This window comes from Danio aesculapii, chromosome 3 (assembly GCF_903798145.1).
Source record: "Danio aesculapii chromosome 3, fDanAes4.1, whole genome shotgun sequence".
NCBI lineage: Eukaryota > Metazoa > Chordata > Actinopteri > Cypriniformes > Danionidae > Danio > Danio aesculapii.
Window position 1 is genome coordinate 27,482,426 of NC_079437.1, and position 72,089 is coordinate 27,554,514.

A 72,089-nucleotide genomic window follows, 5' to 3' on the forward strand; every position below is an offset into this window, starting at 1 on the left:
TGTAAAACACAAACAATTAAGGTAACTCAACCCATTAGAGGAAACCGATTGCAACAAACCATTTAAGTTCAAAAACTAATCCTAATGAGTACTGTGAACTTAATCCATTTGAGTAAACGAAGCAATTTGAGCACATTAAATCCATATAAATGAAGAGAACTTAAACCAACTGTAAAACCCAATAAGTTAAGGCAACTCAAACCATTTAAGGAAACCGATTGCTACAAACATTTGAGTTAAAAACTAATCTTTATGAGTACTGTGAACTTACTCAATTTAAGTTGATCAAATGAGGTATTTAATTAACTCATTACCTTTAACACTGAGTTTAAAACTCTTTTCAAATGAGTAGAATTGACTTTCAGTAAATTTTCAGTTAACTATGCTCATTTCATTTGATAAAGTTGACTGTTGGGTTTTTCAGTGTATATTAGCGTTATCAGTTCATGAAATATGCTTTTATTTTTATTTTAAGGTACATTAAGTAACTGTGTTGATATTTATTTAATTTTTGTGAGGGTTTACATTTGCATTAAATCTTTATTTATTATAATTTATGTTTAAAAGAATCAATAATGAATATTATTATTCCCGTCGGGCAGAAATCTTTCCATATTTCTTTTTTTTTTTTTTGATATTGCTCACCCTTTATGCATGTCGTTTCTTTTAGTGATTTTATAAATATGTAAAAATAAATAAATAAATCTATTTTATGCAAAAAATGTGTGCGTGTAGATACAAAGACACATATTGTTACATTTACATTGCCAAACACTATTAGCTTGTTTTCAAATCAAGTTGTCTAATAAACCTTCCATTATGTATCATGACTACTGCTAGCTCTTTGATGAATTGTTTTGCTTCTTTGTACTTTGTACGTTGCTATGGCTAAAGGCCTCTGCTAAACACTTAAATGTAAATCCCTGTTGTCTAGTGATAGCCGATGCTGACTTAAATAGCACGACCAGCCGGATCTCACGAGAAAATATAAGTATTTTACGTTTTGTCAGTTTAGGGGCTAATTTGTACGAATTTGTTCAGTCGTATGAAAACGTACAATTTTAAAAAGGAGGCAAGCAAATCGTACTAAATTGTACGAATTAGATTGTACGAATTGATAAAAATTAGACACTAAATCAAAAAGCTAAGAACTGCCGTGAGATTGCATTGACATATCTACAATAAACTCTATACCCATAAATTGATTAAAACATAATTAATCTCAAACATGGCCATTCTATTGGTTGACAAAACATATGTCTGGAATATGCTGGTAAACAAACAACATAACTCTGTTTGACCTTGAATTTGGTAATACCTTTTTTTTTTATAATAATTTTTTTTAGGGGTTTTCACCTTTAATGTTACAGGACAGCGAAGGACAGACAGGAAAGCATTGGGAGCAGAGAGAGGGAAAGTATTGGCACAGGACCCCGGCTCAGGAACCGAACCCAGGTCGCCATGAGCACCTTGGTGCTATATGTCGGTGCACTTAACCACTAGGCCACTGGTGCCGATGAATTTGATAATATCTTAATAATATTATCATACATTTAAGCGTCCGACCATACATATACCATACATATACCGTTGTATACCAAAAAAAAACAACTCTCATAACAAATAAATGAAAGCAATTAATATAGTTTCCTCCTGTAATGTGCCAAAGATTTAAATAATGTGCATCTGTGAATGATTCCAAATGTCTTATTTTATTTATTTGCCATTATTAATACATATGGGGCAACGCAGCGGCACAGTAGGTAGTGCTGTCGCCTCACAGCAAGAAGGTCTGTGTGGAGTTTGTATATTCTCCCTGCATTCGCGTGGGTTTCCTCCGGGTGCTCCGGTTTCCCCCACAGTCCACATGCAGTAAAGGTGAATTGGGTACGCTAAATTGTCCGTAGTGTGTATGGATGTTTCCCAGAGATGGGTTGCAGCTGGAAGGGCATCCGCTGCGTAAAAACATATGCTGGATAAGTTGGCGGTTCATTCCGCTGTGGCGACCCCAGATTAGTAAAGGGACTAAGCCGAAAAAAAAAATGAATGAATACATATGAATCTTATTATTAACACCCACATTACACAGCTAAACTGAACTTTAAAACTTTCTCTTGAAGGTTTCATGGCCTTAGCAGCTAATAATTCACACAAATTGCTTTGCAAAAACCACACTTTCGCTTCATTTGTTGTGCCAAGGATTTTAAAGATGCCAAGCTAAATATGCATGACGGAATCTGCAAGCTTACCAGATAACATCAGAAATACTAAAATATCAGAGTTTGATTGGATTTGTGGCCTTTGAAGTCAATAACAAAGATTCCGGAAAAGCTTTCTCCTATATATTTGTAATTATACGCTTTGCACAACACAAACTGATAGGAGATCTGCAACACGTTTTGGACTCCAACCCACCAGTTGAGAAGCACCGCTATAATAAAAATCCAGTTGAATTCAATTGAGCATATATTTCTACATGCTTTGAGTTTCTCAAACATTAATCAATCACACTCGACTCTCAAAAAGCACAGGGGGAGAGAGAAAGAGAGAGAGAGAAAGAGAGAGAGAAAAAATTCTAATTTTGTTAATGCTTGTTGAGTGTTTTAAAGAGAACTACACAATTAAGAGATTAGGGTCTGGTTACGCTGAGAGGGTTCCTGGATATACCACTAATCTTTCGCTCACGCCTGCCGTCGATACATCCATAATGCACAGGCCAATCTTCATTTAAGAAACAGAATCTGTGTTACAAACGCTCTCTTCAAATGTAATGATATTAACAGTTCCACTTTCCTCCCAGCCTAAAACACTTAGCTGTTTTTCAAAGAGTGCTCATTTCCCATTAGTCCGGCCACTGAGTGAAGCCGAATGAGATTTTCATCATTTAGTAACTGGACATAGCTGCAGGAAGACCCTAAAGAGGATTATGACCCACAGATAGAGGGAATAAAGGCCAGGGAAATTGCTTTGATTTGATATGATATGAGGAAAAAATGGATGCATTAACCTTGTCACCTCAAAATATCTACGGATCAAATTAGTAGTAAGACTTCCGCTAACGGTTTAACTCTCTGTTTTTTTATTTTTTTGGCAAACCGCTCTAGACCGTAAATCGTTCCAGGTTTTACGGATCAGTTTATATCATGTGAAAAGTTTTCAATTAATCGTAAAAGAATCCCTACATCAGCATTTTTTTGAAAATTGCACAATTCAACAAAATGGCCGTGAAAGTTTTATGCAAACGAATGTGGTTTCACTGTTAAAAAAAAAGAAAGGAATGGGGGCAGTGCTGGGTTTTCTTGTAGGGCAGGGATTGTATTATTTAGCACGGCTGACCTTAATGATGGCTCAGTTGTTTTGCTGGGGCTCTACTTTCAGCCATCGGCCCCTAGCAGGTCGTTAGGAGAAGCTTCTCAATAGCTCTGGGCACACAGCATGATTCTGGATTCACACCGCTGGCATACATTTTTATATATAGTTCCTGCACTAAAATCTGAAATTCAAACCACTCTATTTTTTCCTGCCTCTTCTCTGTTATTTTTAACAAGGACTGACAAGTGCTGACATACAGTACATGTTTTGCAGTTGTATGTTATTATGTCTTTTTTTAATCGCTTTGGCTGTTGACTGATTGCAAATGTTCAATCAATTTTAATACAGTTAATTGCACTATATTTTCATGTAGCTTTTTTTCTGCAGATATTCATTATTGCTCCTTAACTCATTTTTATTATTTTAAGATATATTAGTGTCAGAATACTCAGTGACTGAACACCTTTTAATCAGTGTAGAGATGAAAATTATGAAAGTATATATAAAATAATTATTAAATTATATATTTATATATAATTTATAATATACATACAGTTATATATAAATACAAGTCAGAATTTATAGCCCCATTTGGTTTTGTTTTTTTTATTTCCCAAATTACATTTAACAGAGCAAGGAAATTTTCACAGTATGTCTGATAATAATTTTTGTTGTGGAGAAAGTCTTATTTGTTTTATTTCAGCTAGAATAAGCAGTAAAGAAATAAGCAGTTTGTCAGCAGAACAAACCATCATTATACAATAATTTGCCTAATCACCTTAACTTGCCTAGTTAACCTAATTAACCTTGTTAATCCTTTAAATGTCACTTTAAGCTGTATAGAAGTGTCTTGAAAACTATCTTTTCTATCTATTTTGCGTTTTTTTGTCAATTGATACAGAGCAAACCATCATTATACAAACATTTGCCTAATTACCTTAACTTGCCTAATTAATTTATTGAGCATTTATGTCACTTTTAGCTGAATACTAGTATCTTAAAAGATATCTAATAAAATATTCTTTACTGTCATCATGGCAAAGATAAAATAAATCAGTTATTAGAAATGTGTTATTAAAGCTATTATGTTTAAAAAAAGTGTTGAAAAAAATCTTGTTAAACAGAATTTGGGTGAAAAAAATAAACAGGGGTGCTAATAATTCCGAATATATATATAGGATATAGGATTTTTTTAAAATCATCATTTATAATGATATAATACTCTATTACTGATTAAAAAAAATCAAATAGTGAATTCTGAAGGACAACTTTTCAGTAATATTTAACGTAAATGAAACACTATACAGACACACTAATAATGTAAAAAGGTGAAATATACATTGCACATTTTGTATATGCTCTTAAAAACAAAATGATCAACCTTCCTGTGAATGTATTATATTTTCAATATTTTGCAAGCGATTTTTAACAGAGTAAGGACATTTTTTTTTACAATATTTTGTCTATTAACATAGTTAATTTCACTTTAAACCACTGAATACTAGCATCTTGCAAAATAACAAAAATAGTATGTGCTGTCATCATGGCAAAGACAAATGAAGTTATTATTTATTATAATTAGTATAATTATAATTAGTTATTAAAACAACTACATCTATGTGTTGAAAAAACTTCTCATTGTTAAACAGCACTTGGGAAATATTTGAAAAAGATTTTAAAAATCCCACAGGACAGCTAATAATTTTGTCTTAAACTGTGTATAAAGTACAGCAGAAAAATATGTACACTACCTGAAAGTCTTGTGGCCTATCCAAGTTTTAGGAACAACAAATAATAACTTGACTTCTAGTTGATCATTTGGTGTCAAAAGTGGCTTATATGAAAGGCAAAGGCCTCTAGATTATGCCTACTTTACCAAAATAAAATATAATCTTGCCTTGATTTTTAATTATTTAATTAGAGAAGTCTGACTTTGCTTAGACAAATGTCTTGTCACTTAACAGAAATAACGTGCAGCGTAGAATATAAAGTCATGATGCAGTGGGAAAATAATTATTATTGTGTATGACTCCCATGAGCTTGGATGACTGCATCCATACATCTCTGCAATCACTCAAATAACTTATTAATAACTTCAGCTTCCAACTTTGGAATGGAAAGGTAAGCTTTCTTGCAGGACTCCCAGAGTTCATCAAGATTCTTTGGATTCATCTTCAATGCCTCCTCCTTCATCTTACCCCAGACATGCTCAATGATGTTCATGTTTGGTGACTGGGCTGACCAATCCTGGAGCACCTTGATCTTGTTTGCTTTCAGGAACTTTGACATGGAGGCTGAAGTATGAGAAGGAGCGCTATCCTGCTAAAGAATTTACCCTCTCCTGTGGTTTGTAATGTAATGGGCAGCACAAATGTCTTGACACCTCAGGCTGTTGATGTTGCCATCCACTCTATAGATCACTCAAACGCCCCATACTGAATGTAACCCTAAACCATGATTATGTCTTGACCAAACTTGACTGATTTCTGTGAGAATAGTAGGTCCATGTGGGTTCCAATAGGTCTTTGCAGTATTTGTGATGATTGGGGTGCAGTTCAACAGATGATTCATCAGAAAAATCTACCTTCTGTCGCTTTTCCAAATAATCAACTAGAAGTCAAGTTATTATTTGTTGCTCTTACAACTGGAATCAACGACAAGACTTTTGTTAGGTAGTGTATAAAGAGCACATAAAATAGTATTTTAATATGCTACTAAAATAGTACTTTTATGAACAATTTGATGTGTGCAAGTGTAAAAATCACTTTAAAAATCTACTTTTACAAATGATTTACTAAAGGTTACACTAAATAATGCTAAATGTGAATAAAGCTGTGATATATCACAGAATACACCCTATAGAAAACATAAGAACAATCTTAAACTGTCAGCAACAACCAGTGTTATACAATCTCAACCCAATCCAGACTGCCACTGCTCACAGGAAATAAACTGTTTCAAGTTCCCTGTTCAAAGCTCCTCAGACACACACACATGATTTCACAAACCGCATGGAGAAGGCCTCAAACAGCTCAGAAGAGCCTCTTGTTCAGTAATGATACTTTCCAGATGAAATCAAGGGGAAAACCAACAATAGTAGCACAAACAGGCCTCCTCCGTGCGAAAGGACAAAAGGACCCTCGAAAGGCTTGCTTATCCTTTAGCTCTAATGGTCTGCTTCCCTCCTTTTCACTCGCTCGTTGACTTACGTAGAGCACTTGAGAGATGCAGACAGAGATGGAGGGAAATACTCAACTATCGTGAATTGTAGGATGGAGAGGTAAAGAAAAAGGCCTAACTCTGTCCCTCGACGAGCTCTATACGTAAGACTTACAGTACACATGCAGCGGGGGGAGGGAGAAAAAAAAAAGCAGAATGAAAAAATGTCAATAAGTAGCACTCTGCTGAGTACAAGCGGCAGAAACACGGCCGAGCAGAATGACTTTATTAAGCTGACACAGAAGACTGCGCTTAGCCAGACTGAAGGGAGGAAGAAAGAACAGAAGAAAAAGAAGAAGCTAAAACAAAGGAAAGCCTGCGCTGGGCTACGATTGAAAATCAATTCTCTGATAAATCGGTGAAAACTTTACTATAGAGCTGATGAATGCCTCGTGTGGCACAGACGGATGAACATTCTGGTAGATGTAACGCTTTAACATTTTAATAGAGATGAGAAGAAGGAGAAGGAGAAGATGAAGAGGAGGAAGGGGAATCATTCTTTTCAGAATAGCTTACACTGTAAATCGTATTGTAAAATCATATCATAGAATCATATCATAGCTTATAAATCAAATTGTCTCTGGTAAATTGTCATCTCTGAAATATTTAGTGTATTGTCAAATAAGAATGTGTTGTTCTTTTATAAGTAGTACACTCAAAAATGATTTTTGCTACTTGTTCAGACTACTTAATTAAAATGAGCTGAAACAACACAATTCTGGAGATTTTTTAGGGAACTTAATAACTAGACAACTTGATTTGAAAACAAGCTATAGGATAATCAGGCTATTTTTACCTATACGTAAATGTATCAACACATATTTTTGGCATAAATGGTTACATGAAAAACCTTAATCATTGGGACTTGTGAAGCTGTGCATCGATGGATTTGCTCTTCAGTGTTTATACTTTCAGCAGTGAAAATTAAACCACACTGAACTGAACTTCAACTCTAAAAACTGGACTAATGCAGTTTCAATTTACTAAAACTTTTATGTTAAGCTGCTCTGACACAATCTACACTGTAAAAGCGCTATAGAAATAATGATGAATTGAATTGAATCGAATTGAATTGTATCACCTTATAACTGTTTTAAGTTCAAGCCACTTACATTTTTTACAGTAACTTAATTTATTTTGAAACAACATTTTCTGCAGGTTTCATCAAATCAAATTTAAGACTTTTAATACCCTTTTAAGACCATTATTAATTAAATGCAGGGATAATTGGATTTATCACAAATATTAACCTCAATATTTTAATATTGATATTATTATTGATATTTTAGCCTCACATGAGGGCACCAATTAATGTACTTATAATTGGATTTATCACAAATATTAACATCAATGTTTTGGTATTGATATTATTATTGATATTTTAGCCTCACATGAGTGCACCAATTAATGTAGTGATAATTGGATTTATCTCATACATGGCTAAACATTAAGGATTTTTGGTAATGGACCAGTTGGGTCAATGGATTTTTTATTTGTTTTGCTTGCCACAAAAATCAAATAGTTGTTAATTAGCCACATATTTTAATGCATCAAAACAAGAAAACTCTAGTTGTATACAATTTTTTTTCAACATACATGTTTAGTTGTTTTAATGACAAGTTTAACATTGTTAAAAGTATACTTATAACAGAGAAAATTACATAAATAATCAAAAATTGGTAAAAATTTCCTCCGGGTGCTCCTGTTTCCCTCAGTCCAAAGACATGTGGTACAGGTGAATTGGGTAAGCTAAATTGTCCATAGTGTATGTGTGTGAATGAGTGTGTATGGACGTTTCCCAGAGATGGGTTGCAGCTGGAAAGGCATGCGCTGCATAAATTGTGCTGGAGAAGTTGGCGGTTCATTCCGCTGTGGCGACATTGGATTAATAAAGGGACTAAGCCGAAAAGAAAATGAATGAATGAATAATAAAAAATTATATACAATATTTGAAGATTTCAGATGCGAAAACCTCTAAGTGCTGTCTAAAATTTGGTTCAGAAATGAGTATTATTCTCAGACTCTTTTGTTTATGTTGAGTTATTTCACTTTGAAGACCATGAAAAGAAATTATTCTTTGCCATTTTAGAAGAATTTTTCAGACGATATTTAGAGATTTTTCGGCCCGATTGGGTATGCTTTACTTGGGCAGAAGAAATTTAAGACCTGTATAAAATAATTTTAGGCAACACAATATTTCAGTGAATTTAAGACTTTTTAAGGCCTAAAATGTTGGTAAGAAAAATTCAGACATTTTAAGACTTTTTAAGACCCCACGGACACCCTGATAAATGTGTGAAACCTCACTCTTTTTTTTTACTGTGTACAATCATTTATACATTGATTTTGATTATAATTAAATTAGAATTTAAATAACTTTTTTCTGCATATTCTGCATACATCCTGCACACACATATCCGAATATTGTACCATCAACTTTTTTTTTAGAATGTATATATTCCAGAGATGTGAATTTACAAGATGCTTACTTTCATTGTATTATAATATGAGCAGAATATTGTATTCAAGAAGAATTGCACTGATTTGTGGTATAATTAAGCAGAATAAGATGTTCTTCAGGAAGAATTACATTGATTTGACTCTGACTTTGATTATAATTAAGAGTAGCACTTATTGCAAATCCTGTTTATAAAGTCTATATATATCATACAGTTTATACATAGGGCTGAACAATATATTGCTTAAGCATCGATATTGCAATACGTAAATCTGCATTTGTCACATTGCAGGATTAGATTATTTATCAAAGATTAAAAGATTAAGATACTATACTAAAAAAATAGTTTTTGCTCGTTCAATCTAATTTAATATGAGCTGAAACAACACAATTCTTGAGATTTCATTGGGACAGCCTTAATTTTTTTCTGTTCAATCCACATAAATTTGTTAAAAGTGTTAACTAAATCAATTTGTGTTGGGACAACATGAATAAATTGTGTGGAACCCTGCATTAAAAAAAAATAAAAAATGCTGGGTTCCACACGATTCCTTCATGCTGTCCCGACACAAATGGTTTAATTTAACTTAACTGTTTGTCCAAACTTAAGGATTGTGTTGTTTCAACTTATTTTAAATAAGTAGTTTGAACAAGCAGCACAAGTAATTTTTTGAGTGTTGTATTACTTTTTTAAATTATGTATACAATGATAACCATGTTATTTTATGTTTGATTGTTTAATCTCTGTACTTAATACCGTTAGACTGTTGAAATCTTTCCTAATAGAGCTATTTAGGTCATATGGTGAAATTAATTCATGTTGCAATACATATTGCAGCAAAAAAAAAATCTCGCAATATCAGCTTTTTTCAATATTGTGCAGCCCTAATACTGTACATATGTATGTATGATAAATATTTTTTGAATGCCATACAACAAATAATATCATTTCAAACTATATATATATATCATATGGAGAAAGAAATTTGTTCTGAATGCCATGTAACAAATATATTTCCAAACGGTTTCTTGCAAAGAAACCATAACATTAGCAGAATGTGACACTATTTTAGAAGATATACATTGATTTTACTCTAATTTTCATTCAAAATAAAAGTATGACTTTCTGCAGTCTGTAAATATAGTATATCATAAATGTTTCTGTATCTCATAAGTAAACAGGATTCTGAATTTTTTTTTTCTTGTAAATACCATCTTAGGTATATTTCAGTTTGCTGCCGATGCATTATAAATTATCCAAGCGATCCAAGCGCAATATGTTCTACACAACAATTATATAAATTAAGATTCTAATTAATACAAACTCTTTCTGCAAAGTCTATATATATATTTAATACACTCTAAATGATTTCTGAATGCCATACGAGAAGCATTAAAATTCCTGTAAATCAGCGGTTCTCAAAGTCTAGGTCTGCTGCATGAAGATCAGCAGAAAAAGAAAGAAAAAGATATATAGTGTGTGAATGGAGGTTGGCTCTGTGTCTTTTATAAAGCTGCACCGAAGGCCAATTCCTCTGAAAGTTTCTTCTTCAGACCGTTGACTTTGCTCAGTCTGAACAAACTCGACATAGAACATTCTCTCCATAGAAAAAAAAAACAGCTGAATGGAATATAAAACTCTTATTGTGAACTCATCACTCCAGACGTTTTCCAGCAAGATGATGTACAAGAAGCTGAGATTGGGAGGTGGACGTCAATGCAGTTCAATGCAGCCAAGAGTCGAATATTAACAAGGACAAAATATCCACCGAAATAATAACATTTAAAAAATAGTTAAAAAAAAGTTTAAGATAAAATACAATTCAACAAAACTGTTACAATTAAAGTGACGTGAAAATGAATGAAAAAAAAAATGAAAACTAAAAATATAGTTTTAAGTAAAATGATGTGGTGTGGTGGGGTTGCCATTTAAACAGGTATAACAAAAAAGTTTGAGAACTACTGCTGTAAATTAATCACTTTTCAATATTGCTTCTTTTTTAAACCAAACAATCATAATCTTGAAACAGAATATGATTTATAATTAAATAATTTTACATTTTTAAAATATAATTTTATAAGAGTATTTTATAAGTAATCACAAGAGTCGAATATTTTTTTCAGTTGCTAATAAGCATTTGTCCAAAGAGTTGTGACATTTTAAAAACTCTAAACACAATTAGCACAGCATTGGTCTTTTGTGGCCATACACTCTCAGAAATAAAGATATGCGAGTAGTCACTAAAAGGTCCATATTAATACCTTAAAGGTTCATATTAGTACCTAAAAAGTACAAAAGTGTTCCTCTTAAAATGTTTAGGTACTAAAATATACCTTTGAGATACCAATATGGAACCTTTAAGTACAAATGTGTACCTTCTGAAAAGGTACCACCCCAATGACAGCTCACGTACTTTTATTTCTAAGACTGTACCATTCACATATTTCAAGCTGTTTTCACCTAATATGCTGTCAGTAAACACATTTCCACAATGCTTACATTTCCTTCACAGACAAGCTATACCTCCCAACAAAATTATGGATTATTTTTGTAATATTTATGAATGTAAACCCACACCATCCCACTATAGCAAAAACAACATTCCAAACCTTAGATACAGTATAAAAACATCTGTCTCTGCAATAATATCAGTTCAAAAACAATATCAATATCAAAAGTATATCTCAGCTGATAATAAACAAACAACTGAATAATTGACACACAGCTGATTTATGTTGGGTAAATGGGCCAACCACAGCTAATTCCAGTCTGGCTTAGACTGACATCACTTTGAGGAGTGATGTTGATGAAAACGTGTGACCTAACCCTGAGGGTTGCAGAAACAGTATATTTGTGCTTTTATTTAGACCCCCCCCCCCCCTTATCTGTCACTGATTCGATCCAAGACCAACGACGAGATGATCCCAAGGTTTCCATATCCTGGACCTGGCCGAATCCTGAGCAGCTACTGCGATGGTCATGGAAGAGTGGAGAACATGAGACTGATTCCTGTGACGCTCCAGAGACAGACGAGTGGCCAGCTTCCAGCCTCCGCCACTGAGACTGCAGCTCTGCACAAGACGTTTGGCCAGCGGAGAAATTAAAATGGTCGTGCCCAACTGAGCCTGGTTTCTCTCAAGGTTTTTTTTCTTCACTTCCGCCTTTAGTGAAGTTTTTTTTCCCTCTCCGCTGTCGCCACTGGCTTGCATGGTTCGGGATCTGTAGAGCTGCGCATCGTTGGATTTGCTCTTCAGTGTTTGGACTCTCAGTAGTGATTATTAAACCACACTGAACTGAGCTCAACTGAACTGAACTTAAACACTACAAACTGAACTACACTGTTCCTATTTACTATGACCTTTTATGTGAAGCTGCTTTGACACAATCTACATTGTATAAGCGCTATACAAATAAAGGTGAATTGAATTGAATTGAATTATCTGGGCTTTTCGCTGTGGACGTTTTGTTCAGAATGCTCTTGTGTGTTCCATCGATATTTTGTTCACTGTAATAATACTGTAAAACCTTTTCTGTTCTATCATACCATATTTTACTGCACCTCGTGTAGTAAACAGTAATGGATAAAAAAAAACATATTTGCTTTTTACTGGAATGCTTTTACTGTAAAAGTGGACATTTCCCAACCAAGAAAATTAGCATCAAAATGGTGGATTGCATGTTTTGTATGCAAATATCTGTAAGACTGAAACATAAGTTTCTGCACTTATGTAATGTCAAGAATAGCCAGTATTTTGAAACCTGGTGTACTTTGATTGACTGCATGTTTACCTTGCGAAGTGAAAACATTGTTTTATTTATTTATTTATTTTTTTAAAACGTTACATACATACATTTTGGTGTCTAAATGTACAGCTACAGCACCTACAGCCTCTTTTTATATTTAGCAGGAAGCACTTGAGTCATATGTTCATGTCATCCTCTAGGGGACAAACTGTCCATAATAACGTATAGCGAATCCCCTGATGTTAGAATAAAGATAAGTCTAAAACCGATGCCTGCGGTTCTCCATACAGTGAAAATGCAGCACTTTAATTCAATTAAAGCTATTGATGTTAGATCAAAGGTAATGCTAATAAAACGCTAACGGCATCTGTATTAGAAAAGCCATTTCAGTGCCTCTAAGCATCGATGAATACATTTCTAAAATGTTTGGCTGCGTCCAAGAAAGAGAGGGAGAGCTATAGGTACTGCTAATTTATGCGCCGCTCGGAGGAATAATGAGAAAGGAGGGTGAAGGAAGTGAGAGCTGAGCCAGCAGAAATATCCCCAATGCTGCAGTAGCCCTACCGAATCCTGCACTTTCACAACACTAAGCTTATCAGAGAGAGTGGAGAGAGGCGAAGAGGCAGCCAGATCTAAGCCTTTTAAGACTCTTCATCAATATTACAATATCTGCAGCGGCAAGGCCTTCGTACCTCGAACTGCATCGTACAGAGTACACCTTTAAGGGCAGCAGACAGAAGTCTAGGGTCTGCAGCTGATGTGGAAAAAGCAGATATGAGAGGAAAAACACATACATGCGCCTGCAGTTCCTTTAGAAATGTATTTTCTGCTCATACACTTTATTACCCAAGACTGTCATTTCAATATGTGGACCAAACACACTCATCAATATAGGTTGTTAATTGACCAGTATTTAGTTACAGAGTTATACTCATGGTTCTTACACTTTTTTAAAAGTCAAACTTAAGCTCTTTTTAAGAACTTTACCGGTGCATTTTCAAACTGTTCCAGCATTTTACAAGTGTGGCAAATTTCATATTTACACACTGAAAAAAAAATTATTCAAAGATGATTCCTTGGATTTACTAATTGTTTTAGTAGCAGACTGCTTCTTCACAAACAAGGATAGGGAGGAAAGCACAAGACATTGTCTCAGAAAAATAATTCCAAAGATTTCATTTTGCATGATATTGGCATCAAATACAAAATATATACTCAGGAGATGTGTAGCTTTTGACCTACTTCTGTATTGCTGCAGGACTAATTTCATAATTTCATATATATATATATATATATATATATATATATATATATATATATATATATATATATATATATATATATATATATATATATATATATATATATATATATATATATATATACTAGGACACTACATTAATGTTTTCCTGTGTTTGTGTATGGAAAAACAAATATTGAACAATACATTTTTTATTTATTTTTAATTTTTTATAAATATATTTTATAATATATTTTAACTTTTATATCAGGTAGCTGTCTTTCATTGAACTCAAATACAAAGTAACTAAAACTAGAATTAAAATTGATTAAATGTTCTTAATAGTGGTAATAAACACACAAAAGGATGTTTTACCATAGAAAGAAAAGAAAATATTTTACAAATTTCAAAATTCAAATTATTAATAAAAATTATAGTTACGCAAGATGAAAATAAAAATTAATTACAAGCATGACGGTACAACTATTTAAATACAAATCTTTTTAAAGTATAATAAATCCTTATAACCTACTGTAGTTTTAAAAACATTAAACATGCTATTCTAAGTATGTTATTTGCATAGAAGCATACAAATTGTCGTTAAAAATAGAAAATGATTAAAAGCAAATATTAAAAGATTTTCTTTTTCTCTAAAAATTAGGTAGGAAAAATGAGGGAACAAAATACCACAAGCCACATCAATCCACCCTTTCACTTTGCATGATCCCATTATTCTGGATCATTAAAGGAAAGAGAATGTAGCAACAGAGATAAATTACCAGATTAAATCATGAATCATAAAAAAAATAATAATGCCACACTGAGGTGATTATTAAAGTAACATCAAACAGTCCGGTACTAATGGTTCTTCCTCATTGTCAATCTAAACTTGTGAAGGAGCAAGACTCCTTTCTTGCAATATTGAGTTTGGGGCTTAAAAGCAAAATGATGCTATCGATAAAACAGGCAGTGTTTAAAAAAAAAAAGCTGCATTCTGTGCTCATTAATCCATAGACCTTCATCAGGCCTAGCTGCAGGTTCACATAGCCTTCCCTGACATCGCCTCAAAAGAGATCACACTCACTGATGGATCCTGCTTTGTTCTTACTGATCCACCACAATTACCCCAACTCTTCTCCTAGGCTCAGTTTCAACAAAATGGCAAAACAAGAGGCCAATTTGCTCACTGCTCCCCTCCCCCCAAAACACACCCACGCGCTTACACAGAAACATGCGCTGGGACTTCTGGGACCTCAAATGATCCCTCTTGTCAATTGAGCAATGTTCCTTATGTATACAGCTGTTAAACTGCCAGCCTGATATGCCAAAGTTAATACCAATGAATCCAACCAATTGAACTTGCAGTTTCTGGATTGTTTGATCGAGAGGAGCATCTTTTGTTTCTGAATTGCTTGATTTTTATTTATTTATATTTTTATATTATCTATCTATCTATCTATCTATCTATCTATCTATCTATCTACCTACCTACCTACCTACCTGTCAGTCCGTCCGTCCGTCCGTCCGTCCGTCCATCCATCCATCCATCCATCCATCCATCCATCCATCCATCCATCTATCTATCTATCTATCTATATTTCTGTCCGTTGCCACTTTATTGGGTACAGCATGGTTGAACTCCATTTTAATTCAAATAGGTACTGGAAAAATTAATCAAGGATTTTGGTTCATGTTTACAGTATGTATCAGATTCATAAAGTGAATCTCCCATTCCACCAAAGCCAAAGGTGCTTTATCAGATTGAGTCCTGGTAACTACTCAACCCATGTTAGAACAATAAACTCACTCATTTCCAAAAAAAAAAAAACAGTTTGAGATCATTTGAGCTTTGTGACATTGTGCATTATCTCGCTGAAAGCGGCCATCACAAGATGAGTTTGCTGCGGTCATATTAGGGCTGGATGAGGTCAGAAACAATACTCAGGTAGATTGTGATTTAAACCTGTGTTTCTCAACCACGTTCCTGAAGGATGACCAAAACTGCATGTTTTGGATGTCTCCTTTGTCTGTGACATCCATTACCGGTCTATCAGACTCTGCTAATGAGCTGATGATCTGAATCAGGTGTGTTTGTTCAAGAAGACATGAGCTCATTGATCATGACAAAATGGCGGATGTAGTACATCAGAGTTCCATTCATACTACTCACATTCATACTGTAAAAAATTTACTTTTTTAACGGTGGAGTAGTAAGTTTAAATTTAAATGCAGTACCTACCCTGTACTGAGTAGTAGGCGAGTCGTACACAGCCATGGATTATGTGCAGAGCTATGGTCTTTCAAGAACATGTTTGAGAAACACTGACTTAAACAATGCTCACTATATATCTTCCACATAATTACAATAAGACATCTTTAAAGGAGGATTGATGCTTACATGTTACTTACATAAAATTCTGACCCTACTATCCAAACATTGTAACAACAATTGAAACCATTCTCAAGCTTCTATTATCTTGTTTAGCAAGCATTGATTTACTGTAACCTCGATTTTTGTTCTTAGTGTCACTGGTGTGCTTATCCTCTGCTGCTGTAGCTCATCTGCTTCTGGTTTAAAGTATTGTACATTGAAAAGACACTCTTCCGGGTACCTCAGTGGTCATCATACAAGCAGTCACTTGAATTATAGTTGCTTTTCTATCTGCATAAACCTGTCTGCCATTACTCCTTCTACTTCTGACATCAATCATTTTTTTTTCCTTTTAGAGCATTTTCTGTAGAGATAATTGTGCACAAACATCCTGGTACATTGGATCAGCAGTTTCTGAAAACTTAGACCTAACCGTCTGTGTCCAACAATCATATGATGTTCAAACACCTTTCATCTTGATTCTGATGCTAGGTTTGAACTTTAAAGCTGATTTTCTTTTAATTTAAAACATCAACAGATGCACATTTTAATTAAATCAGATTCATCACTAATATTATTCACAATGTAATTTATGTGCATTACAAGTACATGTTCTCCTCTACTTTATATATACGGGAAATGTTCACTTTATTTTCTATCCTTTGTCAAGGGAGGTTTCTTTAAGAATAGAACATGACTTAACAAGACTACGACCATAGTGACATTATCTTCAACATTTCACTCTCAATGGGACTCAATTCATTCTAATAAGCAAAGAAACCTTTGTCCTCATTTTGGACAACTGGTTTTATAGTCAGAGTGAAGCATTTTCTGAAGTTTAATTGAGGCTCTGATCCCCCTAAACACTTAAAGGGGGGCTTGGGGATTAGAATCGTCCTCTCAGAGCCTGTTCCCCTCACTCCGCAAAGCTCCAGATACTTTATTTTGACAGGCTGAGCAGAGAAATACCAGCACAGAATACATCAAGTTCTCAATTATTGGATTATCTCGAAGTGATATCATTACCACAGAACATTCTCTCCAATCATTGATTGCATTTTTCAATTTATTTCACGATAAATGCAAGTAGCCTGACCGAACAATTGTCTGATGAGTTCTGGAACCCCATCAATATATTCTCCTGGCCCACATGAGCAGTCTGTGTGTTTTATAGCTTGGGCAAAACATTTCTCATCCCTCCTGTCTCGTGTCTCTCAATTATTCTAAAGGACTACCAATCTCATCTAGCAGGTAGATAGACCATGTGAATGAGAATTACAATTTTAAATGCAAATACGCTGGACTGAATGCTATTTTATCACATGTCAGGGGAAGCTGCTCCGGGGAATGCTAATGCAGTTTGTCTTGTGGTCAGGCAAGCAGCTCTCTTTTACAAGTGCCTTAATCAAACTGTTCTGACGTATAACTCTGGAAATCGTAGTAGTTCCTTTGCTGTTAGCACAACAAAATAAAGGGATAGTTCAGAGAAAAAAAATCTGTTATCATTTACTTGCCCTTTATCTGTTACAAACCTGTTTAATGTTTTTTTTTTCCAAGTTGATTACACAGAATGTAATCATTGAATTACATAGTGTTTGTTTTTCCTATAATGGAAGTCAATGGTTACAGATTTCCAGCTTTCTTCGAAATATATTCTTTTGTGTTTAACAGAACTCATTAAGGTTTGGAACCACTTACAGTAAGGTTAAGTAAATCGTGAGTAAATTTAAATGTTTTGGTGAACTATCCCTTTAATTAAGTAAACCAAGAAGTGGATTTTGCATTGCTTTTACTTTAATTTAAGCTAAAGCTGCCATTTTTATCATGTAGAAAATTAGAAATTTAGGATTAGAAAATATTAATGTTTTCTTCCTATATAAAATGTTTAAAACTAAAACTAAGAATACTACTATTGAAAGTTTTAGAGATATTACATTTTATGACAAAATAATTAGAAGGATGCATTCATTTAATCAAAAGTGACAAATTTTGTTTTTACTAAATATTTCTATCCTGAGAAAAATGTATCATGATTTACACAAAATTTCCAACAAGTTTTTAACATTTATGAGCAATTGAACACTAAATCAACATATCGGAGTGATCTAATCAACCATTTAGCAGCAACACAACATAAAACATTAAGAAATGTACTGTAGATGTGGTCAAGACTTAACACAGAAATTTAAACAAGCATCACAATGGGGAAAATGGTCAATAAAGAGAGATAAAAAGTCCCATTGATGCTAGTTTTGTGACTGAAAATGCCCAGATTATGCCAAAAGTACAACTGACAGACTGCTTTGAGCTAAAATAAGGCAAACAGAAACTCAAATAACCCTTCATTATAACCACAGCTTGAAGAAGAGCATCTGAACAACCTCAACCTTGAAGCAGATGAGCTACAGCAGCAGAAAAGCACACCAATAACACTCCTGTTAGTTACGCTCACAAAAAAAATGTTGCCTGGTGTGATAAATCTCGATTTCTGTTGTGAAATTGGAATGATAGGGTCAGACTTTGGTGTAAATAACATGAAAGCATGGATCTCTCCTCACTTGTATCAACAGATCAGGGTGGTCGATGTGCTATGGTGTCTGCGAAATTTCTCAACATGCTTTGAGCTCCAACTGAAGATAATTAAAACCCCACATCAAACCTGAGTATTGTTGCTGACCATGCGAATCCTTTATGACCACAGTGTGCCCATCTTCTGATGGCTAACCCAGCAGGGAAAATACACATTGTCACAAAGTTCAAATCATCTCAAATTGGTTTCTCGGACATGACAGAGAGTTCACTAAACTCAAGTGACCTCCAAAGTCACCTGATCATGATCCAAAACAGCACCTTTGAGATGTGCTGAAACCGATCCGCAGCCAGCAAATCTGCTGCAATATAAACCAAAATCTCTGAGGAATGTTTCTGGCACATTGTTGAATCTTTCCCACAATAAATTGAGGCAGTTTTGAAGTCGCATACAAGGTCCAACCTTGTACTAAATTGTCCAGTTATCATATACCCAAACTATCTACGCTTAACACCTCTGTGGCACAGATAACAATTCTTAACTGCATATTAAACCATTTCCTGCTAGTTCATTCTTGATTACGCTGGTCTGCTTTGTCAGAACAGTATTATTTAGTAACAGAGTTTCCTCATTGATGGCTACAGGTGCTAATTACAATGCTAAATCATTTATGCAGAGGCAGACAAATGGATAGCAGGCCACTGAGGGGCTGGCGGAAAGGTCTCAGTTACAAACGATGTGAGATAAATCATCTGCTCGCCATTTTCACACACATCATGCAATTATGCACTCAACACGTGGAATCTGCTTAATCTAGTTCATTTACGTGATACATCACAGAAACAACATCCCCGATGACTGAACGAGGAGACCCGTGGCGTGGTCAGTGTCAGCATCCTGCAGAGAATAACCTATCTTGTCGTGTCTTTATCGAATACAACACAGTGAATAATTATTGCGTATGGACTGCTCTGGTATTAGCAGGTAGCAGAGATGCAAGCAGCGCAATCGGGCACACACCCCTCCTATAACTCAAGACGAGAGCAGCTTTGCGGAGGGAAGAAAAACTGCTGCAATGGCACAGCTTCGAGACTTCAGGATTTATTTGCCATTTTCTCCATCAATTATCCCATTTCTGTTGCCGTCAAATATACATGGATTGTGCCAAACTTTTAAAATGATTGGGATGGCACAGCACCATTAAAGTCACTAAGAATCCATCCAAAATGCACTAAGCCTCCGAGCCAAAAGAGGCCAGCACAATAGACCCTGTCAGAGAAAACCCAGCCATTCACCACTTAAACTGGATGGCGCTGTAATGATTTCAGGATGGGCTGTAACTAAAATATTGTTTTTCTCTAGCCGTCATTTTTACTTGTCAGTGGTGGTTTTTAATTACAATTCACATCAAATGATTTAACTTGACAACAAAGTAACACTTTACCTTGATGGTTCGCTTAAGACATTCTGTTGATTATAAATAACTTCCATGCCAACAAGAAGTAATTACAATATATTGTCTGCTTGATATCTGCTAACACTTTATTACAGACATAATACTGACTATAGGTAACTTCGAAACTACGGGTCAGTTTGTTCTACTAATCTTTCCCTAGTCTACAAATACACTACTAATTCTGTAATGAGTGCTAGGTTACTTGCAAAGTGATTTTAAGGGTGTGTTTACATTCAACCAAATACAGAATTTGGTATTACTTTCGGTATCAATTTAAGTTACATTGCATCTACATGTCAACTAAATCTCAATAGATTATAAGTAGACTGTTAGGTTGTGGTTAGGGTGAGAGTAAGTTGACATGTACTTGCAAAGTTTCTTATAGTCAGTTAAATGTCGGTTGAAGGAGCAGTATCAGCAGATATTAAGCAGACAGATTAGTCTAATAATACTCAAATGAGAAGTAATTGGCATGTAGTTGCAAAGCAACTTTTAGTCACCAAAATAAACATTCAAACTGCATATAAGAATTCTGAGTAAGACTTTACTTGGATGGTCCCTATTGCATGGACCATCAAAATAAATCTTACCCAGAATTCTTATATGCAGTTTGAATGTTTATTTACAGCATTGCCTACAGTAACATGCCTAAAAATTCAAACCCTTCAAAAAGATTTAAAAGTCAAATATACGAAGAGATGATGCCAACCATCAATGATTTTTAGGACAACACATACACTTAATACACTAATACACTTCATTAAACATGTACACATAGACATTAGCTATATGCAATAAAAATGCAGGTTAATTATGTCTGTATATAAGAACTTACAGTATATTTGAGTGTAACTTTATCTTATCTTAACATTTCTGGGTTTCTCAGTAGCGGAACGCATCATAGTTGGATAAACTTAGAGCACAGTGAATGGGAGAGTACAACAAATATTTTTTTTCAACCTTATTTGCTGAAATAATAAAAGAAAAACTCCTTGATGGTGTTATCAAGACTTTCAGAAAAAGGAAAAAAATTGTGTAAGACTGATGACCGCAGCCAGACGAGAGAATAACGTCAAATTTACTCTCAGCCCTATAGACGCTGCATTAGAAACACCTCGCATAAGCAGTAATTCGTTTTTTGTAAATTGATGCAAAGATGATGTAATATGGTTATAAATGCATATAAATGTTCATACGTTTTTAAAAAAATGTAAATATTATAAACTTTTAAGGATTTAAGTTTACGGAGACCATTAAACTCATCATAACAGTCTTTTGAAAAGGGTCCATTGTAATGCAGTAAAGTGCACCTTTTATAAAGCTGCTTTGAATCAATAATTATTGTAAAATGCGCTATACAAATAGAAATAGTCTTGAATTTAACTGAACTGAATTGAATTGAAAAGTGCATTCTTATAAAAAATTATATTTTTGTAAAACAGTTACTATCTATTGGTCTGGCTTGCATATTACTGCATATTACTGAATTTATAGACATTTATAAGATACATGTGAATAGCAATAGTTTAAACAGTAAAAAAAAAATGTGTAGTTAACAAAATGTTTAAAGGGGATGATGAAATTAAGAGTGTTCTGATTAATGGTTTGGGACTTTGAACGTGGCATGTTTTTTGGTGCCAGACTGACTGGTCTGAGTATTTCAAGAACTGCTGATCTACTGGGATTTTCATGCACAACCATCTCTAGGGTTTACAGAGAATGGTGTGAGAGACAGAAAACATCCAGTGAGCGGCAGTTCTTTGGGCAGAAATGCCTTGTTGATGCCAGAGGTCAGAGGAAAATGGCCAGACAGGTCCGAGCTGATAGAAAGGCAACAGTAATTCAAATAACCACTCGTTACAACCAAGGTACTGTATGCAGAAGAACATCTCTGAACGCACAACACGTCCAACCTTGAGGCAGATGGGCAACAGAAGACCAAACCAGGTGCCACTCCTGCCAGCTAAGACAAGGAAACTGAGGCTACAATTCACACAGGCTCACCAAAATTGGACAATAGAAGATTGGAAAAACGTTGCCTGATCTAATGAATCTTGATTTATGCTGCAACATTCGGAAAGTAGATGCAGAATTTGGCGTCAACAACATGAAAGCATGGATCCATCCTACTTTGTATCGAAGATTCAGGCTGGTGTTAGTGGTTTAATGGTGTGGGGGATATTTCCTTGGCACACTTCGGGCCCATTAGTACCAATTTAGCGTTGTGTCAACACCACAGTCTACCTGAGTACTGTTGCTGACCATGTCCATCCCTTTATGACCACAGTGTACCCATCTTCTGATGGCTACTTCCAGCAGGATAACATGTCATTTCAGACTGGTGTCTTGAACATGACAATGAGTTCACTGTACTCAAATGGTCTCCACAGTCACCAGATTTCAATCCAACAGAGCACCTTTGGGATGTGGTGGAACAGGAGATTGGCATCACGGATGTGCAGCCGACAAATCTGCAGCAACTCTGTGATGCTATTATGTCAATATGGACCAAAATCTCTGAGGAATATTTCCAGTACCTTGCTGAATCTATGTCACGAAGGATTAAGGCATTTCTTAAGGCACAAGGGGGTCCAACCCGGTAACTAGTAAGGTGTACCTAATAAAGTTGCCAATGAGTGTATAAATTGACTTGAAAACAATGAACCTTTTTTTTGCCTTTAAAGAAGGACTTGCTATAAAGCTCCTTCAAAAAAAATACTAAAAATCTTTACATTTTAAAATAAAACTTTATACCAGGAAAAGTGACCAAATAAACCCTCAAGCTATGACCATTGAATGTGAGTGTTCCATCTAAGAAATCCCAACCCCTCTCCCCATTCATTTATGCATACAAGACGAAGAGGAGCTTTTCTCAAGAAGAACCCTTGATTAAAAGAGGAAGTAGAAATAATGATTAGTTGGAGTTTGGTCAATGGCACAAGATTTAGATGTTTACAAAGGTGTCCACAGCAGCCACATATGCGATCACTTACCAACACAGATAGAAAGTGCTTTCCCGGAAGGAGTAATTTCATAGCACTCATTTATTCATTACGTCCATAGCAACCTCTTAAGTGCATCCAAAGCTTTTTAGGCCAAGCAATGAATTGCGCTGGCAGTCACATGGCATCAGCATCGTTCAGTAATTCTGCCGGGTTACAGTGAGCCGCGGTCAAACACCAGCAAGGCTCCTGAGATTGGTGCTGCAAGTTTCACTCTCAGCCAATGAGCACGGGCCTTGACTTATGGAGCAATTTGCATGGCATTTGGAAAGGATTGGAGGAAAGGAGCATTAATGTGATGTATTTGCCGCCATGAGTATTTTTTTTTACATGCTTACTCACTCACATTCAAACACCCACTTCGTGATTCGCAATAAGGTTGATGCAAGCCTTGGATGTCAGGGAAGTGTTACACGGCTCAGCCTCATCCTCTCTGGAGGCGACTTTACAGAGCCTCCGAATTCAGACATTGAGGCCCACTGTCATGCTTGAGAGGGAAAATCAAGAAACATTTGGTTCTCCCTACGCCCCGCTCCCCCTTTTACTCCTGGAAATCCCACTTAAGAGAAACCACCGTAAAAGACTCAATTTACTCTTAAAGGTCAAATATCCAGTCTCCACTGAGGAGGCTAATTAAGTGGCCTTCAAAGCTCTCCGAGTCCATCTGAATAGATAATATAACTGATTTGGTACGGGAGCTCCTTTCCGCGTTGGAAAAAAAAAATAGACTGCTATCTAGTTTGCATGCTGCTGACATTAACTGTTCTCAATGGGATGAATCAAGCAAACACAATTATCATACTGTCTGGTGTAGGAGTTCTATATAATAACAAAAAACACAAAGTAAATGTATTTGACATTTGTTATTCACTGGCGTAGATTTAGTCCTGCATATATGCAACACACACACACACACACACACACACACACACACACACACACACACACACACACACAGACACACGTGTATATATATATATATATATATATATATATATATATATATATATATATATATATATATATACACATGTGTCTGTGTGTGTGTGTGTCTGTGTGTGTGTGTGTGTGTTGGTGTTGCATATATATATATATGTGTGTTATATAAATATATGAAGGCCCTTAGAGCAATTTCAGTCTGTGGAAACATTGATTCACAAAATAAATGCATGCAGGCCTACTGTGTCTCCACACACTATGGACTGTGGCAAATATTCTTTAACTACATATATTTTTTGCCAATTAATTTACAGCTACAGTTGTTGGGTACATTTACTTAGCTGTTTAAGTGTGGTGGTTTCTAACTAAGCATACATAAATGTTTTATTATTTTTTAAATGGTTTATTCCAGAAAGATTCATTAAATAAATATAAACATGATACATAATTGCAGGAATCATTTATAGTAAGCATCTGAGAATTTATCCTCTGAATTTTCATGTAAAGATTATTACAAGCATTTTCTTGCACTGCATTGTATTCGCTTGTTAAGTGTGACGTCAAGCGAAGCGGCTTCCAAATCCAAGCGCTCTATCAAACTGAATGGGGAGACTCATCAAATGGTAATAAGAAACGTTTACAATGCGATGTAATACTTTTAAAAATCACGATCGCAATGCACAGAAAGTGATTCATTTTTTATAAACTAATATAATTTTTGTATTTGTGATGCAACAAGTCCAGAGACTGTTTTGTACACTATGATTTTATATAAAATTCACTTTAAAGTGTGATAGGGCTAAAAAGTGGCCAATGATTATTTTTTCAATTCAAATGAGTAGGACTTGGACCCAGAAACAGTATTCCATACGTCAAGACTTAACAAGTGGAGAGATAATTATTTTCTACACTATTTTGTATTATTTACATTTATAGAATCAAAGTATTTATCATTTTAATTATGTTTCATATTTGTAAATTACATTTATTTTAATTTTTAATTTTAAGTTTTTGCACTTTTTTTTATAAAGATCAAACCATTATGAATATTTGGACCCTTCAGTCTCATTTTAACATTTGACTTTACACTTATTTTAGTTAGTTTACAAGGTAATCTTCTCATGTTAGATTTCCATCTAATATTTTACATTTAATTTAAACCTTATTTCACCAAATAAAATTTGAATAATTTTGAATGCTGAAAATGTTACTGTTTTGAAAAGTACTTTTAAGATGTTAAACTAAAGTGAAGTGAACAGCATGTGGCTATGTTCATCAAATCAACTTAAGGTTGGCATATATCATTTTACTTGTATGATCTATTTCATTTCACTAAAATAAATCAGTGCTAAATACAAGAGGATAAAATAATTTGACAAAACCAATTATTTCCATTATGCTTATTATACTTTTGATTTTGTTTGGTAAAGCAGTGTGCAAAAAAACGATATAAAAAAACTGGCATTTTGATGTTACTGAAAAAAATACTAATTAAACAGCTGCGCTGCTGTCCTACCATTGGAAAACGCAGTTAGCTACTTTTTGCTAGGCAACTCTCCAACACATTTTACATTACGCAACCACCACCTTTAGCTGCATGCTAGCATTTGCCGCAGCGCACTGAAAAACTCAGTGAAGACTTTGTGCCTTTAGAGCAGCATCTCTCAACCTCTCACCACCCCGCGCTGCTCTTTAGTGTCCGAATTGTCCACGCTGCCATTTGGCTGACCGACCAGAGCCTGTCTCCTGCGGTGGGGGTGCGGCTCTGCGCTGGGCCGTAGGGGCTCAATTAACTGCAGAACAATGGTCGCACTTCTGCCTCCCGCAGCAAAGCTGCCAGAGCAGGAATGTGGGCTCTTTAATCTCTCTACCCTGGGCAGGCATTTCAGTTGCTGCAGCCTCCAGGACCCACGCATGCACCTCCAGATACCACGCAATGCATGCTATTACACATTCAAATCCATGTGGGCTGCTCTGAGGGAATTCTTGTAAAACATGCCAGTTGTCTATGCACAAACCGGAGGCTTGGATCGGCAGAGATGAATATTGATTATATTGATCGTGCCATAGAATCTTACACAAAAATACAGCATAGGGTTTCTTTATCGAATGTTGCGAGGATACAGCAGAGACAAATCATCTACAGTATATGGGCTTGGCTCCCCCCCCCACTCCCCCACTCCCGTGTCATAAAATGCAAGACAAAAAAGATTGTGGTTAATTACAGGAATATCTGCTGATGCTGTGTATTTTCCGAGAAGCCTCGGTTTCTGCTACATTTGCGCTGGCAGATGATGTCATAAAGAACATGCAGTGCAGGCAGGTGATGTCATAAAAAACCTGCGTGGTGGCTGAAGTGGGTGTCAGCTTTTCTGCTGGTAGGAGTCTTGGAAAAGAAAAAAAAGTGCTTTCTGACAAGACTGCAAGTCTGTTTCTGGACACAAACACAAAAGCTTGGATTTCGATTCGAAGGTGGAAAAACTCTCACTCCGTGCCTAGCATTGCTATTAGAGTGCTGATATATATTTAATGGTGCACAAAATCCTTCCCACATCCACAGATCCGGAAGCCAGGGGTTGCTTTCGGTCATATCAGCAATGATCTCCACAGCTGAAATGTACAATGCAGCCAGAGCGAGGGGTTAGTAGATCACGCTCTACGCTGTTTGCAGAAGAAGCCCGCATTCTCCACAAACAAACAAAAAAAAGATCCCACTTTATACGCCAAAAAGAAAACCAAGGGGAGGGCCAGTTGTTGTTCAACCATTCGCTGTAGCCAGCATTCAATCACCTATAAAGAACATCTCCATAAAAAAAAAGCGCCTCGCCACATCCATCCTCGTCTCCGTTATGACAATTTCATCTCCACACCTTGCTTTCTTTAATGTTTCCCATCATAAAACCCCTTCAGCGTGTAAGAACTCCTGAAGCGGCATAAAGCTAACATGATGGTGGGCTGCATGTGCATGTGACCCTAATTAAGAATGGGAAATTACCACCCCATCTCTGCTTGTGCATGTCCAATAATACTGAACTTAATATTCCATAAAAAGAGCTGCATGCGATTTGCCGTCACCCCTTCACCCTCGCGATGTATGTCATCCCGCTTTTTATTTAAGAAGTCAATACACCATTGTACGACAGTAGACATTTCTGACACAAATTATGTTCACCGCTGGATGAGCCTCTCTTGTTCAATTCTTTATTGATTGTACGAGCTCATAAAAAAAAAAAAGAGAACGGAGGGGTGCAGGAATTGGAAAAGGGTGTACTGCTGACTGGGACTATTTTCTTTGTCTGTATAATAAAAATGCTACTTCAGGACTTAGAAGGTTAAGTTCTAATGAGTATTTTGGATTGCGTGCGCCCATTTAATGGCCTCATAAAGCAATGCTTTGCTTGGCTAATAGAGGCAAGCTCACAAGCGAAAATTCCCCCTGCTTTTTGTTAAGAGCTGCAAAAGTGCACCATGTGGGACGGATAAATAATTCCGAAACCGGGAATATGCCAATCATAAAACTCATTTGCTCGGGTGGACCATGCATTTTAGAGTATTATCTTGTTAATGATGATCAGCGGGTGATGTTTCAGTGGATTTTCTTAAGAAGCTGATGTACTGAAAAACATAACCGTGTACCGTACCGGTCAAAACCCTGATGACTAAAAAGATTTGAGCTTTCTAAAGCGAGAAGAGCTCATTATCAGAAGAAAAAAAGTGGCATGGAATAGCTCCTGTACCTGCGCTTGCTCTATAGGGATTGTCAGTTAGGTTCAACAAGAGTGTTGTGGGCAGGACAGCTCTATAACTGTGTGGAGCATATGCAGAAACGTAGGGCTGAGCTGATACACCATTAAAGTTTAAATCAGGAGCCTGTGACATGCAATCAATCCCCCAGCCAAGCCGCCCTCCACCTCCATCTGCCACAATCTTGCAATTAACTTGTCAAAATATTTAGCGCAAAAAAATGATGCATAAGAACCTATGCCTCGTGACATTCTGCTCTGCAGACGTGGCGCATTAATAACCGTGAGAAAGTTTTGGTTCGCCACGAGGAATACTTTACGCAGTACTTCCTCTCCGGTTCAAATGACTCATCATAAAGGGGATTTACCCTTGGCAGCATTAGATTTGGAGAGGGCCAGAGCAGATGTATTGAGGTGGAAGGCATTGTGTCTTAATAAACCAGGATTACGCCACGGCTTACCACACTAGTGAGAGAGTGAGAGAGAGAAAAAAAGACCATTCACTTACATTTGCCTGGAAGAATTGATGCAGAAATCAGTAAATCAATAGGCCCGGATGACGCTAATGAAAATAAAAAACAAAACAAGCTTGCTTGATATGCATTTGAAGAATTGCACTAATAAAATATCATCCCTGGCCTGCACAAGCAAACAAGCAAGATATATAGCCCGTGTTTCAATTATCTGAGAGATGTACTTAAAATCAATCCAATATTTATGATGATGATTTTTAAACAAGATTTGCATTTCCTGAAGGAAATACCAGAGCTTGCAAGGCTTACAAAAGAATAGTGTTGAAGTTTTAGGTGGTTAATGCGTTGGGCTTTGCTTCTGTGTATAGTGAAATGCCGCATTTCCTTTGTCATGACACCAATCATGTAGTGTTTCAATTGAGAGAGCACAAATGTGCTGTAAAGGCAGATACAAACAATTAGCAAGGAAAACTAGACAAATTACAATTTAGCGTGCAAATGTCACTAGACATCACTGGATGTGTCTGAAACGGCTCACTTGTTCACTCATTCACTAAACCGCAGCAAATAGTGAATGAAAATGAGGGAGAGAATGCAGAAGCTGACATAAATAGCATGCGCTAGAGAGCATTCTGTTGCGCAGTATTTCATTATGAATTTTGTGACCATCTGCAATATGTCCTGTTTAACCTGTTTTATGTCACTGTTCATTTGTCACATTTTCTGCGCTACTTGATGACAAAGGGGATTAAAAACTCCTGCTTGCCAAGCTTTTACTTTATAAATTCTATTTAAGAAATGACAGAGATTAAAAATACTCCTGTCGCCCAATGCTCAATATTCAAACTGTTTAAATAAATATAATATATCGAAAACATCAATTCTATTTTTGCATACAGTGACTAAAAGTATAGCTGTAAACTGTGAAAATGTACGTGAAGGAGGCAAGACTCTTCGTATATCATAATGCAAGTATTGCAGTGACATCAATGGTATCAGTTACCTTTTGATTGTATAATAAATTAATAAAATTATCAAGCTATTAATTATTAAGCTAAAATTCATTCATTCATTTTCTTTCAGCTTCGTCCCTTTATAAATCTGGGGTCGTCACAGCATTAAATTTATTGTATAATAAATTAATAAAATTATTAAGCTAATAATTATTTAAGCTAAAATTCATTAATTTTCTTTTCAGCTTAGTTCCTTTATAAATCTGGGGTCGCCACAGCGGAATAAAATGCCAACTTATCCAGCATATGTTTTACACAGCAGATGCCCTTCCAGCTGCAATCTATGACTGGAAAACATCCATACACACTCTTTCACACACATACACTACGGACAAGTTAGCTTACCCAATTCACCTATAGCGCATGTCTTTGGACTTGTGGGGGAAACAGAAAAAATCCGGAGAAAACCCACGCAAACACGGGGAGAACATGCAAACTCCACACAGAAATGCCAACAGAGCCAGCCGAGGCTCGAACCAGTGACCTTCTTGCTGTGAAGCGATTGTGCTACCCACTGTATCACCCCTCAAAACAAAACAAAACAAAACAAAACAAAACAAAACAAAACAAAACAAAACAAAACAAAACAAAACAAAACAAAACAAAACAAAACAAAACAAAAAGCCGAAACAAAACAAACCGAAACGAAACAAAACGAAACGAAACGAAACGAAGCGAAACGAAAAACAAAACAAAACAAAACAAAACAAAACAAAACAAAACAAAACAAAACAAAACAAAAACAAAACAAAACAAAACAAAACAAAACAAAACAAAATTTGCAACCACAAATTTATATGAATTAAATTCTGAATCAAAACCCCACTTCTTCAGGGTTTTAGTTTTGTTCTAGCACCTTCCATCAGTCTTCCGACAGCCAGTTCGACCCCCAGAAGCTCCTGCCACTGAAAAATGTCAATGCAGATATGAAGAATTCAGGGTAAGGTTTTTTTCGAGAGGTGTCGGCAGAGATAGCACATTCTCTTAGAAGGCCAGCAGATAGAAGATCAATATTCCCACACAACTTTCTTGTGATTAATTTTTAATGGCCAGAGGAACTTCTCCCTTATAAAATGTAAATGGCTTTAATGTTAAATGCAAAAGGAATGACACCTTGATCAGTCACCCTCTCCACTTGCTTTTCAGCAGACGGTGACCAGCAGAGTTGCTTGATGACAACTTTCTTTCTCCTTTCTCCCTCCAGAGAGCCTCAAAGAGCTTTTGCGCAACCTCCACCTCCTCCTTCACCACCCAAAAGAGGTGATTCCCTCTCTCCAACCACATCACACGCAGCTCTACAGCTATGCTACAGGTAATAGCGAGTTTGGGCTGAAGTGGGTGGATATGTCTGAAGAAAAGAGATGGATCTTCTCCAGCTCCAAATTTATTCTGTGGAGGCTGCTTGGAATCTAAAGTTTCCATTAAACTGCAGCGGCTGTACAATGAAGGTGCAAATGATAAGGTTTCTTTTTAAATTCCTCACTTAAAAATAAAAAGAGAATATGATCGCCTGTAATACGTTCTGTTTAACCTGTTTTATGTCACTGTTCATTTGTCACAGTGTGTGTGTGTGTTATTTGATAGACAAAAAAGATGAAAAAAAAGTAATTATATTTTGAAATGAACTGGGTTATAAACACTCAATGTGTCACTCAATGCTCAATAACAGCTGAAAAACATCAGTGCTATTTTTACTAAGCTATTTTTATGAAACTGTAATTCATCGAAATTCCGCTAGTCCTGGCTCCATAATTGAGCAAATTTCTATTGCCCCCATTTTTAAAATGGCAAACTTTACAGCAAAAAAAAAAAAAAGGTGTTTACAGCCTGGTACAAAAAACGATTTTGGTTCATATAGCTAATATTACCCTTCATCCCAACTGAGAGGGGGGAAGAATTTTTTTATGACTCATCCGTATCGTTTATATTAGTTTATTTTAAATCTGCATAACTAGGGCGTGGCCACTTGAGTGACAGCTACTGTGGGTCTCACTGGTCGCTGTCAGCTTATGAAATTTAGTCGACTAAAACTACACTAAAACTAAACTGATTCAGAGGACTAAAATATGAATAAAACTAAAATTGAATTTTAGTCAAAAAACCAAGACTAAAACTAAAACTAAATCAAAATTTTCTGTCAAAATGAACAGTGTTTCAGACAAGTTGTTTAGGGTGCATAATCAGAATAAGCCTGGGTTGCGGTAAACAGTAAAATTACATTAAAAGAAATGAAGGCAAGACCAATCTTATATTACAATGCAAATATTGCAGTGATGTCAGTGCTATCAGTTACATTGAGAATGTGCATTAAAGCATGCTTATTTGTTTTCACTTTTCTTAAAATATATTCATATGGACTGTTTTAAATGTAAATGTCAACTCTGAAAACTGGACCTACACAGTTTCAATTTTCTAGAACTTCTATGTTAAGCTGCTTTGACACAATCTACATTATGAAAGCGCTATAGAAATGAAGATAAACAATGCCTAAATAATAAAAATAAATAATAAAAGTTAAGCATATTTAGTCATACTTAAAATAAAGTTCCAATAAATGTTAGTTAATCTATTTACACAAACTAAGAATAAACAAGTCTTGAAAACATAACTCTTTCCAAAATCCTTATTAAAATAAATGATAATAAGTGGCTCTTTAAGGGAGAGTTTCATTATTTACCTCCAAAGTTAAAGTTTATTTTGTGAGTAAGTTTCTTTAGCTGGCTGTAAAACTATGTTGCATTCTTGGTCAATTCCCCTATACGGATCTCGACGCACACTGCAAGGTCAAAACAAGATTTTCCTATTGATATTTCTGTCATGCTGACAGTTGAATATGTACGAATCATGGAGTCTAACAAAAGATCTCAGAGTATAACCATATTTCTGGGCTTGTACATCCGCTTTTGTAGGGGCACACAACGATCCCAAATGATATATCCCTGTCAACAAAAATAACAGCTTGTGTGAGGTTGGCATTTAAGCCTTTTTACAGTACCCAAAACGGTTGTTAAATCTGACCTATAGTGAGTTACCACTGGTAAGGTGCAGAATCCGAAATGTATTGATTTTACGTCCATTCCTTCTGAAAGGGGCCACATGAGAATATCCCAGGCTCTCGCAGCCAAAAAATAAATAAAGTCCTAATGATTTCACTGTAAAACGAGATGAAATGACAATTGCTCAACAGCAAGGTTTCATTTCATCTGAGGGTTCAACAATAAGTATGGCCAACGTGAAAGTTTCAAGCAGTTAATGTAACTCCCTTTTGTGAGATATTGTGTGTTTTATTGCAATTGGATTACAGACATAAACAGACATCTGGTTTCTACTATTTATTCTGCAACATCTAAACTAATCAATAGTGTTTAATATTGTATGGCATGATTTAAGGCAAATGTCTGCTGTAAAAGTCTTTTTCCACAATAAATGATGTCACTATAATGTTTCACATTTTTAATGCATTCGTTTTGAAAGTTATTAGTCTGATTGCTAAGCAGAAAAAACAAAACTTAGTTGTTGAGCTGCAACTGTTAATGAAATGCATTAGAACGCTGACAGATTTATACGTGAAAGTACAACACTGAGATCTAAACAATGACACACAGTACTGCAAGCCTCAGCAACCGGGGAGTAATATTTGTCATTTAAAAAAAACACCCTAAAATGACAGATAAACCAATGTTTTTCTCGGAGTTCATATTGTGATATCTAAATAAATGACATTAAGTGTATTTGTGGATCATTTTAAATTTTTCATTTTATAGTTGTTTTTTCTTCAGTTTTATAGACAATTATAGTTTGTTTGTTTGTTTGCTTGTTTTTACTTGGATTTCCCCGTTTTGGTTTCCTTTATTCCACTTTTTTTTGGTATTATCGGAGCTGTTCTGATTATTATTGTAGGATAGAAGTGCCCAGGACTCTACCATTACAGAATGTGTGACAGCTAACTTGGATCATGTGTGACTTCTATAATAAAGCTGTTTTTATTCCTGGTGTAATCTACAGTTAAAGTAGAATTATCCTGCATTATTAGCTTCCATGTACAGGGTGGGCCATTTATATGGATACACCTTAATACACTTATTGGGAATTTCACAAGAAAAAACAATGGTGTGCTTGGTTTTAACGTAACTTTATTCTTTCATGAGTTAATTCCAAGCCCCCTCGCATATACTAATGTGCCACAAACAGGACGTTAATATCACCAACCATTCCCATTTTATTAAGGTGCATCCATTTAAATGGCCCACCCTGTATATTTGTTTTTTACCCAATTTCAGTGCAACACATTTCTGGACATAATAGTTTTAATAACTAATTCTAATAACTGATTACTTTTATCACTTACTTCTATTATTTCAGTACATGGTATTTTACTAGATCATTTTTAAGATACTAGTATTAAGCTTAAAGCAATTTAGATGTTTAACTAAGTTAATTAGGTTAATTACTGTAGGGAAGTTAGAGTTATTAGGCAAATCATTGTATAATGATGGTTTGTTCTGTAGACAATCGAAAAATTATATTGCTTAAGGGGACTAATAATATTGACCTTAAAATGTTTTTAAAAATTTCTATATTCTGCCCGAAATAAGACTTTCTCCAGAAGAAAAGATATTAGAGCAAATACTGTAAACAATTCCTTGCTCTGTTAAACCTATTTTGGAAAATATTTGAAAAAGAAAAAATAATAATTAATAATTTTGACTTTGTAGATCTAAAATAAAGCAAAATATAAGCAAAAATATTATAGATTAGTTACTGCATTATGCTGTTGATTCCTAAAATTATACCCTGTTTTTCCACAAAAGCTGTTAATTCAGCCTAGTGGAGCTCAGCTGAGTTTGTTTGCTCTGTTTTTATGCATTAAAATAGAAAGCTGCATTGAGATCATTGTTTAAACCTAACCAGCAGTAACAGTATAGCAACTAAAAAAAAAACTTTAAACGCTATCATGATGCAAAAAACCGTGAAGCACATGTGTATTTTGAAAAGTTCCTTGTTCATGGCTATAGGGTAGACCTAAATAAATATTTCACAAGGTCTTTTACACAAGAAAGTCATGTTGTGAATACTGTAGGTACATCAAGTGCTTAATATCATTTCCACAAAAAATTAAAAATGTTCCAAAGCCTATGAATTCAAGCAGCAGGACAGTCAACGAATTGGGTCACAATACAACAGCTCTGGTTCACCAACAGCAAAGTTTGAATGAAAGCCCAAGATGAATATGGAAATACATGCTGTAAAGCAGTGTTTCTCAACCACGTTCCGGGAGGATCACCAGCTTTGCACATTTTCTATATCTCCTTAACAAAGCACCTGATTTAGATCATCAGCTCATTAGTGGAGATTAAAAGGCCTATAATGGGTGTAACAGACAAAGGAGACATGCAAAACATGTAGTGTTGGTGGTCCTTCAGGAACGTGTTTGAGAAACACTGCTTTAAATCAGCACAAGCTCTGCAATTACTGAGTCTAGTGAAGTACACTGAAATAAATTATTAAAAAATGATTCCTTGGATTTACTCAATTTGTTTACGTTAAATGATGTTTAACAAAGCAAGGAAATTTTCACAGTATGTTTGATAATATTTTTTCTTCTGGAGAAAGTCTTATTTGTTTTATTTCGGCTAGATTATATGCATTTTAAGGTTAAAAAGGTCCATTTTCAGGTTGATAGTCTACAGAACAAACTATTGTTATAGAATAACTTGCCTAAAAATCCTAACTTGCCTAACTACCCTAGTTAAGCCTTTAAATGTCAATTTAAGCTGTATAGAAGTGTCTTGACAAACATCTAGTCAAATATTATGTGCTGTCATCATGGCAAAGATGCTCTCCATTAAACAGAAATTGGGGGGGAAATAAACAGGGGGACTAATAATTCAGGGGGCTTCAACTGTATATGTGATCCTCGACCACAAAACCAGTCACATGAGGGTCAAATATTTTGAAATTGAGACTTTTACAGCATCTGAATGCTGAATAAATTATTTTTATTCAGGAGGAGGGTTTGTTAGGATTGGACAATATTTGGGCATAACACGACTACTGGAAATCTGTAATCCGAGTGTAAAAAAAATGAAATGCTGAGAAAAATCGCCTTTAAAGTAGTCCATATTTAGTTCTTAACAATGCATAGTACTAATCGTAAATTATGCTTTAATATATTCAGGGTAGGACATTTTACTTAAAGTTTTCACAGAACATGATCTTTACTTAATATTCCAAAGATATTGGATTGCAAAGATGTCATAGAAGAAAATGTATCATTTTGACATTTTGACTAGTTTAGGGTCACATATAGCACTTTATACAATTTTAAAGCAAGCAACTTTACAATATTAAACACAAAATTGATGCAGTGTTGTAATCAATTACATTTACACTTCAGTTTATAGAAGCTACCTCCCTGAACAATTCCTTGTCAAAGAAGACTCTCATTATGATATAGGAATACACTTTCATTCTTGCATAATAATCAAGGAAATTCACTGTCATATCATGACTTCTGCAGGTGCAATAAACATTATGCAGGACATGAAAATAGTTCCAGCTAGGTAATTAAGTAACACCAACCTGATTTCACCAAATACAACATGTTCCTGGATTAACATCTATGTTGATCCTGGAACAACTTTCCAATCAGCCAATCGGAATTTACAAATATGTTTACCGTTTATGTTAAGTTTAGGCGGGGTTGGGTTTATGCACTTCTACATGACTGTAATAAAACTATTATTCCCCTCTGATTTGATGAATAATTTAAAGTTATGGTTGGGTTTAGGGCTAGGGAATAGGTATGGATTACATTTTCCAACAAGAATGATGTTCCAGAATCAACATAGATGTTAATCCAGGATCGCATTGTACCTGAAATCATTGCAATATCATGACATGCAACTAGGTACTGTAACAGTGCTGCATAATATCATTGTGCCTGCTGGTAGCCATGGTAAGGCAAGATCTTTGAATATTAGCCAGAATGAGAATAAAGTTCTTAGGCTTATAGGTCTAGAAAAAACTTTTCTGTCAATCCTATTTCAAAATGTAAGAGTCAAACTTTAAATAGCAAAATTCAACACTCTTTTTTTGAAAATTTTGGGTGAGATGCTAATGGTCTAATCCAACTCAATGATTTATGCTAAGCTAAGCTAAAAGTGTTCCCACCAGAAATCAACTGTTTGGATTCAAAAATGATAAAACTCAACTGTTTAACTCTGACTGGCTTATAAAATGGGCATATTTCCAAAAAAAGGTGTCCCTTTAAGGGAACTTCCACATACAGTATATAGAACTGAACTACAATTGTGCCAGTCATATCTATGCATTATGCATCCGGAACATTTTACACCAAATACCACCATACCCCCTTCATTTACCCCTCACTAGTGATTCACCAAAGCGTTAGCTCCCCGTTCGTCCCCCCAGCATCCGGGGAACATGATGTATCTGCTGTCTCCGTTCAGTTAATGAAAAAGAGCGGCCTGTCCCTTAGAACGCATGCTGGTGGGCATAATTGGATTGCAACTCGCCTGCAGTTTAGCCTCCTGCTTAAAGCCCCACTCCATGACAGAATGCAGAAATAAGTGTGCGCTTTACACTCTCTATTAGTTCGATTTATTCCGGGAGTTTTGTCTTATTGAGAAAGAGGCACGGGCCTACGGAGGAGTCGTGCTACATAGCAAAAGCAGGTTGTTCCACAAGCCTGACAGAGAGGGTGTTAATTAATATAAACCTAAATAAAGGCAGAGAGCAGGATAATCTAATGGGTTTCAGAGGGATATTATGTTTATTCTAAGCACAGAGGATGCAAAACCCCAGAGACGAACAGGTACGCATGGATATAGACAGAGACAGATGGATCACAGAGGCGCTCAGAAATTAGAACGGGGCCGGAGACAGAGGCACACTGCAGTTCTGGAGCTCTAAACGCGGAGATGGCACGAAAACGACCGCAAGCTCGAATGCTGCCTGCGCCGAACACGTGAGGGATTACTGTACGCTGCATCCTGTTCTGTACATTCATCAATTCACGCAGGGGAAAGCAAAGGAATGACAGACAAATATATTACGATGTCAGACATCAAAGATTCTCTGCATAATTCCATCGGAATTCTGCTTAAGTACGGGATGAATTATTACAGCCTGAATTATATGATTCCTCAGCATGTTACACACAAGAGTTGGAAATATACTGTATATATTCCCTGCATAGGCTACAAAATAAGTCATGAAACTCTTTCAAAGTATTGAACGAAAAAAAAGTGCTCAACTGTCAGAATTTGTTGACCGTTTTGATATAAAGATCATTCATTAACGTTATGTACATTCAACAATACAAAAATGACAACATTAATTCAAATAATATTGTTTTATTAAATGCAGCAGTGAACAAACTGATGTCAATCCTTATAAGTCATATATTCAGCCTTCATTTAAACAAACTGATGCTATATTGATATAGATCAAATATGCCAAAACCAGGGCCATGCTATTCGAGAAGGGAGGGAGAATGATGGGGAAGGTTGAGGGAAATGCTTTCAACAGAGATTGTCATTTCTAATTTAACATAAGCTTTTGTTTGTTTAATTGTTAAGCTACAAAAAGCAAACTGAAATTAAATGTTTCAATTAAATGTTGTGAATGAATCAGATTTTTTTTATGTACATACTGTCACATGAAGGATAGAGTGACAATGCACAAGACATTGGCAAGCAAATCAAGGCAAAGGCAGGTGTAGTATCACTAGTGTATTCAGTATTGGCCTCCGTCATGTTATTAATGGGATTGTTTATGCTTTTATTGTAAGTTCATTATAAAATCTACAAAAATGTTTAGTTATTATGAATAAAGTCATTTTTTTCTATTTATTTTTTTCAAATATTAATAAATTAGGAAATCACCATGGTGTTTAGACATTCCAATATAGTTTTTCTAAGTAGTGATGTGAACCTACACTGGTCTCACTGTTCGGCTTGGTTACGATTATCATGCCATCGATTCTATTCAATTCAATATCTCGGTGCATTGATGATGCTTTCCATAAATAATAATTTTTGTATTAAACTTTATCATTTATAAATATATTTATATTATTTGTAAAACAATTTTGTCCTTTAATACAAGCAGTCAGATCTAAGAACTGTCCCTTTAATTTTACCTGCTCAAAGAAAACACTTTTTTTATGTATCAAACAAAGCTAAAGTACATGCACAGAACAATATGAGCATTTATAGCAAATAAACAAATTTAAATATAATCCGGCTTGCTTTTTGAGCATTGTTGAGCGAGTTCTTAAATGCCTATGATTGGTCAAGCGCTCAACAGAAAAGGCTGCGATTGGCTCTAACGGTCAGCATGGCTCTGGCACTGTTCAGCAACACAGTGACATGGACACTGATGCTAAACAGCCACGGCGATCAGTTGATCCATTATAGAGGATGACGCGGTGGAGAAAACTCGCTCTGCAGATACACTTGTGTCTGGATCCACAAGTACATGTTATTGTTGTATGAGCCCAGAGGAGATAAAACGTTACCTCATGAACATGCCAGCAGGTCAAAGCGACCACAGAGAGTGAAAGAGAGAGTTTACAGCTTTCAATTTTTATTTTTCAAAATTATTTATTTTATTTCTAATTTAATTTCAATTAGCTGGGTTCTGATGTACTTCCTTGTCAGTGAAAGACTGTTCAGCAAACTCACAAGCAGTGAATTGTGCACAGTTATCTGCTTTTAAGTAGTTAGAGCATTTTTTATTTTAATTACTCATGGCCTCCTCCCTCGCCATAGTAAGCTAATGCCATTTAACACATATGTGAAAATTACAGTACATAATAACCAGTTATGATTATTACTGAACCGATACCGAATTGTTTGCTTCTGCATCGCGGTGAATAGAAGAAACTATTCATTTTGACACCGCTAGCTTGGAATGTTAAACTTTTATATGCTTTGCATTTCAATTGTTTCATTCGTGATAATAGAAAGGAAACATTTACGAATGGCTGCTAATCAAACACAATGGAGAACCAATCAAATATTAACAAATTATCATATCTTAGTCAAATGTATACTTAATTTCTGGTGAGATTTTTGTTTTTAAAATGAACTTTATATTCTGTGATGAGCTTTTGTTAGCTTTTTGCTGTAAGATTTTGTTAGTCAAACACCTTTAGTTTAAAGTTTTCCTCTTACCAATATAACAAGTACCTCATATTTTGATTATTTATTAAATTTAAGGGACATTTATTGCAACATTGCGCAAGTGTCAATTCCTTTTGCTCATTGCTATATGGAAAGCATCACAATCGTCACCGATATCTCATATTCTAGTTCTCATAACATTAAAAGAATAGGATTTGCATCACACCACCATTTTAAAATAGCGTATATACTGAAAGAATTTTCTGTGATATGGATAATAAGGTGTCTTTTTCAATATTATCAGCACTTTGAATTTGATTTATGGTGATCTAGAGGCAGTTGAATAAAACCACTCTGCTTTGTGTTGGTTGGTTCATCAGTACAGGCATCGGCGCAAGATTACACTTCTTTAATGTCATAGCAAGACACCAATTCACTCTGTGCAATAAACTATAATCAAATTACGGATTTCAATATCTGTCTCTAAATGATTAAAAACATGTAAAAGAAGATTAACCGCGAGAAACCGTGAAAATTAACATTCCAAGAAAGATGCAAATTCCATTTGGATACATCATTCATCATTTTGGCAAACTCAGAAATATGTGCGTGCTGTGCACTTCTTGCTACTGCAATCTGATTATGCCCAATAAATTCTGAAAACACTGAGGCAATATTAATCTCGCGGAACAATACCGTTTCAGATGCAGATTTCTGTAGATATTTCCTTTCTGCTAGTGGGGATCATGCAGTATTAATGAGACTTTATATGTAATCGCCACTGTATAACTGCATGCTATACAGAAATTACAAGAATACATTTGTATAAGCAGAATAAGGACTTTTTTTAATCCAATCCAGAGCTGAAGAACTGCAACACCAAAGAAAAGTTTGTCTTTCAAAAAGTAACATCAGCTCATATTTGTGCATCTCTCCAGTATGTGTATTTTTCTGAAGAAAAGCTGTGCAGTTCTGTGAAGTGCACATTTAAAAGAGATCGACAGAGATACACAAGCATGTGAAAATCATACACACTTTAAGGATAATAATGTTAGAGAAAGTTTTTTTTGTTATTAGGATATGCAAGTAGTATACAAAATGGGATCACATACAAAGAGAACAAAACAACAACAAAAACATGAAAACACAATGTGTGCATGTGTGTGAGTGCATGTAAAGGTAACTAGGTGGATAGTCTGAGTACATACATATGGGGATATATTATATATATATATATATAAAATACTACTACGACTACTACTACTACCACGTCTACTACAACTGATACGACTACAACAACATTTACCACTACTACAACAACTACATCGACAACATCTGCTACTTCTGATACTACTACACCAACGACAACTACTGCTACTACAACATCTACTAATTCTGATACTACTATACAGTACCAATAACGTCTACTAGTAGATGTTAGAGAAAGTTTAAATGCATGCCTTGCCTACTATAATGTTTCACATACAATCAGTATAAAATTGTCAAAAATGGCCAAAATTATTTCATTATCATGTATTGTGTAACTTTTGTAAGATTTTTTTCTGACCCGAAACTCACTAAAATATGTAATTTTTAAATTATTAAGATTTAAAATAACAATTCATCATTTTAATATCTCACTTGAATACACCTGACAAGATTTTTATTCATTCATTCATTCTTTTTATTTTTTTATTAAACATCATTGAGTTCATGTCTTTTATAGACTCTGGGTAAAAACATGTTTTATCCCCAGGTTAAAATTTAAAATATATACAAAAGATTAGTAACTAATAATGTACAAAGTACAGGTGAAGATAAAGGAAAATTGGAACTGGAACTAAATACTGTATTTGAGGATGAGGTCTGGACTGAATTATGTAAAGGATGTCATAAAGGAATTAATAGTAAATTATGAATAGAATTTGATTGGAAAGTAAAAATTAGGTACTTTAAAGGGCACCTATTTTACCCCTTTTTCAAGATTTAAAATGAGTCTTCAGATGAGTGTCTGTAAAGTTTCAGCTCAAAGCACCCATCAGATTATTTATCATACCTTTCAGAATATTAGAATTTTCTGCTCTAAACTCAATGTAGCTGTTTTTGTTGCCTGTGATTTAATGCTAGTTCGCCCCACTCACTGTTCCCACGTTTGTCAAAGTATGCCACAATTTTTGCCTTGGTTGCGTCAGATAAACAGCACAGTGACAGACATGAAGGAAGCAGATCTCACATAACGATTGTGAGAAATACTACAGTAAGAACTTTCCCAGTGACTATTATTTGGTGTATTTGTTCTGGAGTTAATTCGGCAACGATGAGTTACATGCAATGTTGTTACATAATTCACGGACACACACACACACACACACACACACACACACACACACACACACACACACACACACACACACACACACACACACACACACACACACACACACACATAGAGCACGTGCGTTTAACTTTGCACTGTTTTTGCACAGCAATTGTGACAGGATACACGTTAACATACACTACTGTATGGATATCCGTTATGTTACTGTACAAAATAAAGCTGATTTAACGTCCACAACCCAGGTTTGAAGCGCCTTTTTTATAATTGTATTGACATGTGGCGGCTGTGGTGATAAAGACGATAAAATAGCTGTAATTTATTACAAACATGCACAGTTTTTAAAACATTTTCAACTTGTAAAACTCTTTCTTGATGATGATCATTATCTGATGATGATTGATGATCACAGAGAGCCGAACAGATCTTTTAATCCCAGTTGCTTTGCACATGTCCTTTTTTGTTATACGTGTTACTTACAGAGACATGTTAATACGCGGCTGTCAATCAATTCGGTGGGCGGGGAAACTCTGCACTCCTACATTACGTTGTGGTGGGCCTCAGATTTTAGATATAGAAATACTCGTCAATCTAGTTATGTGCTTATTGGGAGCATTGCCCAAAGAAATGTTTAATGAAGAAACATGATTTGTATTAAGGATATTATTACTTCTTTTTTCTTACAAAAAATAAAAAATAAAAATATAACAGTACATTGGATGAAAGAAGGTTCTCCAAGGGTGGCCTGCTGTTGTTTGCTGAGCATCTATAGCATTACTGTTTTACAGTACATTAGATGATACAAGGTTGTCCAACGGTAAGGTGACCCAGTGGATTCAGAGACTTAAACAGGTCTATGTAATGGAAAAAATGACTACATGTCTACAAATGAAGACACCAAATATTTTTCTGAAGAGGTGGAAAAGTATTACAAGATATTTAGATGTACATTTGGAGGTTTTTTAACCTAACACCAATGTAAATTGAGGTAATAACGTAACACAATATAACTTAATATACAAATGTATCCCATTAAAAGAGTTTATGATATCAATACTCTTTCATTTATTTTGTATTGTTTTTCTTATTTCATTTTTACTTGTATCTATTTATTTTTTTTTATTTCCTCATCTGTAAGGGGTTAATTTTTGGGGGAAGGAGTTGCTCTGTTTAAAAAATTGATTGAAAAATCATTGATAAAAAGTAAAAAAATTAAAAAGTAAACAAAAATAGAAGTATTCCTTTATCTGGTCCTCTCTTGTCGATTAAATAGAAGTAACTGAGGACTGACCAACAACAAATAAGCATTTGAAACTATTATAAACAAGGTTCAAATGAGTATTCTTGAACTCATTTAATAGCTCTTTGTGAGGAAGAAACAGAAAAGTAAATCAATATTCACTTATAATATTGACATCCATTCTAGTGCCGAGTCATTAATGAAAAGGTGTTTTGAGTTAGATCTTTTCAACAAATCAGTCAGCTCAATTTATATAAATCAGTATAATTGATTTGTGCGAAAAAGCGTAACACCTAGAACAAGACAACCCAGAATTACAGAATGAGGTTTGAAAAAGCCCAATACCATTAAAGGGATAGTTTACAAAAAAAAAATGTCATCATTGTCAAAATGTTTTCAATATAGCTGGAAACCTGCAATCATTGACTTCCATAGTATTCGTTTTTTCCTATTTTAGAAGTCTGTGGTTACAGATTTCCAGCTTTCTTCAAAAATAATATATGTTTTTATGTTCAACAGAAGAGAGAAACTCATAAAGATTTGAAGGTTCATACTTGAAGGTAAGTGAATATGAGTAAATTTGTATTTTTTATTAAACTTTCTCTTTAAGAAACAAATGTGTTTCTACTCTATAAGACATTTAGAATATTTACAGCAGTTTCAACCTGAAATGAGTGTCAAGTGACACAGACCACTAAACATTTTTTTTTTCATACAAATGATGATTATAGTGGCAGATTGTTGTTTAAAACTGATTTCTGTACAGTTTTATATAAATAGCTAAAAGGGTTATTTATATACAGTACACCATGCAATATTTCTGTGACTATTCAAAGCATGTACAGTAAATATGAGAAATGTGATTGGCTGTTGACCCCAGGTAAACTCCACTTCTAAATTACAAGTGTAAATGCCATTTCAGTGCGAAGACCATCAAACTGTGCTCCTATAGCAAACATACAATGTATAATCACTAATTGCAAATTCATGTCTGCATGAGGCATGAACAGTGCCGGCAAATTCACTACACAGTGATGGGAAAACAAAAAACGATTGTGCCTGCCTGTTGTGAACAGCTCTATTGGAATGTATTGTTTGATTCATGAGCATTTTAGATTTGCTCTGTTTTGTTGCGCATGATGTGAAAGCACCTTCCTTTACCCAAGGTTACATTCTTCTAGAAGTTGTTCACATTTTTTTGCAAAACTATAAATGAATAAATATCATGCCTGCATGGATCTACAGTATGGTAGCCAGGTGGTACAGCAGTCATGTGGTGCAAGTTGTAGAAAAATTACAAGGTGTACAAGATGTGTGAATGAAGCTAATAACTCTGGGTTATGTGCAATGTGATGATTCAAATCGGTTCTGATGCCAAATGAATGAATGAATGAATGAATGCAATACAATTTCAACAGGAGATTATTTTAAATTCAGTCCAATTAAATTCATTCGATTATATGAGTGAATCAGTTTCCCTCAGAGATTGATTTATATAATTTTAGAAAACTTCAGAAAAGTTAACGTAGTATTTTCTGTTCTTGCCCCTGAATGATGTATAATAAAGTGGTGTTCAAAAGTGCAATGCTGATTTGCTTGTTTGTTTGCTTTCAGAAAGTGAATTTGCATCTCATTCAGCATGTCTGCAGTAAGCTTTTTTTTATCGATAATAAAGTTATTTTGCTTTACATTTTTAGCTTACAGTCTTTAGATTGAAAACTCTTCATGCTGCATGTATGCTGCATCTTTATACATTTAAAAAAATGATTATTGTTGCTTGTTCAAACTTTTTAATTAAAATGAGCAGAATCAACACAATTCCCGAGCTTTTTGGGAACAACTTAATTGTTTCATGTCCAATCCACTTAAATTTCTAAAAACAATCAAGCTAATTTAATAAATTTGTGCAGGGACAACATGTGTGAAACCCCGCATTTTTACAGTGTATCGAGTTTAAAGTGCAGAGATTGCCTTTAACTTTTAAATGGAAATGATAGGGAGTGACATAGTGGCACTGTCACCTTACAGCAAGAAGGTCGCTGGTTCGAGTCCTGTGTTTCTGTGTTGTTTCCCCCACAGTCCAAAGACATAAGTGAATAAGCGGTATAAGTAAATTAAATAAACTAAATTGGCCGTAGTGAATGAGTGTGTATGGATGTTTTGCAGTACTAGGTTGCAGCTGGAAGAGCATCCGCAGTGTAAAACATATGCTGGATAAGTTGGCGGTTTATTCCGCTGTGGCAACCTGTGATGAATTGCTGAAGGAAAAGGAATGTATGAATGACTGAAATGATAGTAAAAGCCTTATTTATTTATATAATGTTTCGGGAAACATATTTGATTTAGGGGCTGTTTTTTTATTTTCTATTTAGTTGTCTTATAGCTATTCACAGCTATGGCACAAAGAAACATGCAGCAATAGCCTAATAAAAAACACCTTAACATTTGCTGTAAAATGTCTTTACCGTCATTTTGTAATAAATAAATTGTAAATTGTAAAATCAAAATAGTGAATCGAATCATAAATGGACTGACTCATTACATCCCTAATCCATGTTTGTTATGATTACATTTTAACATAGAGGGGTAGTTCACCAAAAAAACTTATCAAAAAACTTATTCAAATTAATATGGCAGTCAATGGTTACAGGTTTTCAGCTTTTCTCAAAGTATTTTCATTATGTGTCTGTTATGCAGAGATGTTTGTGTATGGGTAAACAATTGGATAAATAATGGCTCAGCCAACTTAGTACTGTGGTGCAAGGTGCTTTTATTTGCAGTGCAAGGTGTCAAAATCCCCCAAAAATAGCACAGCCCAAAACCAAAAAAATAAAAATATTAATAACATTCATTCATTCATCTTTGGCTTAGTCCCTTTATAAATCTGTGGTCACCACAGCAGAATGAACCGCCAACTTATCCAGCATATGTTTTACACAGCAGATGCCCTTACATTTGCAACCCATTACTTGCAAACATCCAAACACACTCATTTACACACACACATACACACACTACAGACAATTTAGCCTCCCCAATTCACATATAGCGCATGTCTTTGGACTTGTGAGGGAAACTGGAGCGCCCAGAGGAAAACCCACGAGAAAACAGGGAGAACATGCAAACTCCACACAGAAATGCCAACTGGCCCAGCCGAGGCTCAAACCAGGGACCTTCTTGCTAGTAACAAAATAAATATAAACAACCTATTCGCTTTCCAGATTCTAAATAACTCAACAACCAACCTTCACGCCACAACTACCATACTTACGCCACTACTACCACTCAGAACTGAGCTGGAGCTGCTCTTTTATAACAGTGAGACTCGGCCCAGTATGAATTAAACCATGTCAGAGGCAAGTATAAGGTAAATATGGATATAAAACATTAAACCATTCAGGTAAGTAAATGTATGTTTAAAGTTATGTATGTTCTGTGAAATGTATTGTAGCGGGATGTGCAGGGATTATTGATGTGAACGCCTGCGTGTATGAGCTCCGGTAGCAGCGCGATCCCAGTGTGCACCCTGCGATCGGTTGGCGGTAAAGGTATGTATTCAGGTGTGTGCGCTATGAAGTTCGCAGGCCAAAGACAAGCTCCTTTGCACAGTGTCCAACCAAAGAAAGAAACTTGTGGGAGAATGGAGTGTGAATGACGACCGAATTTTTAGTTTTTCTGTGAACTATCCCTTTAATTTCTAATGGATTCCATTCAAAAGAAAAAGAAAAACATGCGAAAAGAAACCCCTAAGAATCCTTCTTTTCAAGCGCCTTTGAATATTTTGTTCTTAATCTCCTGCCTCAACATTAGTGCTTCCCCTAGCATTTTAATGGCGGTGTTATTTCAAAAACTCAACCTATAAAAGGAAACATAATTAGACTAGGATTTCTAATTAGCTTGCCCTTCTTAGAATTGGATTCGGCTGCCTCTCCACACCCATTACGATGTGCAAGCTGAAAAAATGTCATCTCAATTTAAGAGGTACCGTCAGCAACTTGCACTTCATAGAGGCAGAGGAGCAGTTTGCAAACCTCTCCCCTTTGTTCTCTGGCAGGTTTATTGGCAGGACTTTGACATGTTTAATCCTATCAGGAGATGGGCACGTTGGGGATTGAGTCTGTTTTATCTGCGAGGCGAGGAATCTCCACCCCGTTAAGAGTCGGAGCCTGATCATCGCCTGAGCTGTCATACTCGCAGGTTGCATCCTCATGCACGGGAAATAAATAAAGAAATATTTCATGATCCATCTTGGTCAGGATCAAGGTAATCTCATATCTTTCTTTCTCTCCCCGGATGTAAGCTGAGAGAACAATGGGAAATCAAAGTGAGCTGAAGTTGATTCACCTTGCGTCTTTCCGAGAGGAGAAAACTAGGTCCATATTTGTTCTCCTTGTTTAACCTTTATACTTGTTAAAAGTTTCTTTTAAGACCCCGTGAAATTGCTGCTGTCTCTCCTACTGAATCAGCCGCTTCTGTCAACGTTTTGTAGATAGACGACCTTAACGCTTAGCTCTAATCTTGCAGTCTTTAAGCTATTGGTTGCCTGCTGTACAACATTAGTGGTTCAAGTGGTCAAACTCTTGCCAGCCATGTGTCAGAAAACAGCATCCAGAACAGCTGGATCCCTCTCTGGTGTGGGAGCTGCTCGATCTGCTCAAAACAGCAAGGCGATCAGGGAAGACCGACAGCATCAGGTATTAAAAAAAAATAAAAAAATCCCACTCAACCGTCCCATAGAGTACTCACAGCCATACCATCTGGAAGAAGGTTAAGTACTATTAAAGCCAAAACAACCAAACTAAAAAGCCGTTTCATCCTGCAAGCTGTCAGACTGCTCAATAACTCCATCTGACAACCCTCAAATGGACTGTCCATCCTCGACTCAAGCGCTAATGCTACATGGAACCCAGATTACACTTCTTTTTTCGCCTTTACTTCACTTGCAGTCCTTGAGACACAAAGTTTATGTACTTTTCTATCCATGGATGGAACTGAAGCGCTATTAATTTAGCTTTTAATGGAACTTTATCTAACAACATATGAAAAGTTGTCATGCGTGACTTCTGTTTTTAATATAGATTTGATTTTTCCAGTGATGAAACAGCTAAATTATTATCAGTATTATTCTTCAATGTCACACAATTCTTCAGAAATCATTATAATATGATGATTTGATTGTTTTTTATTATTATTTAAGCTGAAAACAGTTGTGCTGCTTCTGCTGTTAATAATAGACATATAGATTAGATTTTTCCAGTAATGAAAAAGCTAAATTATTATCAGTATTACTCTTCAATGTCACACAATCCTTCAGAAATTATTATAATATGATAATTTGTATATATTTTTAAATATTTTTAAAGCTGAAAACAGTTGTGCTGCTTCTGTTTTTAATAATAGATATTTAGATTTGATTTTTCCAGTGATGAAAAAGCTGAATTATCATCAGTATTACTCTTTAAGTCCTTCAGAAATCATTATAATATGATGATTTGATTGTTTTTTATTATTATTTAAGCTGAAAACAATTGTGCTGCTTCTGTTGTTAATAATAGATACTTAGATTTGATTTTTCCAGTAATGAAAAAGTTGAATTATCATCAGTATTACTCTTCAATGTCACACAATCCTTCAGAAATTATTATAATGATGATTTGTATATATTTTTAAATATTTTTAAAGCTGAAAACAGTTGTGCTGCTTCTGTTTTTAATAATAGATATTTAGATTTGATTTTCCGGTGATGAAAAAGCTGAATTATCATCAATATTACTCTTTAAGTCTTTCAGAAATCATTATAATATGATGATTTGATTGTTTTTTATTATTATTTAAGCTGAAAACAATTGTGCTGCTTCTGTTTTTAATAATAGATATTTAGATTTGATTTTTCCAGTTATGAAAAAGTTAAATTATTATCAGTATTACTCTTCAATGTCACACAATCCTTCAGAAATTATTATAATATGATAATTTGAATATATTTTTAAATATTTTTAAAGCTGAAAACAGTTGTGCTGCTTCTGTTGTTAATAATAGATATTTAGATTTGATTTTCCAGTGATGAAAAAGCTGAATTATCATCAGTATTACTCTTTAAGTCCTTCAGAAATCATTATAATATGATGATTTGATTGTTTTTTTATTATTATTTAAGCTGAAAACAGTTGTGCTGCTTCTGTTGTTAATAATAGATACTTAGATTTGATTTTTCCAGTAATGAAAAAGTTGAATTATTATCAGTATTACTCTTCAATGTCACACAATCCTTCAGAAATCATTATAATATGATGATTTGCATATTTTTTTAATTATTATTTAAGCTGAAAACAGCTGTCCTGCTTTTGTTTTTAATAATAGACATTTAAATTGTATTTTTTTCAGTGATGACAAAGCGGAATTATCATCAGCATTACTCTTCAAATCCTTCAGAAATCATATTAATATGATGATTTGCATATTTTTTTATTAGTATCTAAGCTGCAAACAATTGTGCTGCTTCTGTTTTTAAAAATAGATATATAGATCTGATTTTTACAGTTATGAAAACGCTGAACTATCATCAGTATTACTCTTAAATGTCACCACAATACTTCAGAAAGTATTATACTATGTCAATTTGCATGTTGTTTTACTATTATCTAAGCTGCAAACAATTGTGCTGCTTCTGTTTTTATCAATAGATATATAGATCTGATTTTTACAGTTATGAAAACGCTGAACTATCATCAGTATTACTCTTAAATGTCACCACAATGCTTCAGAAAGTATTATAATATGTCAATTTGCATGTTGTTTTACTATTATCTAAGCTGCAAACAATTGTGCTGCTTCTGTTTTTATCAATAGATATTTAGATTTGATTTTTCCACTGATGAAAACACTGAATTATCATCAGTATTACTCTTCAATGTCACACAACCCTTCAGAAATCATTATAATATGATGATTTGTTTATATTTTTAAATACTTTTAAAGCTGAAAACAGTTGTGCTGCTTCTGTTTTTAATAATAGATATTTAGATTTGATTTTTCCAGTAATGAAAAAGCTGAATTATTATCAGTATTACTCTTCAATGTCACACAATCCTTCAGAAATCATTATAATATGATGATTTGCATATTTTTTTTATTATTATTTAAGCTGAAAACAGCTGTGCTGCTTTTGTTTTTAATAATAGACATTTAAATTGTATTTTTTTCAGTGATGACAAAGCTGAATTATCATCAGCATTACTCTTCAAATCCTTCAGAAATCATTATAATATGATGATTTGCATATTTTTTTTATTATTATCTAAGCTGCAAACAATTGTGCTGCTTCTGTTTTTAAAAATAGATATATAGATCTGATTTTTACAGTTATGAAAACGCTGAACTATCATCAGTATTACTCTTAAATGTCACCACAATACTTCAGAAAGTATTATAATATGTCGATTTGCATGTTTTTTTACTATTATCTAAGCTGCAAACAATTGTGCTGCTTCTGTTTTTATCAATAGATATTTAGATTTGATTTTTCCACTGATGAAAACACTTCAATGTCACACAACCCTTCAGAAATCATTATAATATGATGATTTGCATATGTTTGTATTATTATCAAAGCTGAAAACAACTGTGCAGCTTAATAGCTTCATGAAAACATTGATACTTTTATTTTAATTCATTAATGCAACAATCAAAAGAACAGCATTTATGAAAGAGATCTTTTTTGTAACAACTCCTTCCTGTTCCTGATATTAGATTAGATTCAACTTTATCTAATCTAATTCCAGGAACAAAAAAAAAAGAGTTGGAAAGTACTATACATTGCTTTTTATGGCACTATCAAGTAGTTTTGATAGTGCCCTGTGGTGTGACACGCTATACTTCATATAAAGTCATTTAGATACACAACATTTTAGCTAATTCCTTTATAATTACTATGCATGCCGCTTTTATGACCTTGTGCTAACTGAGAAACTACATGCAATATTTGTACTTTTAAAACATAATTTTCCACACCACAGGATCATTTGAAATGAGCTATAGTGGCGAAAAGTGTTTAAAAATATATTCTGTATGTTGTAAGGTGGATTCAGACAATATGTACTGTATATATAGAAAACTTTTTTTTGTTTGCTGTTTTTAACACCTATTGTTCTTTGTTTGTTTTACACCTGTCCTGTGAGGTCTAAGAAAAGATGCAACAGATGCTATGAAAAATTGTCCAGAAGAAATAAAGAGAAGCAAAGAAACTTAACTAGTGCGTCGGCTGAGATGCAAGTCAACTAATGACTTTTACCGAAGTCTTTATTAACTAGCTGTGTTTGATTTCAGGGCGACGCAGTGGTTCAGTGATTAGCACTGTTGCCTCACAGCAAGAAGGTCGCTGGTTCGAGTCTCAACTGGGTCAGTTGGCATTTCTGTGTGGAGTTTGCATGTTCTCCCCTTGTTTGTGTGGGTTTCCTCCGGGTGCTCCGGTTTCCTCCACAGTCCAAACACATACAAGTATAGGTGAATTGAATAAACTAAATAGGCTGTAGTGTGTGTGTGTGGATGAGTGTGTATGGATGTTTCCCAGTACTGGGTTGCAGCTGGAAGGGCATCCGCCTTAAAACATATGCTGGATAAATTAGTGGTTCACTCTGCTGTGGCGCCCCCTGATAAATAAAGGGACTTAGCCAAAGGAAAATGAATGAAAGAATGAATGTTTGATTTCCACTAAATTAATCACATTTTCAAAAACACTTTTATTTTCAACAGACTTAGCATGTTTGTTTATTAGAAAGTATTTTCTTTTCAGTTAGAAAGTGTTGCTATAGAACAAGCACTGTTCAATTTGGTAAATGTATGTGATTAAAACAATATGGATTTAATTGAATAAAACCAATAAGTACACGAGCCTGCTGTTGTGCATATAAAAAGCATTTAATTCATTAGTGTTATTTCAAAAATATTACCTGCTTAATCCATGCATGACTGACAAATAATATTGTGTATTAAATAATAAGTGCATTAGTTTTTTTTTTCTTTTTTAATCTGCGAACAGCTTTTTCTAAACAGAAAAAACTACTTGTACCTAGAATATAAGAATGTCCAATTTAAAACAAAATTGGATTGCATTTCTTAACTCCTAATGTCACTAGTTAACATGCATTTTTTTTCAACATATTCCATAATTTCTAAAATTTCAGCCTCTCCCAAATGGTTGATATGTTGGTTTATGGTAAAAGTACCGGAATTAATACAAATATGGAAGATCTGAAAATTGAAAAATCTGAAAAAAGTGTAAGACCAATTTATTTTACAAATATTCTAAATAAATCATTTTTGAATACTAAATAACCTTTATTTTTTTTAAAGTATGCCATAAAATAGATCAGATTCTCATTTAACACAGCAATTTACATATATATATATATTTATTTTTTTTACAGTAAAACCAAAATCAAGTGTAGTAGTGCAACAGGATTATGTTTTTGTTTGATTTAGATTTTTTTTTTTTGTAAACCAACAATGCTGTGTGTCTAAACCATTATTAAAACAGTCATTCTTTAAATGACTTTAACAGTCATTATTTAACACAGTCCAAATATGGTCAACCACTTGGTAGAGCAGGCAGTTAAAGGGTTAAAATTATTTGTATAAAATTATTCATGTCAGATTTTTATTTAATGTTTGTAATGATTTTTTTTTACACAATCAGACATGCTTTTCCCAGAAAATTTTCCATTATTTATATTACAAACATTTCCACATACATGTTTTCTATAAAACACAACATAATGCAATGCATAACTCATTATAAAAAAATAAATAAAATACAATGCAGAATTAAGTGTTCAATAAAAATTACCATAGGACATTCGGTTATTTTTACAGGCATCAAAAATATTTATTAAGATGAAAATCTGCTCTATTTTCAGCATAATTAAAGCTCTATTAAAAGACAGAAAGAAAAAAAAAATAAGATAAGATAAGATACAACAACCAGTGGCGTCCATCTAAAGTGCATACCTCAGGGTTTCTGCAGGTTTCACCAAGTTAAATTTAAGACTTTTTAAGACATTTATAAGACCATTATAAATTTGATTTTAGACTCATAAATTGCTAAACGCTAAGGATGTTTTTTTTTCAAATGGCCCAGATGGAAAATATTTTTATTTACCTTATCAACAGATTTAATAATACAATAATAAATTAATAATAAAAAATGTAAATATTTTAGATATTTCTTAGCTAAATATTTTAAATGTTGTGTAAAAACAAGCAAGCTCTACTTGTATACATACACCTTTTTCCAACAAACTTTCTTTAAAATAAAATAAAATGAATAAACAAATGTTTTAAATGTTTAAAAAACTATAATAAAATAAATCTATGCACAACTATCTTACCAGGTCGGTGTCCTCAACAGTAAATACATGGAGCACTTTTAAACAAATGATATTGTCATGAAGATAAACTATTTATGACCAATAAAGGTAAACATTACCTTTTAAATAAAAAGCTAAAACAATTATTGAGATGGATTGTTGGTGATTGTATGGTGTTGGCCAGATTGGGTAGCAATATGTGAACAATGGAAAATTAAGACCTTTTTAAAAATTATTTCAAACCTACAACACAATATTTCAGTAAATTTAAGACTTTTTAAGGCCTAAATTTGAGATTTTGAGATTTAAGACATTACAAGACCCCACGGACACCCTGATACCTGCAGGCCATTTCACCAAATCCTGATGGGACTCTAATCTTCAACCATCCATTCAACTTGATTTACCGATAAATATCCTTCAGGGAACTACGAATTGACTAGATAACGAATAAGGTCAAAGGCCACACATTCCCAACGCTACACCAAATGGGCCGTCGTGTGATTGATATAAAAGCCTCCACTGAGCAATGGCTCGTGACAACCACTCAAAACGGTGTTGTCAAAGCTCTTTCATTATTAAAAGTCCTATCAAAAGTCATCAAGTCTAATTTGCGCCTTTCACCAGAGCCGAACCCCTCTCTTTGACCTGTCCTTGCCAAAGTTACGGCGTAACTGTTCATAAAAAGGCATGTTCCCTGCTGATTGCGATGAATAATGCCCACGGGTATTTGCTAAATCTATGCAAACCTTCCGACATAGTGTATCCATCAAGGTGTCAGGCGCTGAAGGACAGATGTTGGGAACAACACCTTAAGAGTCGTCATACAGTCTGAGCGGCTTGATCAGAAGTGTGGGGAAGGCAGCCAGAGCCCATTCGCATCCCGCACCTTCAAACACAGAGCAGCCGTCGCTTCACTTTACTATAAGAAACGTAGCCTGACATCTGAGGTGACTTTCAAAGACTTGAAAGGTAAAACGGAATAACTGCGCATGGCTCAACTGCTAAGTGGCTCCCTCAGACAGGGAGGAACGGCTGATACACAACAGGAAAAAACTTGGAGTCTGGGACGGAGTTGAAGGTTTTCTACATTTTGGTAACTCGTGCTCAGCAAAATAAACAAATTTTTTGTGTTTTTTTTCTTAAAGAGGGTAAATTAGATACATGAGCAATACCACACGAGTAGCATTTATGGCTGTATATCGGCACTGGTGGCAGGTGTGTGTTGGCACAAGTTCCTTAGTGTTCCACCAGTGACGATATACAGCCATATTGCACTGCTACTCATGTGATATTGCGTTTATACAACAGTTTGATGGCATATTCGTGTATATAAAAAAGAAAATCAAACACAGAGAGTCTAAAAACCCTTTTGTAAGAGGGACTACTTTCTTCCGCTATTCACATCTATTCACATTCACATCTGCAGCTGACGTCAGAACAGCAGAAACTGTTGCTACTTCACCAACATCACTTTAGAGCTAGTATTTGAATGATTCTCTAGCGTAATGTCTAAAGTGATGACAAAACAGGTAATTTTGCTGACATTTTAAGATTTTAAAGCTGAACGGCATGAAATGCCATCAGTCTAAAGAGATTTCCCAGGATTTCTCTTTTGCAATCGGGATATTACAATCATTATCTTCAAAAAAGCCAAAGCAGCACCAGATACTACCATATACCAGATAACTGTTGTGTTTGCGATAAGATAAAAATCGCTAAACACATGGAGCATTTCTTCTTTTTTTCTTTTTACTGAACTAGTCTGCAGTAACGAAACCAGGAGACTCATTAAAAACAAACAGATGGCCAACCAAAAAGTAACTCAGTGTTATACAGAGAGTGGCCAAAACAAAATACATACATTTCTGATATCTGAGTCCCATCTCACACTCAATACACTACAATTATATGGTATAAATACAGCCCTACAGCATACAAAAGAGAGAGATCAGAAGAGTCAGAGAGTCAGAAAGTCACTTTAATAATTATATGATCAGCTGTAGTTTGAAAATATGCTCTAAGGACTTATTATGCGGTCTCTGTCGCAATCTTGTAGATAAACAACGTCAACTGTCTTTGCTCTGCTCAATGACAGGCTAATGGCCACCGACATGCTGTCTCTCAGAAATTGTAAATATTTAAAATAGGCACTATCCTTATAAATAAACTGGATAGTTTACCACTACATTCTCGACCAAAAAAGCCTTAAAGATACATTATGTTGTTCACCAGCTGCAATATTTGTCAAACTGTATTGTCCTCTACTTGTTGCTGTATGTGGGCGGAGTAATACACAAGGGTGAATAGGCTGGACGAGTGCTGTTATTTGCAGAATATTGCACGGCTATCAGCCAATCAGATTCAAGAACCAGACAGAACTGTTGTATAAACAATAATACAAATACTGTAATGGGACAAATATCTGTGCAACTTTATAGTTCTACAGTCTGATTGGTCAAGCAGCATTCTAGATGTTTTAATTTGTAGACCAAGTGCAATGGGTGTTTTTTTTTTTTTTTTTTGCAGAATTTATTTTATTAAATTATTAAAAATATTTAATATCTTTTATTATTTTTAATATTTAAAATCTAATATTTTCTGTTTAAATACATTTAAATATGACAGAAGTGGACAAGAAAGATTGTTTTCAGTTGAAAATGTTTAGTGCTTATCAATATTTTTGTATGTTGTGTAATATTTTACTGTACATTTACACATACATATACACAAATTATATTTATATATATATATATATATATATATATATATATATATATATATATATATATATATATATATATATATATATATATATATATATATATATATATATATATATATATATATATATATATATAGACCATTTCAATGTGGTCATGTCATTGGCCCATCAACATTTCCTGCATATTGTCAAACTATTTCATAACTGTATCAAGAGGCAATTCAATCTTAATCTTAAAACAGCTGTCATAACATTATTTATCAACATATGGACCTTTTTGGATTCTCTGAAGCCATAGAAATTAAAAATGTAAAACAGGATATACGTTAGGACCATTGTTATTGTTTACATCCCTCAAAATGGTCTATATATACGGTACACATTAAACAAAAATATATAACTAATATTAATTGTTATTACAGTAGGAAATACATTTTAGTATAGCATAGTAATACATTTGTGTCACAGTTTCTTCAAGTTACACTAAACTTTTATTTTGACAAGTTATAGTGAAGACCTTTTCATCTCAGACTGTATTTGACAGCAGTTTCCCTCAAATAAAACTGTGAAAAATGCATGAAGTGACTCTCAAAACAACTGGAGAAGAATTATTATGGACTGCCTTTATATATTGAGACACAGGCACTGATAAAACTGTGAGCGTCGAGTGTGTTTGAGTTTGAGTCCTTAACAAAGAGACACTTATTGTCATTGACGTACATTTCTCACAACATCGATATGATATCGCACATCGCTCAGCGCCTATACATAAAGTCACATTGTGACTCACAAAATCGCAATTTTCACTCGGAGGCAGTATCAGCCTTCCACATGATATCATAAGACACATCTTGAGTCCTTCTAATGGAAAGGACATGCAACGATCAAACACGAAGCGCCAGAGAGAAGTGGAGGGGAGCGATCTGAAAATGACCCGAGCCGCATTCAAACTCAGGTCGCCCACAGAAAAGCGAGTGCCAGTGCAACAAATCATCTCCTACAGAGAAACACACTTCTGAGTTCACCTTCGAAAGTAACCACAGCCAACAAACACAAAACTTTTTGAGGCATTTTAAGGCGCGCAGAGTGACAGTCTGTCAAAAACAGCTCTCAGGCAATACATGTGGCAATGCTGTATATACAATAATGGCCGCCGGGTTAGACTTTGGCTTGGCTCATTTTGGAAAATCTCCGGCTCCTCAGACCGAAGAAATTGAAACTAGCAGTACAGGTGGCCAACATCTATTATGTAGAGAGATGCAGATGGAGCCGGTGAGCTGCCTGAGAGAGTGCATTGTAGGGGTTTAGACAGAGACTTGTCTATCCACTGGGAGAAAATCCTGCCTCCTCTGACAATGACAGAGTGACAACATGAGATTTCATGGCAGGCTTGACAGTTCAGCTGACTGCTGTGCACTCTAACGTAATGTAAATTCTGCCAAGGAAATGACTAAATAACTGCAGCCGAGTGCGCCGAATTGAAGGAAGCTTAATGTGCGTGCTCGTCTATTCCCCCCATCGCTTGTTCTTTTCTCCATAATGGCGGTGATGATGGTTATATGGGATAGATAATAGACATTATAATAACATGCTGCTGGATAATCCCGGCGTGCTGCAGGGGGAAAGAAAAAAAAACATCTGTACCAAGACGGCCAGAATTGATATGACAATATTCACTTTTTTCGATCGTAATTACAATGCCAGAAACATGGGCCAGCTTTGCAAAGGTCACCAGGCTGTCCTCAAGCTCATGTTGAGTGTTTGTCACGCTTAGATGCTAGCAGAATACATCAAAAGCAGCTGGTTTTGACAGTCCAAGGCAGGATGCCATTTACTAGTCGAACCGGTCAAACGGAACTGTGGAAAAAAAAAGTCAATTCATTACGCTGGAATGTAGCTTACAAGTGAGGATTTTGTCGTGTGGAGTAATTCTGGATGCAAGGGGAAGGATGTAATTTTATGGGGTTGGGGAGCCTGAATGGAGAACGGGCACGGTAATGTACCTATCATGCAGAGTAGTGGTTTTCAACTGGTTTTGCATGAGGATCCAAGTGGAGACCTAAAACAGTAGTCCAACTGTTTAGATTTGTAAAAAATCCATTACATTTTAAAAAAATGAAATGAATGCATGGTTAAGGCTCAACAGTATGTACAATTAAGCACCACAAAATTACAATTCTGTCAAACCTGAATCATTTCTCTTCTTTATCTTCTGCAAACAGAAGGTTTTAAAGGTGCTGTATGTAAGATTGGCACCCAGTGGTTGAATTAGGTATTGCATTCCTCGATCCTGGACCAAAATTAGCGAGTATGGCGAACGAGCCTAAAGGCTGATTTAAATTGTGTTCTAAATAAAAGCAATGGCATGCGAGAGAAGCAATATTCTTCATAATAAAAGGAGTTTTTGTTCTAACCAACACCTCAAGTTAATATATTAGAAATAGCTTCTATATCTTGCAGCTGAACAACAAAAAACTGATAATGATTACCTCAGATAAACCTCATGTGCTTTATTCAGAGTTAAATACTAACAATGTGAGTATGAAGGCCATTTTACATGACATTTATTGTCATACTACTGAAAGCAGCTGATAATTCACTTCAGATCTTTTGAAAATAAAATAAACTGTTTGAAATTCAACTTTAGAACCTTGACCAACACATATCAGTGATTCAGCATGTACATTTAATAATGTTTAAGAGAGGTTTAATATGTATTATTTAGATTATAAACCTTACCATTTCATGAGTGAGGGCATATTCTGTGCTTCTGAATGGCTGTATTTAAATTTCTGTCATGTTTCGTCTGGTGCAAACAGCCAAATTACTTATTGCAAATCTCGTCACGTAGCGTGTTGTTAGGACACACCGATACAATGTAACCTGCTCACCTAATGTTTACGCTCGTAATATTAATGTTATTTGCTAATGAATTACCTCTGGAACTCTGAGGGCTCTATTTTAATGCAGAGGAACAGAGTCTAAAGCGCAGGGCGCAAAAGCATTAAGGGCGTGTCCAAAACCACTTTTGATATTTTTTCAGACGAACAAATATGCTCTGCGCCATAGCGCATGGTCTCATAGGGTTGTGCTTATTCTCTTAATGAGTTATGGGTGTGTTTTGAGAATAAACCTATCAGAGTCTCATCTCCCACTCCCTTTAAGAGTCAGTTGTGTCACGCCAAGGCGCATTTGCTATTTACATGGCGGACTTAGTAAGTGGAAAATCTGAATGCTTCACTAGCGAGAAAACAGTTAAACATACCACCTGCAGCGCGAGAATGAGAGAATGAGTCGCCTCCAATCGGCCTTTACTTTCACCTTTTCTCTTTCGTGGATAAGAAAACGGTGTTGACCACTCCACTGAAGTAATCAATTAGCATACATAATTAATTTCGTTTGTTAAGCGCAACGATTTATTTTAAAACAATTTCTAAATTCAGTTCTAATTTCCAGCAAATGAATAAATAAGCAATAATAATGAAGTGTGGTCAAAAAGTTATGGTTATATCCAAAAAGTTAAGTTATATCCAAACACACGTGCTATGCCCCATAAGGTCCAAAAGCTGACAGGTGGACAAATCTAAGCTAGTTTTTTAATAAAATAAATATAAATATGCATATCATAATAATAATAATAATAATAATAATAATAATAATAATAATAATAATAATAATAATAATAATAATAATAATAATAACAACATTATACAAAAGCAAGTTGTTGTGAATAAACTGAAAATAATTCCCCCCGAGATAAAGAAGGCATGGAGGCAGTGGTTTTTATATTTATGTAGAAAGTAATTATTTCTGTAATAATTTATTCCTTTATTTCTTTTTCATTTGTAAAGATATTTGCGAATTGCTGTATATCCTGTGTGTTTTAAGCAATGTGTCAGCAAGGCGCTCAACTGACACGCTCTTCACTGGACCTGCTTTCAGCTAGTCTCTTTCACAGTCTATTTTAGCTCCTCAAAATAGCAATGCACCAACAATGCACCTCCACAAAATGGCGCAAATGGATTTGCTATTTAAACAACGTGGCAGAAAACGGAAAAATTACAGTTGCTCTCGCCTGAAAATAGCAACACGTCGGGACAAACACATCTTGGGCCATATTGCGCCGGGTATATGATAGGGCCCTGAATCTGCGTCTCATTTCGGGAGTCTGCTACTGTCAACCAGAGGTTGCATTTCAGTCACGGGCACATGCTTTGAGAGCCTTTCTGAATGAATGAGTGAAATACGCTCTTTTCCATCAAGGCGAGCGGGGCACTGAAATATAATTGGCTAAACTGGCATTGGGTGGGTTTTAAAAAAAAACCAAAGACAGCATTTCGGCACGAAACAGACATTTTTAAAGCAGAATAACTGACTTTAGAATTGTTATTCATATAAACAAGAATGTTCACCTGGCATGTTTCTTAAATATCTGCAAACATTTTATGGTGTTTTTATGCTTTAGAAAAGTCAAAAACTTACTTACAGCACCTTTAAATTGAGAAATTGCATAAAGCTTGAAAAAGCTTAACAATGTTGGTTAGGTGTGTGTGTTTGTGTAAAATTTAGTAAACAGTCTGATAACATTTCTTCAAAATGTTACAAATGTGAAATAATATCATTTAGTGGATTCCTCAATACACAAAATGCTCAAAATTACATCATTTTAAATTGGTAGTAATGTTGCAAGATAAGATGACACTTCAACTGAAAGATACTGTTTAAAGTCAAAACTTTGTCATTGCTAAGAAACAGACTTCCACTGAGACCATTTTTTAACCTCTCTACTGTCTGTGACCCTATCAGACCTGACCCACAAACCATTTTTGGGTTGAAGTGGACCTCATAAAAAAAAACTAGTCAAACTGCAACTGAGACTTCTGGGTTGGTCTAATCAAGCTTAATAAAAAGCCTTAGCGCTGGCAGGACACCAGAGCCTCGGCGAATGAAACGCTGCCTAGTGACAGCGTGATTCACCTCTGATCTTTCCTCAAATGCCACAGTGTCCATCAGTAGCTCCATTACTAACCACTGGACACAGTGACACGGCAGGCAGCTGCCAATTACAGCGCAGCCCGAGGCAAAGAGTGCAGGCCACTAACCATGTGGCACGGACTATACAGGATCACAACTGAACGGGACGCAGCTGAGGTTTTGGCTGGAGAACTGGACTGAAACAGGGCTGCTACACAAAAAATCACATCTGATTTGAACCATCAGCCATCGCCATTTGTCCCACACTGGGCTCGGGTTCAGAGGTGCCTCTCCTTTCTCAGAATCGGACATTGCATTTCACGCTTGTTAGCTTGACCTTTCGGATCCGCTTACGGCTAAAGAGCTAGCAGTCATGGAAATCGAGCAAGCCATCAAGAGAAATACCATAAAGCCTTTAATACTTGTGTCAAAGTCTGAAGTTATGTTTCTCTGACCTTCTACTGCCCAGATGTATGTTGCTCAGAGGCATAAAAATCGGCATTCGAGTCTGTGTATTCAAAATGATCATAGTTTTTACTTTACGTTGTCAATGTTTTACAGCACAAAGAAGGAAAGAATGTTTCAATTCAGCAAACCTTTCAAAGACTGCAGATACACATTATTGAGAGACATCTGCGTAAACAGTAAAGGTTCCTAACAACAGTTTGACATTGGAAATATGCAGTCAGGAACAAACAACATATGACTACTTCATGAAGACAAAAAATAATCTGAAAAGGTATATAAAAAGTCTCAATTTCTTTGGGTTTATTAGGTGGGGTTGAATAGAAATGATCATATTAATCTTATTCTATATTAATATTACTTTGTATCATTGTCAATTACAACTTTTTCTTTACAGAAATTTACAATTGGTGAGAATAACAAATGATTTAATTGTTACTCACAGGAAATTGGGATTTTTCCATTAAATATAGCTTTTTTATATATTCTGAAGTTAATACATTGGAAATGTGTTGTCTAAAAAGTATTATGTTTATAGACTCACTGGCCACTTTATTAGGTACACCTTTCCAACTGCTCGCTAACGCAAATTTCTGATCAGCCAATCACATGGCAGCAACTCAATGCATTTAGGCATGTAGACATGGTCAAGACGATCTTCTGCAGTTCCAACCGAGCATCAAGATGGGGAAGAAAGGGGATTTAAGTGACTTTGAACGGGGCATGGTTGTTTTCATGCACAACCATCTCTAAGGGTTTACAGAGAATGGTCTAAAAAAGAGAAAATATTCAGTGAGCAGCAGTTCTTTGGCCGCAAATGCCTTGCTGATGCCAGAGGAGAAAGGCCAGACTGGTTCAAGCTGTTAGAAAGGCAACAGTAACTCTAATAACCACTCGTTACAAGCGAGGTACTGTATGCAGAAGAGCATCTCTGAATGCATAACACGTTAAACCTTGAGGCGGATGGGCCACAGCAGCAAAAGACCACATCGGGTGCCACTCCTGTCAGCTAAGAAAAGAAAACTGAGGCTACAATTTGCACAGGCTCACCAAAATTGGACAACAGAAGATTGGAAAAATGTTGCCTGGTCTGATGAGTCTTGATTTGTGCTGTGACATTCGGATGGTAGAGTCAGAATTTGGTGTCAACAACATGAAAACATGGATCCATCCTGCCGTATCAACGGTTCAGGCTGGTGGTGGTGTTGTAATGTGTGGCGGATATAGTCTTGGCACACTTTGGGCTCATTAGTACCAATTGAGCAACGTGTCAATTGGTGTCGTATGGTGTCTTATGGTGGAACGGGAGACTCGCATCATGGATGTGCAGCTGACAAATCTGCAGCAACTTCGTGATGCTATCATGTCAAAATGGATCTCTGAGGAATATTTCCAGTATCTTGTTGAATCTATGCCACAAAGGATTAAGGAAGTTCTGAAGGCAAAAGGGGTCCAACCCTGTACTGGTAAGGTGTACCTAATAAAGTGACCGGTGAGTGTAAACATGACACCTTTTTTAGTATTTTAGGCACAAAAAAAGCTCTAAAGGAAATACCTTTTAATTTAAATTTGGATAAAATATTTCATTTTGTTTTCCTAAACACATGACTGCAAATCATAAATCCATAGAAACTCGGAGTTTCAAGTAATCTCTTTTTTGTCCAAAGCTGTATTTAATTTAATAAAGAAATTAATAGTCATTTTGAGAACATTTTTAATTATTACATCTTACTCCCAAATGATTTACAGTAATAACTCCCACCGTAATACTGTAAAGTTACACTGTGAGATTTGAAATGCTGTGAGTCCAGTCTTTAAAACTTGTGTCATAGATTGAAGTTATGTATCTCTGACCTTCTACATCCCCGATGAATGTTGCTCAGAAGCATAAAATCGGCAACTGTGTCTACATATTCATATACTTACAAAAAAAAAGCTCCTAGTTGTTACTGTATGAAAACCTTATCAATGTTTTACAGCACAAAGAGGAAAGGCTGATTCAGTTCAGCAAACCTTCCACAGACTGCAGATATATCAAGAGACCCCTGGGTAAACATTATAAAAGTAGGTTCAAAACAACAGTTTAACACTGCAAATATGTGCACAAGACACCAATAACATTTGACTGATTCACAAAGACGTAAAAAACGTTGATGAATCGCTCAGCATCAATGTCACAGAGGTAAAACGTGAACATAAAGCGCCACATTATATGGAGACATTTTAATGGGAGCGATCTCTGGGTGTTAACCTTGTTGACATCAACTATATCACAGATTCTTTCCTGCGGATAAAATGGAAAATGAGAAATTTGCAAGAGGTCGTAGTAAATGCGTATGTGAACGGAGGTGGAGGTGTAATACTGGAGGTGTTGTTGGTCCCACAGGAGTGAGGTTGAACACTGATTATGGTACAAAAAACACACACACACATGCTTTGACGCCACTGGCATGTGTTTTATAAAAATAAATAAATGAACCGATAAATAAAAATATTTGCATAGCAACGCAAGCTATTCTAACTTGAACTGGTACTAAATGAAGGATTTGATTTTGTAGCAACTTGAATAAAATCCCAGTTAGCAAGAACGATAACTTCAACCCATTTAAGCCCACCGGTAGCTATAGTTGCCAAAGTTCATAGTTGAAATTTTCCTTTAATAACAAATTTTCTACATGTTACCCATGTTTAATTTTTCAATGACATTCTCAACAACCAGTTATAAGATTTCAAGATAGAAAAAAAGGTATTGATTTACTTCCTGTCATGTGAGACTTTCGGCTTCCTACCTCTAATTCCAGGAAGTAAAATGGAGGCAAACCCTCCCAAATAAAGGCAATTTTCATGTTGCTATTTTTTTTTCTTCACAAATATATATCAACATAATCATGAATGTTTCTATATTCATCCAAACAAAACAAATGCTACAAGAGAGCTATATGTTTTTGCATACTTATTCAAAAAATCAATCGGAGTTGCCGGTGGGCAAATACAAATAAAAATATATAAGTATGTAAATCATTGGGAATTAAGGAATAATTAAGTTGCTTTTAAGTTTATAAATGAAGGTTATTGATCATGTTTAATGATTTTTTAGCTTTCATAATACCCCATCGAAATATAACTTAAGCCTTTAACTGATATCTTTACTTTAAAATATATTTTTTGATACACAAATTAATCCACAGCAAAAACTTCAGAGTAAAATGAACTTTTCCCATTTGGAAAAAGTTTTTTTCGTTTGTCATTTTGACAAACAGTAGTCTGTTGAGGAAACTACTGTGTCTTTTATGACTTTTAGACAAATGGATCAGTTCCTTGGGTTTTCATATTCATGAAATTGAAAGATAGATCATTTTTGGGAGGGTTCATTTTAAATGGTTTTCTAGTTTTAAACATGATGAATGTGTTTATGAATAGGAATTGATCTGTTGAAAGCAGTTTTTTTAGTTAGAATGCTAAATGTTCTCTTTCTATTCAAATTTTACATTGAAAGGTGTTTACAATATATTTGCCCACCGGCAACTATAATTGCTGCTTATTCAAATACCATTTTTTAGAAAAAAATCTAAAACCTGGAGAAAACAAATGCAAAACATGTTCATATTGGACACTATTAACAAGGCTACATGCATGAAACCATTAAAAGATACCAATGTATAGTATCATTGTGTTTGTTAAAAGCATACAGTAATATTCTAGTAATAATATTCATTGTGTTGCCATGCTAATGATGTCATACACCCTCGATTTCAGGTTTGGTTTTCTAGAAAACCAGGGAAACACCATAGATGCTTTAATATGTTGTGTTTTATGCACTGCACAGAGCAGCATTATAACTGAACCCTAAAGTGTTTTATTAGGATAAAACAGCATTGCTTCTTCCCCACGTTCCCGACCGGAAAAACAGGAAGCGGTTGACTGTGTCATAATAAAAGCTCCACTGCTTCACTGCACTGTCGCATACACTCATTTCTCATCAGCAATTGCTTCAGTGGTCTCATTTTGCTTGTATAAGTTTCAGCCTTACTCTGCTTCATGCTAACATGATAATAAGTTTTGAATACTTTAGCTCATTTGTGAACTTGATTAATTCAGGTGTCTCATAGAATGTAATGAAGACCATGTTCGAGGCAAGGCATCATCAAACTATGCAAGAATGACATATTGTGCCTTTAAGTTAGCATTGAGTATACAAAGCATACCTAATTAGAATAAAGTATTGCAAAAAAATCAGTGATATAAATAAAATTTGCTTTCTCACACAGAATATAAATCCACCAGCTCACCACACAAAGGCTATAGATTTCTTAAGACAGGGATTCAAAAACGACAATGTTGATATAGTGAATCTCACAAATAATTCTGTGGAAACTTATATTGTTATAATGCATTTTTAGTTTTCTCCAAATTCTCAAAAAAATTTCAGGATACATTAATGAACAAACATTCAATGGAACAGTATATATACTATATATATATATATATATATATATATATATATATATATATATATATATATATATATATATATATATATTATATATATATATATATATATATATATATATATATATATATATATATATATATATATATATATATATATATATATATATATATATATATATATATATATATATATATATATATATATATATATATATATACAGTGCATCCGGAAAGTATTCATAGCACTTCACTTTTGCCTCATTCCTTTATGTTACAGCCTTATTCCAAAATGGATTAAAAATCTTTTTTTTAACATTTTCATTATGTGGTATTGTGTGAGGAAACAAATTAATTTAATCCATTTTAGAATAAGGCTGTAACAAAATAAATGTGGAAAATATAAAGCGCTATAAATACTTTTCGGATGCACTATATATATATATATATATATATATATATATATATATATATATATATATATATATATATATATATATATATATATATATTTCAGAAATATATATATATATATATATATATATATATATATATATATATATATATATATATATATATATATATATTTCAGAAATGAAAGAAGATATTTATATATATATATATATATATATATATATATATATATATATATATATATATATATATTTATATATATATATATATATATATATATATATATATATATATATATATATATATATATATGGATAGACGGATAGACGGATAGACGGATAGACGGATAGACGGATAGACAGATAGACAGATAGACAGATAGACAGATAGATAGATAGATAGATAGATAGATAGATAGATAGATAGATAGATAAATAGATAAATAGATAGATAGATAGATAGATAGATAGATAGATAGATAGATGGGTGTTCACCTTATACAGAAAAAAAAATCTCAATGTGAGACCACATCTGGAAAACAGTGATTCAAATAAAGTTCAAGGCTGAGTGTAGTGTTTGTTCACTCTAGTGTTTGTTAAATATGTACACTGAAACCTCTTTTAGAAAGTAGGTTGTGCTCTGGATTTTTTGAAGAAGAACTGTGTAAACTTTTCATTAAAAACCAACACTATCCTGACACTAAGGGATTTCCTTAAGTTGAAATGAATCAAGTTTTATCAGTCATTATTATTAGTAGTAGTAGTAATAGTCGTTGTCGCAGTAGTAATATCAGTTAGATTAAATCACTATCCAATTTTACTTCTCCGTATTAGAGCAGCTCAGACATTTTGTTAAACATCTCCTTTTGTGTTTTAATGAATAAAATAAAATAAAAAACAAGGTTGGAACAACTTGAGAGGTCATGAATGGCAGAAAAAATTAAAATAAGAATTCTACACCATGCAAAGAAATAATAAAATGCATATATGTTTTTATCAAATACTGTAAATATACAGCAATAAACAACTGATAAACAGCCATACAAATATCTACAGCGCTTAAAATAAAATATTCTCAGATTCTTCGACTCTCTATCTTTATAATATAAGGGGAAAAAAGATCAAATAAAAAATAATTTGTCTGTGGTTTAAAATCCAGGTTGTTCTGCACCGCCTGGACACATTTTGGGAAACAAAACCAGCATCAATGTATTTCAAGTGGTGTTGGGTTTCATAGTGACAAGCTTAGCATGAACTGCGCTCCAGACTCTGAAACCAATGCATTTTAAAAGGCTGTTGAGGAGGAGCAGAAATGAAAGAAAATGCCCAACTTTTACACAACTAATGAGATGAAGCTAATGGCCTAATGGCAACCGCTGAGGCTGTGTGGTTGTTTTAAAATGAAAAATAAATGAGAAGCCCTGCATATACAGAATCGCGGAAACGTAATGAGTCTCTGATATGCTTTTTGAGGCATAGCTTCTCTATAATTTGCACCTCATGCAGTAGCATTAAAATCATTCATCAACTTCTGCTTTTTTTCCCCTTTCTTTATTTCTTTTTTTTTTCTTTTGCCGTAACAACTTAAAGAGCAAAACACAAAGCACTGATATTTAAGCTGTGCATGAATGTGTTCGCCCGAGGGAAGGTTGTGTGCCTTAAAGTTTCCATATTCATGAGAACGGTTTGTTTGTATGTCAGAAACTATAATCCTTATCACAGATATATTTTTCTTATCCTCTGCATACAGATCTTAAACTCGTGCTTATGCATTTCAGGTACAATTATTAGCCTTTTTAGAAAACAAAGCTAGAATACTTACATTTGCATATATATATATATATGCGCATGTATATATATAGTTAAGGTCAGAATTATTACCCCCCCATCCCCCCCAATTCTGTTAAACGGAGAGAAGACTTTTTCAACACATTTCTAAACATAATAATAAGTTTTAATAACTCGTTTCTAATAACTGATTTATTTTATCTTTGCCATGATGACAGTAAATAATATTTTACTAGATATTTTTTAAGACACTTCTATACACTTCTAAAAAAAATCTAGCTTAAAGGGGCTAATAATTTTGACCTTAAAATGGTTTTTAAAAAATTAAAAACTGCTTTTATTCTAGCCAAAATAAAATAAATAAGACTTTCTACAGAAGAAAAAATATTATCAGACATACTATGAAAAATTCCTTGCTCTGTTAAACATAATTTGGGAAATATTTAAAAAAGAAAAAAAAAAAAGTTCAAATGGGGCTAATAATTCTGACTTCAACTGTATGTATATCTCTATCCATCCATCCATCCATCCATCCATCCATCCATCCATCCATCCATCTATCTATCTATCTATCTATCTATCTATCTATCTATCTATCTATCTATCTATCTATCTATCCCTCTCTCTCTCTCTCTCTCTCTGGTTTACCGGTACCTAGACAGTCTCACAATACTATGGCTCCAAAATACTGGCAGTGCCACTGCAGTTTGTAAACAGTACTATCATCATTAATGTTTTATCTACAACAGATAATGTTGCATGTGGAAAAGTCACTAAAATTCTCACACATTTGTGCAACAATAGATTATTTTAATTTAATAGTCTGTGGAGCCCTTTAAGGTTGCAAATCTGTGTAGTTTTTTTAACGCTTGAGTTCGAACGCACATCTGAATTGGTGCATTTCCGTTCCTGTTAATATGATTTAGTAACAATTGTGACAATCTCTTTAAAAGAACGACTGACAAAGTGAAATTTTGAATTACTTTGGATTGTTACCTGATAAGACAAAAAAGATAAATTTATAAAAAACCAAAAATAGCAACAAGAAACATTGAAACAATTTTTGACCACTTCATAAAGCCTAATTGTGTTGGGACAAATGCACTTTTGTAACAAATTTCGGTATAATTTGTATCTTTATTTTAATGTATTTTTGTTGGTCAGTTATCTGTAAAATTAACAAAAAAAATATTTGTTTGCAAATAATACTTTTTAGCCTTAAGGGAATTATGAATTACATTCAAGTAGGCTCATTACAACATAAAATATAGTATTTATGACTATTTATTTTATGATTTTAATTATGAATTACAGTATCGCAATACTACTTGATGTTGTGATACTACAGCTGGTATGGTATTGTATATATTTATATATATATATATATATATATATATATATATATATATATATATATATATATATATATATTTATATATATATATTTCTGCATAGTCTTAATAATGCGGTTTTTGTCAGAAGAAGAAATATCTAGTAAATATACAGGGGGGTAATAATTCAGGAGGGCAAATAATTCTCACTTCAACTGTATATCTATATCTATATCACTGAAAAAAATTATTCAAAGATGATTCCTTGCATTTACTAAATTTTTTTACGTTAAGTAGTTGTAAACAATTTATTTGGGCTGAATTTAAACAAACAAATTAAGTTGAACATTATTAAATTTAATTTGTTTGTTTAAATTCAACAAATAAATTGTTTGCAACAGTTTTGCATGCAACACTTTTTTCAGTGTAGATACACACACACACACACACACGCACACACACAAGCACACACGCACGCACGCACGCACGCACGCACAAAAAATGCTTTGGTCATTTGTTAGAATAAAACTAATTTTTTTTTACTTTAATCATTGTTCTGCAAACTTCTGATGGCATTTCTTTTAAATTTAAAGTATACATACTCCCATTTACACAAAACACCAATTGGTCTTTTATTTTTCAGAGATGGTAATATTACATGTTGGGTAGCACAATACCTCTTTTAACTTCCGAAAAGTTAAGAAATCAAATTTACCATACTTTTAATCAAAGCAAATACAAATATTTGTTATACAGTATTGCTACAATTGTAATTTATTGAAAAGAAAAATTTAGTTCTGATAAAATAAAACAAATTTAATAAGTAATAAAACAAATTTTACCATTGTATTCAAACCCTTAATAAATCTAGAGAAAGGGAGAATTTTTAATGGTCCTTATTTTTATCAATTTGTATATGATATCATATATATCATAAATCCCATGGGAAAAGTTTGAATTGCAAGTCTCTTCTGAAATTATAACAAACATTAAAGTATAATGTCCATGAATAAATTTGAGTGTATGCAATGCATCATTTTAATGAGGATTGCTGCGTTTTTTTATCAAAAACACACAGGAGAAGTGAGATGTACAGAGATATTTTGGGCCAGTGATGGAGAGAGTGCATGTAAGCCTGTGGAGAATCTAAAACTGTCAGCCTTCACTGTGTTGAGGCACTTGATATTCAGGCACAGTGACTGTCAATCTTCCCCACAGAGAGATCGATAAATGACTACGAAGAGAAGGAAAACTTTACCCCGGGCTAGTGAATAATCAATATCTCTGTAGGTCTGCCTAATTAAACTGCCACATTAATATATCTTTCAGTGAAATGTACCAAAGAATGTATATGCAAATGGGAAAGCTGTATAGACATCGATTCATTTCCTGAAATATAATATTAGTTTGGAATATGGATATTTATGAGTGAGGGTTAAAGGTGCCTGCCAGTAAATATCAACACTTGCTTGGTCTGCTTGTTTTATTCAATGGATTCTATTTTCCTGTAAAATCAAAATATGGAGTACTATATTATTATTATTATTATTATTATTATTATTATTATTATTATTATTATTATTATTATTAATATTATATTTACTTTTAAAATCTCATTTTAGTGTCTATACTAAATTAAATGTACAAACGTTATTACATAGAAAAGTATATTTAGAAGCGTCTTCTTTAATGTAACATATTTATGTGAAAAATATACTTCTGAGCTGTACTTATTGAAATATGCATATATAGTAATTGTATAATATCATAAATAATAACTTCTTGCTGTTGAATGGATAAAACTCAGTGGTTTGAGACAGTGGCAAATATATATATATATATATATATATATATATATATATATATATATATATATATATATATATATATATATATATATATACACACACACACAGTCAGTTGGCATTTCTCTGTGGAGTTTGCATGTTCTCCCCACGTTCACGTGGGTTTCCTCCGGGTGCTCCGGTTTCCCCCACAGTCCAAAGACATGCGGTACAGTTAAATTGGGTATGCTAAATTGTCCGTTGTGTATTTGTGTGAATGAGTGTTTATGGATGTTTCCCAGAGAAGGGTTGCAGCTGGAAGGGCATTCGCTGCATTAAACATATGCTGGATAAGTTGCCGGTTCATTCCGCTGTGGCGACCCCTGATTAATAAAGGGACTGAGCTGAAAAGAAAACGAATGACTGAATATATATATATATATATATATATATATATATATATATACAGTCAAAAAAAATCATAGAAGTACGTTTTCCACAAAAAAAAAGAAACATTTCTGCTTTACTAATTAAAATTTTGACATACATACAAAAATGTGATTTATTTA